Consider the following 71,773-nt stretch of genomic DNA (forward strand, 5'->3'; position numbering starts at 1 on the left):
CATTGCCGTGACCCGAAGATGGAAGCCTACTACGATGAGGTTCGGCGCCTGGAGGACAAGTTCTACGGGCTCGAGCTCAACCACATCGCCCGACGATACAACGAGACTACGGACGAGCTGACTAAGATAGCCTCGGGGCGGACAACGATCCCTCCGGACGTCTTCTCCCGAGACCTACATCAACCCTCAGTCAAGACCGACGACACGCCCGAGCCCGAGAAGGCCTCGGTTCAGCCCGAGGCACCCTCAGCTCAGCCCGAGGCGCCCTCGGCTCAGCCCGAGGCGCCCCTCGGCCCCCGAGGGTGAGGCACTGCACGTCGAGGAAGAGCGGAATGGGGTCATGCCTAATCGAAACTGGCAGGCCCCATACCTGCAATATCTCCACCGAGGAGAGCTACCCCTCGACAGAGCCGAAGCTCGGCGACTGGCGTGGCACGCCAAGTCGTTCATCTTGCTGGGTGACGGGAAGGAGCTCTACCACCGCAGCCCCTCAGGCATCCTCCAGCGATGCATATCCATCGCCGAAGGTCAGGAACTATTGCAAGAAATACACTCGGGGGCTTGCGGTCATCACGCAGCGCCTCGAGCCCTTGTTGGAAACGCCTTCCGACAGGGTTTCTACTGGCCAACCGCGGTGGCCGACGCCACTAAGATTGTACGCACCTGCCAAGGGTGTCAATTCTACGCAAAGCAGACCCACCTGCCCGCTCAGGCTCTGCAAACGATACCCATCACCTGGCCGTTTGCTGTGTGGAGTCTGGACCTCGTCGGTCCCTTGCGGCAGGCACCCAGGGGCTACACGCACCTGCTGGTCGCCATCGACAAATTCTCCAAGTGGATCGAGGTCAGACCCCTAAACAACATCAGGTCCAAACAGGCGGTGGCATTCTTCACCAACATCATCCATCGCTTCGGGGTCCCGAACTCCATCATCACTGACAACGGCACCCAGTTCACTGGCAGAAAGTTCCTGGACTTCTGCGAGGACCACCACATCCGGGTGGACTGGGCCACCGTAGCTCACCCCATGACGAATGGACAGGTAGAGCGTGCCAACGGCATGATTCTGCAAGGACTCAAGCCACGGATCTACAACGACCTCAGCAAGTTCGGCAGGCGATGGATGAAGGAACTCCCCTCGGTGGTCTGGAGTCTGAGAACGATGCCAAGCCGAGCCACGGACTTCACGCCGTTTTTTCTAGTCTATGGGGCCGAGGCTATCTTGCCCACAGACTTAGAATATGGATCCCCGAGGACGAAGGCGTACGACGACCTAAGCAATCGGACCAACCGAGAAGACTCACTGGACCAGCTGGAAGAGGCTCGGGACGTGGCCTTACTACACTCGGCGCGGTATCAGCAGTCCCTGCAACGCTACCACGCCCAAGGGGTTCGGTCCCGAGACCTCCAGGTGGGCGACTTGGTGCTTCGGCTACGACAAGACGCCCGAGGGCGCCACAAGCTCATGCCTCCCTGGGAAGGGCCATTCATCATCACCAAGATTTTGAAGCCCGGAACATACAAGCTGGCCAACGGTCAAGGCGAGGTCTACAGCAACGCTTGGAACATCCGACAGCTACGTCGCTTCTACCCTTAAGATGTTTTCAAGTCATTCATATACCTCGTTTACATACGCAAATAAAGTCTAACCATCAAGGAAGGGTCAGCCTTGCCTTGGCAAAGCCTGACCCTCCCTCGGGGGCTAGAAGGGGCGAACCCCCTCTGTGTCAAAATTTTCCTCGGAAAAAGTCTTTCTGCCAGAACATCTTTCATGCTTTTCGACTACTTCGATAGTGGGATCCTGAAAACGACGGAGTACACGTAAGCAGGCAAGGCCGACCGAGCCGAGGAACTCCTACGCCTCCGGGATACGGATACCTCACTCATCACCTTCTGCGATAAGTAACTCACGCTCGGATAAGAGATTCCGCTGGCCGAACATGTCTTAACGTTCGAAAGCTTTTCTGTCGAAATGATTTTTCGTGCCTTCTCGACTATATCGATAACAGAATCCAACGGACGAGTAAGAGTACACGTAAGCGGCAAGGCCTTCCGAGCCGAGGGACTCCTACGCCTTCGGGATACGGATACCTCACTCATCACCTTCCGTGAAAAGTAACTCTTGCTCGGATAAACAATTCTGTTACCGACGAACAAGTCCTGATACTCGAAACAAGGGGAAAAGAAACGCAGCTTTACAACACGACGACAGTATGTTTGGGCCTCGGCGTCCGCAAAAAACATACGCACACTACAGATAAACTGTTCCTGCAGGTTCAGACATCAATAGGGGGAACAACAGCACCCTAGGCGTCGACTCCACCTTCGGCGGAATCTGACCCAGCCTCGGACGGTGACACGGTCGAAGGATTTCCACCGCGAAGAAAGATGTCAGCATCGCGCCTGAGCCGCCGCTGCCAGGGTCTCCTCCAGGAACCCGGCCCGAGCAGACAGCTGGACCGGTCGTCCCGAAGCCTCAGCCAGCTGTCCCCCGAGGACATCAGCCTGGCCCATGGCCTCGGCAGCCCGACTCCAGGGTTGGTCCCACCAGTGGACGACTTGGCCAAGTTCCAGCCGCCGCTGCTACGCCTCCTCGGCCCGGGAAGTCACCTGCTCCTGGGCCGACGAAGTCTTCTTTTCGAGCCAACTCTGCCTCTGTCCATTCTGACACCGCTGCCTCCGGCTCCGGCTCATCGCAGAGCGGCCGAGGGTTCCTTTAACTGAGCAAGAGAAGACTCGGGCAGCAAGACCGACCGAGCCGAGGGATTCCTATGCCTCCGGGATACGGATACCTCACTCATCACCTTCCGCACGAGGCAACTCACACTTGGTTAAGTGGTTCAGCTAGCCGACAGGCGAGTCCTGGTGCTCGAAATGAGGAAAAAACATGGCTCTACGCCCAAATACATACATGTTCAGGCCCCAACAGCCACGATGAACAGACACCGACACTCAAGGTGCCATTACAAACGGAACTCCGGTTCCACTCCCGCGGGTATGAACAACCTCCTCATCAGAGAGCCTGCGGGACGAAAAACTCCGGGCGACTCGCCAGCGACCTCTGCAGCAGCAGCGATGGTCCCAGGACGGACGCTGCCGCCAGAAGGCTCTCGTTCGCGACCCCACTCAAGGGACGAGAACCAGATATTAAAGCCAAAGAGCCAGAGGTCGGTCCGAGGGTGGCGATGACGGTCTCGTCGGCGGAGAAGCTTTCTCCAGCTGCCACCACCTCAGCATCGACGTCGGCGTCCACCTGCCCACCAACACCGCACCAGTGGGCGCCGGGCGCCACAAAGCGCACCGGCAGGTCCTCACTCCCGTCCTCGCCATGAAAACGAGAATGGGACCGTCCCAGAACATGAGTGCCGCCCTCGCGGCGTACGATGTGTTGGGAGACCCCCTGGTGCGGCTGGCCACCGTTGCCCGGACAAAGGATGGAATGTTGCACCCTGGCTGGGCAGCAATAGTTCGCCTTCCCTGGCATGGCTGGAGGGCGCCTCCTCCGCAGAGATGGAGGATGGTTTCCATCCCCAGAAGCTGGAGGAAGCGGGACACCGGCCCATGCGAAGGCAGGCCCCGGCGCGCCTCGCCCTCCGCCCCAGCAAGGATGATGAAGATCCTTGAAGCTGATGGCGGGGCAGAGGCCGCAGCCCGGCTTGCTTCTCCCCACCATCAAACTGGTGGTCACCATCTTGGGTGACCATCGGCGAGGGGATGCAGCTGGGCTGCCTGATGAAAATCCTTGAAGCCGAGCGATGGCTGAAAGGTACCAACTTCCGCGAAGTTGCGTTCCTCCAACGACGGCAAGACGAAAGCGACGCGGACGCTCCCCATCTGGGGGCTCGGAAGGTGGAAGGACGCAACGCATGAGGGGAGTGCGAAGGCATGGCTGCCATCCAAGGGGGTCGCCCTCTTTTTAAAGGCGACTCTCCCCACTTGCGTCCTCAGCCGTCGCGGACTGAGTCTTCATCGACACGCTCCAAGATCCTCCCCCTACGACACGGGGGCTGGGTCCCACGCGTCCAGCATGGAGGCCCAGGCCCACACGTCATGTAACCGGCGCGCCGGTTACTACGTGCGAGAAACTACACCGCCACTTGCGCCAGTACCACGCCTTCTCGACTGTGGAACCGGTGCAGCGATTCGAGGCAACCCTGCGCATGGCCCAACAGTGCCAACCGAGCACATCGATCACGGGTCAGTCAGCCGCGGGAGAAGGCGTGACGGTCGATATGGCCAAAAGTGGGCCGGCAGTAATGGCGGCGGCAGGCGGGCGGAAGCAGCGGTCAAGTCGTATGCAGGCTCACGTCCCCTCCTGGGACAGCGAGAGAACCCTCTCCCACGGCGTGAAGACGACGCGCCCGTGTTCTGTTCCTCGAACGGCTCGCGCACGCACAACGGCTGCCCCGAGAACCACTCGTCCTGTCGCATTAACTCTGCGGCAGGACAGGCGGCACCTTTGGCAGGCGAAGCAGGCGACGCTTCACCTCCGCCATGATGACCGCGTCAAAAAAGGTATGCCATGTTGTTCGATTTCATATCCCTTTTTCTCTTCCCCTTTCTCTCTCTTGCTACAGGGACCGGGAAAGGGGATACTCCGAAAGGGATCCTTCTCCGCGAAGGAAGCGGGCCCCGAGCCCTCCTACTGATCAGAGGTTCGAAGGCTGGCCCCTCGGAAGGGTTCGACAGTCGCCTCAGAGCACTCGGGCTCCGCGCCCACTATTGGTCAGAGGTTTGAAGGCTGGCCCCTCGGAAGGGTTCGACAGTCGCCTCAGGCCACTCGGGCTCCGCGCCCACTACTGATCAGGGGTTCGTAGGCTGGCCCCCGAAGGGTTCGGTAGCCGCCTCAGAGAACGCAGAGCGAGGGATGACTCTGGGTACGTCCGATACATGGCCGAGGCTCGGGCTACGCTCCCGAGGTACCCTAGGACATTTCCGAGACCAGCAGGAGCGATTCTGTAACAGAATCCCACCAGAGGGAGGCATCGAGCCCTCGGACCCTATCAAATGGGACCAGGTCCGGCAAATCACCTGTAGGTACTTTTGGAGCACGCCTCTGGGCCACTAGCCGACCCTTATCGAACGGGGCACGGGCGTCCACTCGGATCACCCGTTAGCAACTCACTGGAGACACCATGTTCGGCGCCCTCCGAGGGCAACATGGCGCTTTCCCCCCTCCTCCTTGTGGAAAGGCAACGCAGGGGCGTATGAAAAAAGCCGAGTCAGTCATTGACCATCCTCTCGCTCTGTGTGGAGGCTCGGGGGCTGCTCTCGCAAACCCGGCTCCGGCCAAACCGTTGACAGCGTCAACATACCAGCCCGAGAACTCGGAACCTGGCTATGCACCCAGGCTACGGCCAATTCGCATGAGGGAACAACCAGATCGGCCGAGGCATCACGAAAGGCATTAAGACCTCAAAGGAGTCAAACCACTCCTCCGAGGCCTCGGGGGATACACCCGGCGGGTGCGCTCGCGCGCACCCACCGGAACGAAATGCGACCGAGAAAGGTCGGTCCCCTTGCAAAAAAATGCGACAAAAGCCTCCAAGCGAGTACTAACACTCCCTTCGAGGCTCAGGGGCTACTGTCAGGGACCATAATTAGGGGTACCCCCAAGACTCCTAATCTCAGCTAGTAACCCCCATCAGCACAAAGCTGCAAAGGCCTGATGGGCGTGATTCCGGTCAAGGCTCCGTCCACTCAAGGGACACGATCTTGTCTCGCCCGAGCCCAGCCTCAGGCAGGAACAGTAGACCAAGGCAGATTCACGCCTCGCTCGAGGGTCTCCTCAAGCAACGGACGCACCTTCGACTCGCCAGAGGCCCAGCTCGGGCAGGCTTCGCGGAGAAGCAACCTTGGCCGGATCGCTACGCCAACCGATCGTATCGCAGGAGCATTCAATGCTAGGATCGCCTGACACCTTATCCTGATGCACACTCCTCAGTCGACAAGGCCGAAGTGACCGCAGACACTTCGCCCCTCCACTGGCTGACCTGACAGGAAAATAGCGCCGCCTGCGCTGCTCCGACTGCTGTGCCACCTGTCAGGGTGAGGCTGACAGCCGCCAAGACCGGCCTCAGGCGCCATAGGAAGCTCCGCCTCGCCCGATCCCAGGGCTCGGACTCAACCTCGACCTCGGACGACGGACTTCGCCTCGCCCGACCCCTGAGCTCGGACTCAGCCTCGACCTCGGAAGACGGTCTCTGCCTCGCCCGACCCCAGGGCTCGGACTCAACCTTGACCTCGGAAGACGGACTCCGCCTCGCCCGACCCCTGAGCTCAGACTCAGCCTCGACTCCGGAAGGCGGTCTCCGCCTCGCCCGACCCCAGGGCTCAGACTCAACCTCGACCTCAGACAACGGTCTCCGCCTCACCCGACCCCTGGGGCTCAGACTCAACCTCGACCTCGGGCGACGGTCTCCGCCTCGCCCGACCCCAGGGCTCGGGCTCAACCTCGACCTCGGAGGAGTCACCGCCAGGGCTCGGGCTCAACCTCGACCTCGGAGGAGTCACCGCCTCGCCCGACCTCGGGCTTGGACCAACCACGTCACAGGGGGGCCATCATTACCCTACTCCTAGCTAGCTCAGGCTACGGGGAACAAGACCGACGTCCCATCTGGTTCGCCCCAGTAAACAAGTAATGATGGCACCCCGCGAGCTCCATAACGATGGCGGCTCTCAGCCCCTTACGGAAGCAAGGAGACGCCAGCAAGGATCCGACAGCCCCGACAGCTGTACTTCCATGGGGCTCAAGCGCTCCTCCGACGGCCACGACATCACATGAACAGGGCGCCAAAACCTCTCCGACAGCCACGACGGCATGTACATAGGGCTCTGGCTCCCCTTTGCTAGACACGTTAGCACATTGCTACACCCCCCATTGTACACCTGGGCCCTCTCCTTACATCTATAAAAGGAAGGTCTAGGGCTCTCGTACGAGAAGGTGGCCGCGCGGGAGAACGGGCTGGCGGACAGTCTCTCTCTCTCCCTCGCGAACGCTTGTAACCCCCTACTGCAAGCGCATCCGCCCTGGGCGCAGGACAACACGAGGCCGCGGTTTCCCCTTACTGTTTTCCCCTTGTGTTCTGTCTCGCGCCAACCCATCTGGGCTGGGACACGCAGCAACAATTTACTCGTCGGTCCAAGGACCCCCCGGGTCGAAACGCCGACAATTTCCTATAATCGATTTTGGTGTTTGACGACCATCACAAACCTTGTGGACTAACCAGTTTGCCTAGTTGATCATTTCACAGGTGCATAAGTTCATCTACAACTATTCTAAATCGACTGTCCGGAATACCGTAGATTATTTCGGATAGGAGAAGCTTTTTGGAAAAACACCTAAGCGCAGACTATCCGGGCCCTTGCGGCGGACCGTCTGCGGCACCAAGGTGACCCTCGGACAGGAACACTACAGAAACATAAGTCTACACTATGGACCGTCCGATGGAGAAGCGAGCACCGTCCGAGACCAAGCGCGGACTGTCCGGTCGGTGAAAACCAGAAAAACCCGAAGGTGACGGGTTCGATAAAATGTATTTTTAGCGTCCTCGCGGACCGTCCGGGGTGCACGACTGAACCATCCGCGACTGCCTTTATCTGACATCTGACAACGCATTAAATGCAAAGTAGCCGTTGATATAGCCGTTACTGACGACCGTTGCGATTTCAGTCGTTGATGTGCAGGGGCGGACCGTCCAGACCATGGGCGCGGACCTTCCCCGATCGGCAGAAAGGGAGCAACGGCTAGGAAGTGGTTGGGGGCTATAAATACAACCCCAACCACCTCCATTCACTTCACCCAAGCACTCCAATCTTTCACATTCAATACAAGAGCTAGCAATCCATTCCAAGACACAATTAAAGCTTCAAATCTCACCAAGTTCCACAATTGAGACAAGTGATCATTAGTGATTAGTGACTTGAGAGAGAGTGTGATCTGTGTGTTATTTGTCGCTCTTGTCGCTTGGCTTTTGCAATCGTGCTTTCTTCTTTTCCCATTATTATTCTCAAGTGACTTGTAATCAAAGCAAGAGACACCAAGTGTGTGGTGGTCCTTGCGGGGTCTAAGTGACCCATTTGATTAAGGAGAAAGCTCACTCGGTCTAAGTGATCGTTTGAGAGAGGGAAAGGGTTGAAAGAGACCCCGTCTTTGTGACCACCTCAACGGGGACTAGGTTCTTTGGAACCGAACCTCGGTAAAACAAATCACAGTGTTCATCCGCTTTATTTCTTGGTTGATTTGTTTTCCCTCTCTTTCGGACTCGGATTTAATTCTAACGCTAACCTCGGCTTGTAGTGTGTGCTTAAGTTTGTAAATTTCAGATTCCATCTATCCACCCCCTCTAGGCGACTTTCAATTGGTATCAGAACCCGGTACTTCATTAGAGTCTAACCACTCAAAGTGATGTCGGGAGATCACGCCAAGAGGGAGATCGTGAGCGGCGGTGACAAGTCCGCAAGCTCAGGAAGAACTCATTCAAGGGAATCTGGCCACAAGCATAAGGAGGAATCCTCTTCCTCCATCAAGTCACAACGGAGAAGCGACAAGAAGAAGATGATGAAGAAAGTGGTCTACTCTGAGACCGACTCTTCGTCACCCTCCACCTCCGGCTCTGAATCGTCATCAATCACTTCTAAGCGCCATGAGCGCAAGAAGTATAGTAAGATGCCCCTCTGCTACTCTCGCATTTCTAAGCGCACTCCATTACTTTCTGTCCCCTTAGACAAACCACCATCCTTTGATGGTGAGGATTATTCTATGTGGAGTTATAAAATGATGCTCCATTTAACATCTCTCCACAAAAGTCTTTGGGATATTGTTGAGTATGGAGTGCAGATACCTAAGGTGGGGGACAAGGACTATGATTCGGACGAGGCCGACCAAATTCGGCACTTTAACTCCCAAGCCACTACTATACTCCTCGCTTCCTTGTGTCGAGAGTTGTATAATAAGGTGCAAGGGTTAAAGACGGCCAAAGAAATTTGGGACGTCCTCAAGATTGCACACGAAGGGGACGAGGTGACCAAGATCACCAAACAGGAGACGGTCGAGGGGGAGCTCGGTCGTTTCGTCCTCAACCAAGGAGAGGAGCCACAAGCCATGTACAACCGGCTCAAGACCTTGGTGAATCAAGTGCACAACCTCGGGAGCACCAAATGGGATGACCATGAAATGGTCAAGGTTATTCTAAGATCCCTTGTTTTTCGCAATCCTACTCAAGTACAATTAATTCATGGGGATTCTAGATACAAATTAATGTCTCCCGAGGAAGTGATAGGAAAGTTAGTGAGCTTAGAATTGATGATCAAAGGCTCCAAACAAATTGTCAACTTGGAGCAAGGCGGCACCTCCACACCCAAGGTGCAACCCATCGCATTCAAAGCAACGGAGGACAAGAAAGAGGAGTCTACATCAAGTAGGCTCCTCATCGACGCCTCCAAGCTCGACAACGAGGAAATGACGCTCATCATCAAGAGCTTCCGCCAAATCCTCAAGCAAAGGAGGGGGAAGGACTACAAACCCTGCTCCAAAAGGGTGTGCTACAAGTGTGGTAAGCCCGGTCATTTTATTGCAAAAATATCCTATATCTAGTGACAGTGACAGGGGCGATGACAAGAGGGGGAAGAAGAAGGAGAAGAAGAGATACTACAAGAAGAAGGGCGGCGATGCCCACGTGTGTCGGGAATGGAACTCCGATGTGAGCTCCACCGACTCCTCTGACGAGGACGCCGCCAACATCACCGTCAACAAGGGTCTCCTCTTCCCCAACGTCGACCACAAGTGCCTCATGGCAAAGGACGGCAAAAGGAAGAAGGTAAAATTTAGAGCCTCCACTAAATATACAACATCTAGTGATGAGGGTAGCTCTAGTGAAGATGAGGATAATTTACTTACCTTTTTTGCCAACCTTAACATGCATCAAAAAGAAAAATTGAATGAATTGATAGGTGCTATTCATGAGAAGGATGAACTCTTGGATAGCCAAGAGGAATTCCTTATTAAGGAAAATAAGAAGCATGTTAAGGTGAAAAATGATTATGCTCAGGAAGTAGAGAAAAATGAAAATTTAACTAGGGAGCTTAGCATTGAAAAATCAAATGTTATTTCCAACCTTAGAACTGAGAATGTTAATTTAATTGCTAAGGTCGAAAAATCAAATGTTTGTCATGATTCAATTATCAGTCTTAGAAATGAAAAAGCTAGTTTAATTGCTAAGATTGATAAGTTGAATGAATCAATTGCTAGCCTTAAAACTGAGAATGATAAATTAATTTCTAAGGCTAAAGATTTGAATGTTTGCAATGTTTCCATTTCCAATCTTAGAAATGATAATGCCATTTTGCATACTAAGATTGATGAATTAAATGTTTGCAAACCTTCTGCATCTACTGTTGATCATGTCACTATTTGTACTAGATGTAGAGACATTAATGTTGATGATATTCATGATCACCTTACTTTAATTAAACAACAAAACGATCATATAGCACAACTAACTAGTAAAATTAATGAACATGAGTTAGAAAATGAAAATTTAAAATTTGCTAGAAGCATGCTCTATAATGGGAGATGCCCTGGCATCAAGGATGGCATTGGTTTCCAACAGGGAAGCAATGTCAAAATTAATGCCCCTAAAAGATTGTCCAATTTTGTTAAGGGCAAGGCTCCCATGGCTCAGGATAACGAGGGTTACATTTATATCCTGCTAGTTATCCTGACCATAAGATTAGGAGAATTCATGGTAGGAAGTCTCATTCTGTTTCTCACCATGCTTATATGTATAAGAATGAGGCATCTAGCTCTAGGCATTCCACTCATATTAAAATGCCTAAAAAAACTCCTACTGCATCAAATGAACCTAATGTTTCATTTAAAACTTTTGATGCTTCATATGTGCTTACTAACAAATCTGGCAAATTAGTTGCCAAATATGTTGGGGGCAAACACAAGGGCTCCAAGACTTGTGTTTGGGTACCCAAGGTGCTTGTTTCTAACATCAAAGGACCCAAGACTGTTTAGGTACCTAAGAACAAGGCCTAAATTGTTTTGCAGGTTTATGCATCCGGGGGCTCAAGTTGGATTATTGATAGCGGATGCACAAACCACATGACAGGGAGAAAAAGGATGTTCTCCTCCTACGAGAAAAACGAAGATCCCCAAAGAGCTATCACATTCAGGGATGGAAATCAAGGTTTGGTCAAAGGACTTGGTAAAATTGCTATATCACCTGACCATTTCATTTTCGATGTTTTTCTTGTAGATTCTTTAGATTATAATTTGCTTTTAGTTTCTCAATTATGCAAAATGGGTTACAACTGTCTTTTTACAGATTTAGGTGTTACTGTCTTTAGAAGAAGTGATGATTCAGTAGCATTTAAGGGAGTATTAGAGGGTCAGCTATACTTAGTTGATTTTAATAGAGCTGAACTCGATACTTGCTTAATTGCTAAGACTAATATTGGGTTGACTCTCGCATCGCCGACTAGCCCATGTTGGAATAAAGAATCTTCACAAGCTTCTAAAGGGAGAACACATTTTGGGAGTAACCAATGTTCATATTGAGAAAGACAGGGTTTGTAGCGCATGTCAAGCAGGAAAGCAAGTTGGTACCCATCATCCACACAAGAACATCATGACGACCGACATGCAGCTTGAGCTACTCCACATGGATTTTTTCGGCCCGATCGCTTACATAAGCATCGGCGGGAGTAAGTATTGTCTTGTAATTGTGGATAATTATTCTCGCTTCACTTGGGTATTCTTTTTGCAGGAAAAATTTCAAACCCAAGAGACTTTAAAGGGATTCTTGAGACAGGCTCAAAATGAGTTCGGATTAAGGATCAAGAAAATAAAAAGCGATAATGGGACGGAGTTCAAGAACTCTCAAATTGAAGGCTTTCTTGAGGAGGAGGGCATCAAACATGAGTTCTCTTCTCCCTACACACCTCAACAAAATGGTGTAGTGGAGAGGAAGAATAGAACTATACTGGACATGGCGAGGACCATGCTTGATGAGTACAAGACTTCAGACCGGTTTTGGGCTGAGGCGATTAACACCGTCTGCTACTCCATCAACCGGCTCTATCTTCACCGAATCCACAAGAAGACATCTTATGAACTCCTCACCGATAAAAAGCCCAATGTTTCATATTTTAGAGTCTTTGGTAGCAAATGTTGTATTCTTATTAAAAGAGGTAGAAAATCCAAATTTGCTCCTAAGGCTGTAGAAGGCTTTTTTACTTGGTTATGACTCAAACACAAGGGCATATAGAGTCTTCAACAAATCCACTGGATTAGTTGAGGTTTCTTGTGACTTTGTGTTTGATGAGACTAATGGCTCCCAAGTGGAGCAAGTTGATCTTGATGAATTAGATGATGAAGAGGCTCCATGTGTTGCGCTAAGGAACATGTCTGTCGGGGACCATAATTAGGGGTACCCTCAAGACGCCTAATTCTCAGCTGGTAACCCCCATCAGCATAAAGCTGCAGAGGCCTGATGGGTGCGATTAAGTCAGGGATCAGTCCGTACGAGCGACTCGATCACGCCTCGCCCGAGCCTAGCCTCGGGCAAGGGCAGCCGACCCCTAGGGATTTCCGTCTCGCCCGAGGCCCCCCTTTTAACGGCGGACACATCTCCGGCTCGCCCGAGGCCTTGCCTTCGCTAAGAAGCAACCCTGACTAAATCGCCGCACCGACCGACCGAGTCGCAGGAGCATTTAACGCAAAGGTGGCCTGACACCTTTATCCTGACGCGCGCCCCCCGGCAGAGCCGAAGTGACCGCCGTCACTTCGCCGCTCCACTGACCGGTCTGACAGAAGGACAGCGCCGCCTGCGCCACTCCGACTGCAGTGCCACTTGACAGAGTGAGACTGATAGGCAGTCAGGCCCTGCCAAAGGCGCCATAGGAAACTCCGCTCTGCCCGACCCAGGGCTCGGACTCGGGCTAAGACCCGGAAGACGGCGATCTCCGCTCCGCCCGACCCAGGGCTCGGACTCGGGCTAAGACCCGGAAGACGGCGAACTCCGCTCCGCCCGACCCAGGGCTCGGACTCGGGCTAAGACCCGGAAGACGGCGAACTCCGCTCCGCCCGACCCAGGGCTCGGACTCGGGCTAAGACCCGGAAGATGGCGAACTCCGCTCCGCCCGACCCAGGGCTCGGACTCGGGCTAAGACCCGGAAGACGGCGAACTCCGCTCCGCCCGACCCCAGGGCTCGGACTCCGCCCTGGCCTCTGCCGAACGACCTCCGCCTCGCCCGACCCAGGGGCTCGGGCTCGGCCTCGGCAACGGAAGACAGACTCGACCCCAGCTTCGGAGGAGCCCCCACGTCGCCCGGCCTCGGGCGCGGGCCCGCCACGTCAACAGGGAGTGCCATCATCACCCTACCCCGAGCCGACTCGGGCCGCAGAGAACAAGACCGGTGTCCCATCTGGCTAGCTCCGCCAGATAGGCAATGATGGCGCCCCGCGTGCCCCGTGACGACGGCGGCTCTCAGCTCCCTTACGGAAGCAGGGGGACGTCAGCAAGGACTCGACCGCTCCGACAGCTGTCCCTCCGCCAAGCTCCGTTGCTCCTCCGACAGCCACGACATCACACCAGCAGGGTGCCAAGATCTCTCCGGCTGCCACATTGGCATGTACTTAGGGCGCTAGCTCTCCCTCCGCTAGACACGTAGCACTCTGCTACACCCCCATTGTACACCTGGATCCTCTCCTTACGACTATAAAAGGAAGGACCAGGGCCTTCTTAGAGAAGGTTGGCCGCGCGGGGACGAGGACGGGACAGGCGCTCTCTTGGGGCCGCTCGCTTCCCTCACCCGCGCGGACGCTTGTAACCCCCTACTGCAAGCGCACCCGACCTGGGCGCGGGACGAACACGAAGGCCGCGGGATTTCCACCTCTCTCACGCCCGTCTCCGGCCACCTCGCTTTCCCCCCTTCGCGCTCGCCCACGCGCTCGACCCATCTGGGCTGGGGCACGCGGCACACTCACTCGTCGGCTTAAGGACCCCCCAGTCTCGAAACGCCGACAGTTGGCGCGCCAGGTAGGGGCCTGCTGCGTGCTGACGAACAGCTTCCCGTCAAGCTCCAGATGGGCAGTCTCCAGCAACCTCTCCGGCCCGGGACGGTGCTCCGTTTCAGGAGTCTTGAGTTCATGTCCTTCGACGGCAGCTACGACATGATACTCCTTCCACCGCCGCGCGACAACGACAATGACGGCCGACAACCCGCCCGCCGGCGGCGGAATCAACGACGTCTTCCCCGCATGGTGGAAGAACGACATTCGAGCTCGCCCCGTCCTCTCCTCCGCCAACGGAGGAGGACGCGGGGCAACCAAGGCCAAGCGGGAGGCCGCGCTTCGTCGGCCGTCGAGCGAATCGACATCCCCGACGCCCCAACGGAAGGCACGCCGGGCGTCGACATCGCGTTCGAGACGAAGGCAAGCGCCGTCCCCCCGCAACACGCCGATCTCGAGCAAGAAGACGATGCCAGCGCACTCGCGGAGAGCTTGCAGGACGTTGCCCTCGTACCTGAGACGACGGTGCAACCAGTCCCCGACGTGACTATGTCGCTCCTCGTCGACCAAAAGGTACCGACTAATTTCCATCTTACATCATTTCGACTCGGCCTCAACCCGCCTAGCAACCTTGCTTTGGCGGGTGCTCTCGTTGAGGCGAGTGCAACCCCACTGAGGTTTCGTATGCGGTCGCCTTGGGACCGGTTGACGGACGTCTCGACCTACGGGCCCTCTGGGTCCGAGGAAGACGACGATCCCAGCATCTGTTGGGATTTCTCCGGATTTGGCAACCCCAGTGCCATGCGGGACTTTATGACCGCATGTGACTACTGCCTCTCCGACTGTTCCGACGGTAGCCGCAGCCTTGACGATGAGGACTGCGGCCCAAGCCGCGAATGTTTCCACGTCGAGCTAGGGGATCCCTCCGAAGGCAACCATCTCGGCATGCCGGAGGACGGTGATCTTCCTAGGCCGGTGCCTCGCACCGACATCCCGCGGGAGCTAGCTGTGGTCCCCGTTCCGGCGGGGGGGTCACGACCCACAGCTCGAGCAAGTTCGCGGGGCGCAGGCCAGGCTCGACGAGGGAGCAGGAGCGCTTGAACCGATCCGCCGGGACATCGGGCAGGTATGGGCGGACCAACCCCCGGCCAGAGAAATGCGTCACCTGCCCCAAGGTCTCCAGCACCGCGTCGCCAACGACGTCAGGGTCAGGCCGCCGCCCGCATCCAGCGGGGTCGGTCAGAACCTGGCAGCCGCAGCGATGCTCCTCCGCGCGATGCCGAAGCCATCAACCACCGAGGGTCGGCGAATCCAGGGAGAGCTCAGGAATCTCCTGGAAGGCGCTGCGGCCCGACGGGCCGAGAGCTCTGCCTCCCGAAGGCAGGGATACCCCTCGGAACCTCATGCCGCGACCTCCCGATTCATGCGGGAAGCCTCGGTCTACACCGGGCGCACGCGCAACACCGCGCCTGTGGCCCCGGGCCACCTCGGCAACGAGCACCATCGTCGCGACCGTCGGGCCCACCTCGACGAAAGGGTGCGCCGAGGCTACCACCCCAGGCGTGGGGGACGCTATGACAGCGGGGAGGATCGGAGTCCCTCGCCCGAACCACCCGGTCCGCAGGCCTTCAGTCGGGCCATCCGACGGGCGCCGTTCCCGACCCGGTTCCGACCCCCGACTACTATCACAAAGTACTCGGGGGAAACGAGACCCGAACTGTGGCTCGCGGACTACCGCCTGGCCTGCCAACTGGGTGGAACGGACGACGACAACCTCGTCATCCGTAACCTCCCCCTGTTCCTCTCCGACACCGCTCGCGCCTGGTTGGAGCACCTGCCTCCGGGGCAGATCTCCAACTGGGACGACTTGGTCCAAGCCTTCGCCGGCAATTTCCAGGGCACGTACGTGCGCCCCGGGAATTCCTGGGACCTCCGGAGCTGCCGGCAACAGCCGGGAGAGTCACTCCGGGACTACATCCGACGATTCTCGAAGCAGCGCACCGAGCTGCCCAACATCACCGACTCGGATGTCATCGGCGCGTTCCTTGCCGGCACCACCTGCCGCGACCTGGTGAGTAAGTTGGGTCGCAAGACCCCCACCAGGGCGAGCGAGCTGATGGACATCGCCACCAAGTTCGCCTCTGGCCAGGAGGCGGTCGAGGCTATCTTCCGAAAGGACAAGCAGCCCCAGGGCCGCCCATCGGAAGAGGCTCCCGAGGCGTCTACTCCGCGCGGCGCCAAGAAGAAAAGCAAGAAGAAGTCGCAATCGAAACGCGACGCCGCCGATGCGGACCTTGTCGCCGCCGCCGAGTACAAGAACCCTCGGAAGCCCCCAGGAGGTGCTAACCTCTTCGACAAGATGCTCAAGGAGTCGTGCCCCTATCATCAGGGGCCCGTCAAGCACACCCTCGAGGAGTGTGTCATGCTTCGGCGCCACTTCCACAGGGCCGGGCCACCCGCAGAGGGTGGCAGGGCCCACGATGACGACGACAAAAAGGGAGATCACCAAGCAGGAGAGTACCCCGAGGTCCGCGACTGCTTCATGATCTACGGTGGGCATGCGGCGAATGCCTCGGCTCGGCATCGCAAGCAAGAGCGCCGGGAGGTCTGCTCGGTGAAGGTGGCGGCGCCAGTCTACCTAGACTGGTCCGACAAGCCCATCACCTTCGACCAAGCTGACCACCCCGACCACGTGCAAAGCCCGGGGAAATACCCGCTCGTCGTCGACCCCATCGTCGGCGACGTCAGGCTCACCAAGGTCCTGATGGACGGGGGCAGCTGCCTCAACATCATCTACGCCGAGACCCTCAGGCTCCTGCGCGTCGATCTATCCTCCGTCCGAGCAGGCGCTGCGCCCTTCCACGGGATCATCCCTGGGAAGCGCGTCCAGCCCCTCGGACGACTCGACCTTCCCGTCTGCTTCGGAACGCCCTCCAACTTCCGAAGGGAGACCTTGACGTTCGAGGTGGTCGGGTTCCGAGGAACCTACCACGCGGTACTGGGGAGGCCATGCTACGCGAAGTTCATGGCCGTCCCCAACTACACCTACCTGAAGCTCAAGATGCCGGGCCCCAACGGGGTCATCACCGTCGGCCCCACGTACAAACACGCGTTCGAATGCGACGTGGAGTGCGTGGAGTACGCCGAGGCCCTCGCCGAGTCCGAGGCCCTCATCGCCGACCTGGAGAACCTCTCCAAAGAGGTGCCAGACGTGAAGCGTCATGCCGGCAACTTTGAGCCAGCGGAGACGGTTAAGGTCGTCCCTCTCGACCCCAGTGGCGACACCTCCAAGCAGATCCGGATCGGTTCCGGGCTTGACCCCAAATAGGAAGCAGTGCTCGTCGACTTTCTCCGCGCAAACGCCGATGTCTTTGCGTGGAGTCCCTCGGACATGCCCGGCATACCGAGGGATGTCGCCGAGCACTTGCTGGATATTCGGGCCGGAGCCCGACCCGTCAGGCAGCCTCTACGCCGATTCGACGAGGAGAAGCGCAGAGTGATAGGCGAGGAGATCCACAAGCTAATGGCAGCAGGGTTCATCAAAGAGGTATTCCATCCCGAATGGCTTGCCAACCCTGTGCTTGTGAGGAAGAAAGGGGGGAAATGGCGGATGTGCGTAGACTACACTTGTCTCAACAAAGCATGTCCGAAGGTTCCCTACCCTCTACCTCGCATCGATCAAATCGTGGATTCCACTGCTGGGTGCGAAACCCTGTCCTTCCTCGATGCCTACTCAGGGTATCACCAAATCCGAATGAAAGAGTCCGACCAGCTCGCGACTTCTTTCATCACGCCCTTCGGCATGTACTGCTACGTCACCATGCCGTTCGGCTTGAGGAATGCGGGCGCGACGTACCAGCGGTGCATGAACCATGTGTTCGGCGAACACATCGGTCGCACGGTCGAGGCCTACGTCGATGACATCGTAGTCAAGACAAAGAAGGTTTCCGACCTCCTCTCCAACCTTGAAGTGACATTCCGATGTCTCAAGGCGAAAGGAGTCAAGCTCAATCCTGAGAAGTGTGTCTTCGGGGTGCCCCGGGGCATGCTCTTGGGGTTCATCGTCTCCGAGCGAGGCATCGAAGCCAACCCGGAGAAGATCGCAGCTATCACCAGCATGGGGCCCATCAAGGACTTAAAAGGCGTACAGAGGGTCATGGGATGTCTCGCGGCCCTGAGCCGCTTCATCTCATGCCTCGGCGAAAGAGGTCTGCCTCTGTACCGCCTCTTGAGGAAGGCCGAGTGCTTCGCTTGGACCCCTGAGGCTGAGGAAGCTCTCGGGAACCTGAAGGCGCTCCTTACAAAGGCACCTATCTTGGTGCCCCCAGCTAATGGAGAAGCCCTCTTGGTCTACGTCGCCGCGACCACTCAGGTGGTTAGCGCCGCGATTGTGGTCGAGAGGCAAGAAGAGGGGCATGCATTGCCCGTTCAGAGGCCAGTCTACTTCATCAGCGAGGTGCTGTCCGAGACCAAGATCCACTACCCACAAGTTCAGAACCTGCTGTATGTCGTGATCCTGACGAGGCGAAAGTTGCGACATTACTTCGAGTCTCATCCGGTAACTGTGGTGTCATCCTTCCCCCTGGGGGAGATCATCCAGTGCCGAGAGGCCTCGGGCAGGATCGCAAAGTGGGCGGTGGAAATCATGGGTGAAACAATCTCGTTCGCCCCTCGGAAGGCCATCAAGTCCCAGGTGTTGGCGGACTTCGTAGCTGAATGGGTCGACACCCAGCTGCCGACGGCTCCGATTCAACCGGAGCTCTGGACCATGTTTTTCGACGGGTCGCTGATGAAGACGGGAGCCGGCGCGGGCCTGCTCTTCATCTCGCCCCTCGGGAAACACCTACGCTACGTGCTACGCCTCCATTTCCCGGCGTCCAACAATGTGGCTGAGTACGAGGCTCTGGTCAACGGGTTGCGGATCACCATCGAGCTAGGAGTCAGATGCCTCGACGTCCGCGGTGACTCGCAGCTCGTCATTGACCAAGTCATGAAGAACTCCCACTGCCGCGACCCGAAGATGGAGGCCTACTGCGATGAGGTTCGGCGCCTGGAAGACAAGTTCTACGGGCTCGAGCTCAACCACATCGCTCGGCGCTACAACGAGACTGCGGACGAGCTGGCTAAAATAGCCTCGGGGCGAACAACGGTTCCCCCGGACGTCTTCTCCCGGGATATGCATCAACCCTCCGTCAAGATCGACGACACGCCCGAGCCCGAGGCACCCTCGGCACAGCCCAAGGCACCCTCGGCTCGGCCCGAGGTGCCCTCGGTTCAGCCCGAGGTACCCTCGGCTCGGCCCGAGGTGCCCTCGGTTCAGCCCGAGGTACCCTCGGCCCCCGAGGGCGAGGCACTGGACGTCGAGGAGGAGCAGAGCGGGGCCACGCCTGATCGAAATTGGCAGGCCCCATACCTGCAATATCTCCGCCAAGGAGAGCTACCCCTCGACCAAGCCGAGGCTCGGCGGGTAGCGCGACGCGCCAAGTCGTTCGTCTTGCTGGGCGATGAGGAGGAGCTCTACCACCGCAGCCCCTCGGGCATCCTCCAGCGATGCATCTCCATCGCCGAAGGTCAGGAACTCCTGCAAGAAATACACTCGGGGGCTTGCGGCCATCATGCAGCGCCTCGAGCCCTTGTCGGGAATGCTTTCCGACAAGGCTTCTACTGGCCAACGGCGGTGGCTGACGCCACTAGAATTGTCCGCACCTGCGAAGGGTGCCAATTCTATGCGAAGCAGACCCACCTGCCCGCTCAGGCCCTGCAGACGATACCCATCACCTGGCCCTTTGCTGTATGGGGTCTGGACCTCGTCGGTCCCTTGCAGAAGGCGCCCGGGGGCTACACGCACCTGCTGGTCGCCATCGACAAATTCTCCAAGTGGATCGAGGTCCGACCCCTGAACAGCATCAGGTCCGAGCAGGCGGTGGCGTTCTTCACCAACATCATCCATCGCTTCGGGGTCCCAAACTCCATCATCACTGACAACGGTACCCAGTTCACCGGCAAAAAATTCTTGGATTTTTGCGAGGATCACCACATCCGGGTGGACTGGGCCGCCGTGGCTCATCCCATGTCGAATGGGCAAGTAGAGCGTGCCAACGGCATGATTCTACAAGGGCTCAAGCCCCGGATTTACAACGACCTCAACAAGTTCGGCAAGCGATGGATGAAGGAACTCCCCTCGGTGATCTGGAGCCTGAGGACAACGCCAAGCCGAGCCACGGGTTTCACGCCGTTCTTCCTGGTCTACGGGGCCGAGGCCATCTTGCCCACTGACCTGGAATGCGGCTCCCCGAGGACGAGGGCCTACAACGATCAAAGCAACCAAGCTAGCCGAGAAGAATCGCTGGACCAGCTGGAAGAGGCTCGGGACAAGGCCTTACTACACTCGGCGCGGTACCAGCAGTCCCTGCGATGCTACCACGCCCGAGGGGTCCGGTCCCGAGACCTCCAGGTGGGCGACCTGGTGCTTCGGCTGCGGCAAGACGCCCGAGGGAGGCACAAGCTCACGCCCCCCTGGGAGGGGCCATTCGTCATCGCCAAAGTTCTGAAGCCCGGAACATACAAGCTGGCCAACAATCAAGGCGAGGTCTACGGCAACGCTTGGAACATCAAACAGCTACGTCGCTTCTACCCTTAAGATGTTTTCAAGTTGTTCATATACCTCGCACCCACGCAAAGTTTGGTCATCAAGGAAGGGTCGGCCTCGTCTCGGCAAAGCCCGACCCTCCCTCGGGGGCTAAAAGGGGGGAGACCCCCTCTGCGTCGAAATTTTCTCGAAAAAAGATCCCTTTTGGCAGAATATCTTTCGTGCTTTTTGACTACTTCGAAAAGCAGATCCTGAAAACGACGGAGTACACGTAAGCAGCCAAGGCTGACCGAGCCGAGGGACTCCTACGCCTCCGGGATACGGATACCTCACTCATCACCTTCTGCGATAAGTAACTCGCGTTCGGATAAAGTGATCCCATGGACCGAACAAGTCTTTACGTCCAGAAGCTCTTCTGCCGAAGCGGTCCTTCAAGCCTTCTCGACTGAGTCGGTGACAGGGCCTCATGGGCGGGTGAAAGTACGTGTAAGCGGCAAGGCTGACCGAGCCGAGGGACTCCCACGCCTCCGGGATACGGATACCTCACTCATCACCCTCCGCGAGAAGCAACTCTCGCTCGCACAAACATCCCTGTTACCAGCAAAAAGTCCAGATGCTCGAAATAAGAGGAAAGGAGACGCAGCTTTACAACGCAGCGAGGGTGTGTTTTCTGGCCTCAGCGGCCGCAGAAGGCACACACTACAAGACAATCTGATCCTGCAGGCTCAGGTCTTCACGCTGGAAGGGGGCTGTAGCACCCTCGTCATCGACGACACCTTCAGTGAGGTCCGACCCAGCCTCGGACGGCGACGCGGTCCAGGGACTTCTCCGAGAATCCGGCCCGAGCAGGCGGCTCGGCCGGTCACCCCAGGGGCCTCGGCTAACCATCTTCCAAGGGCGCCAGCCCGGTCCGAGGCCTCGGCTGGTCAGCTCCGGCGTCGGTCCCGCTAACGGACAACCCGGCTAGGCTCCGGCCAACCAGGTTTTCATTTTCGAGCCAACTCCGCCTCTGTTCGTGCTGATATCACTACCCATGGCCTCGGCTCATCGAAGAGCGGCCGAGGGGTCTCTTTAACTAAGCTAGAGGAGCCTGAGACAATAAGGCCGATCGAGCCGAGGGACTCCCACGCCTCCGGGATACGGATACCTCACTCATCACCTTGACACGGGGCGACTCACGCTTGGTGAAGTGGTTCAGATAATCAACAGGCGAGACTTAGTGCTCGAAAATGAGGAAAAAACACGGCTCCGTGCCGAAATTACATACATGTTCAGGCCTCGACAGCCACAATGAACAAAGACACTGGCATTCAAAGTGCCATTACAAACAGAACTCCGGTTCCCCCTCCGCAGGTACGAACAACCCCACTCCATGGGGGAAGGCCTGCGGAGCAACGGAAGGCCGACGAACGGCGCGCCGTCACCTGCTCCAGCAGCGGCGACGACGACGACTTCTGCTCCGGGGGGCCGAACAGCGGCAGCACTGACCTCAGAGCGGATGCTGCCGCCAGGAGGCCCCCGCCCATGCCAAAACTTGTGAGGCAAGGATGGGCAGAAGGCCGTAGAGTTGGAGGTCAGTCCGTGGCCGGCCCTGGCTATCACGCCGGCGGAAGAACCTCTTCCAGCTGCCGTGGCAGACGCCGGCGCCGCGAGCGGCTCCGAAGCCACTCGCGTCCGAAAGCCGGGCACGCTGCAGCTGCCAGCGCCACGGACGACAACCGCTCCTCCCCCCCATCACTGAGTGAAGGAGCGGGCCACCGCCCACGCAGGGGCCGACCCCAACTCGGCACACTCCCCTCCCCAGCCTTAGTGATGAAAATCCTTGAGGCTGAGGGAGGGGCAGAGGCCGCAGCCCGGCTCGCTTTCCCCCACCATCAAGCTGGAGGTCACCATCTTGGGTGACCGCCGGTGGAGGGGTGCAGCCGGGCTGCATGATGAAAATCCTTGAAGCCGAACGATAGCTGAAAGGTACCAACTCCCGCGGAGTTGCGTTCCTCCAACGATGAGGCGAAAAGACGGCGGATGCCCCCCATCCGGGGGCTTGGAAGGTGGAAAGACGCGACGCATAAGGGAGGAAGAAGACATGGTTGCCTTCCGAAAGGGGTCGCCCTCCTTTTAAAGGCAACTCTCCCTACGTGCGCCCCCAAATGCCACGGGCTGAGTCTTCTCCAACACGCTCAAAGGCCCTCCCCTGCGGCGTGGGGGCTGGGTCCCGCATGTCATGCAAACCGGCTCAGAGCAGAAGAAGCCAAAGCGCCGCGCGTGGTGCACACAACCGCCCAGCGGTTACAAGTGACCCCCCACTTTTGCCCAGACCAACGGGCGGAAGGAGTGGGCAGCCATGCAGGCGGCATGCAACCGCGCCAAGTGGACACGCTTCTCCGACTTCCAACACGCCGGCATGGAGGCCCAGGCCCACGCGTCACGCAACCGGCGCGCCGGATGCTGCATGCAGGCAACTGCACCGCCACTTGCGCCACCGTCGCGCCTCTTCGGTTGCGGAGCCAATGCCGCGACTCGAGGCGACCCAGCGCACGACCCAGCAGCGCCAGCCTGGCGCGACGGTCAATGCGGCCGGAAGTGGGCCGGCAGTAATGACAGTGGCAGGCGGGCGGGAGCAGCGGTCACGTCGTTAGCCAGGCTCACGTCCCATCCAGGGGCAGCAAGAGAGCCTCCTCTCACGGCGTGAAGACGGCGCACCCGTGATCCGTCCCTCGAACGGCTCACGCACGCACAACGGCTGCCCCGCCAACCACTCGCCCCGTCGCATTAACTCCGCGGCGGGACAGGCGGCGTTTCTGGCAGGAGAAGCGGGCGACGCTTCGCCTTCGCCGTAATAACCGCGCCAAAAAAGGTACGCCACGTCGTTCGATTTCGTATCCTTTTCCTTTTTTCCTCTTTCTCTATCTCTTGCAACAGGGACCGGGAAAGGGGGATACCCCGAAAAGGATCCTTCCCTGTGAAGGAACCGGGCTCCGAGCCCCCCCCTACTGATCAGAGGTTCGAAGGCTGGCCCTCCGAGGGGTTCAACAGTCGCCTCAGATCGCGTGGGCCCTACACCCACTACTGGTCAGAGGTTCGAAGGCCGGCCCCCCGAAGGGCTCCACGGCCGCCTCAGGCTACTCGGGCTCCGCGCCCATTACTGATCAGGGGTTCGAAGGCTGGCCCCCGAAGGGTTCACAGTCGCCTCAGACGCCGAGCGAGGGATGACCAGGGGTACGTTCGATACATAACCAAGGCTCGGGCTGCGCTCCCGAGGTACCCTAGGACATTTCCGAGACCAGCGGGAGCGATCTTGTAACGGAATCCCATCGGAGGGAGGCATCGAGCCCTCGGACCCCGTCGCCAGGGGACCGGGTCCGGCAGATCACCCGCAGGTACTTTTGGGCGTGCCTCTGGGCCCCTAGCCGACCCCCAACGAACGGGGCACGGACGTCCACTCGGATTACCCGCTTGCAGCTCACCGGAGACACCATGTTCGATGCCCATCGAGGGTAACATGGCGCACTCCCCCCCTCCTCCTTGTGGAAAGGCGACGTAGGGGCGTATGTAAAAAAAGCTGAGTCTGTCCCTGATCGCCCTCTCGCCCTGTGCGGAGGCTCGGGGGCTGCTCTCGCAAACCCGGCTCCGGCCGAACCGTTGACAGCGTCAACATACCAGCCCGAGAGCTTGGGCCCCGACCGTGCACCCGGGCTACGGCCGGTTCGCATGAGGGAACCACCAGACCAGCCGAAGCATTACGCAAGGCATTAAGACCTCGAAGGAGTGAAACCACTCCTCCGAGGCCTCGGGGGCTACACCCGGCGGGTGCGCTCGCGCGCACCCACCGGAACAAAATGCAACCGAGAAAGGCTGGTCCCCTTGCAAAAAAGTGCGACGAAAGCCTCCAAGCGAGTGGTAACACTCCCTTCGAGGCTCGGGGGCTACTGTCGGGGACCATAATTAGGGGTACCCTCAAGACGCCTAATTCTCAGCTGGTAACCCCCATCAGCATAAAGCTGCAGAGGCCTGATGGGTGCGATTAAGTCAGGGATCAGTCCGTACGAGCGACTCGATCACGCCTCGCCCGAGCCTAGCTGATGAAGACATCCACACTACTGATGCATCTATACCAATACAAGTACCAATTTCTGGTCCCATTACTCGCGCTCGTGCTCGTCAACTCAACCATCAGGTGATTACACTCTTGAGTTCATGTCCATCATATTTAGACCATGGAGACCCGTGCACTCTTGTTTTGCTTAGGAATCAGGGAGAAGACCGAAAGGGAAAAGGATTTGAACATGCTGGATTCGGACTGCAGAAGAACACCAACTTGTGACGGTCACCACGGTCAGATGCGGGCTCGGATTGGAATGTTCAAGCACAACATGGAAAGCTTATCAAGTCTACTTTCATATGGATCCGGAATTATAGTCATATCTGTTCTGAGGCCGCCGTAATCATTGTTTTCTTACCGAGACATTTCCTGCCTTTTCTGCCCATGGTGCTGCGTCACCCTATTTTGGCCCAATGGGTCGTGTATCAAGTTAGGTCCATTAGGGACGCATCCTAGGGTTGCAGCACGACCCCAATACCCTTGTGGTCGTCCTCCCATGTTTATAAACCCCCTAGCCGCCACCAAGAACAGCGGGTTTTGTTTAGATCAAGTTTAGCTCTCGCTACTTGCTTGTAAGCGCGCGTGCTGGTTCAGCCGCCCGTCTTCTTGTCTTCGGAACCCCACCATATTGGAGTTTGATTTGGAAACCTACATTTAGATCTGGTAATTCAGTACTTGTTCTACTTGTTCTTGCTAGTTCTTCGATTGCTTGCAGGACGAGTGCCCTAGTGGCCAGGGTGTCACGCTCCACAAGATCGTTACAGCCATAGGAGGTGGTGTATCGGTTGCTAAGGCGCAGCGTCTTTGGAAGGCTGTAGTCGGGCCGTGAACGTCGTCTCCTCCCCCAATCGAGTTATTCCACACCCTCTCATCGAAAGATCGGGCAATCACCCAACGGGTGCACATCACTAGCCTCGGGCAAGGGCAGCCGACCCCTAGGGATTTCCGTCTCGCCCGAGGCCCCCCTTTTAACGGCGGACACATCTCCGGCTCGCCCGAGGCCTTGCCTTCGCTAAGAAGCAACCCTGACTAAATTGCCGCACCGACCGACCGAGTCGCAGGAGCATTTAACGCAAAGGTGGCCTGACACCTTTATCCTGACGCGCGCCCCCCGGCAGAGCCGAAGTGACCGCCGTCACTTCGCCGCTCCACTGACCGGTCTGACAGAAGGACAGTGCCGCCTGCGCCACTCCGACTGCAGTGCCACTTGACAGAGTGAGACTGACAGGCAGTCAGGCCCTGCCAAAGGCGCCATAGGAAACTCCGCTCCGCCCGACCCAGGGCTCAGACTCGGGCTAAGACCCGGAAGACGGCGATCTCCTCTTCGCCCGACCCAGGGCTCGGACTCGGGCTAAGACTCGGAAGACGGCGAACTCCGCTCCGCCCGACCCAGGGCTCGGACTCGGGCTAAGATCCGGAAGACGGCGAACTCCGCTCCGCCCGACCCAGGGCTCGGACTCGGGCTAAGACCCGGAAGACGGCGAACTCCGCTCCGCCCGACCTAGGGCTCGGACTCGGGCTAAGACCCGGAAGACGGCGAACTCCGCTCCGCCCGACCCAGGGCTCGGACTCGGGCTAAGACCCGGAAGACGGCGAACTCCGCTCCGCCCGACCCCAGGGCTCGGACTCCGCCCTGGCCTCTGCCGAACGACCTCCGCCTCGCCCGACCCAGGGGCTCGGGCTCGGGCTCGGCAACGGAAGACAGACTCGACCCCAGCTTCGGAGGAGCCCCCACGTCGCCCGGCCTCGGGCGCGGGCCAGCCACGTCAACAGAGAGCGCCATCATCACCCTACCCCGAGCCGACTCAGGCCGCAGAGAACAAGACCGGTGTCCCATCTGGCTAGCTCTGCCAGATAGGCAATGATGGCGCCCCGCGTGCCCCATGACGACGGCGGCTCTCAGCTCCCTTACGGAAGCAGGGGGACGTCAGCAAGGACTCGACCGCTCCGACAGCTGTCCCTCCGCCAAGCTCCGTTGCTCCTCCGACAGCCACGACATCACACCAGCAGGGTGCCAAGATCTCTTCGGCTGCCACATTGGCATGTACTTAGGGCGCTAGCTCTCCCTCCGCTAGACACGTAGCACTCTGCTACACCCCCATTGTACACCTGGATCCTCTCCTTACGACTATAAAAGAAAGGACCAGGGCCTTCTTAGAGAAGGTTGGCCGCGCGGGGACGAGGACGGGACAGGCGCTCTCTTGGGGCCGCTCGCTTCCCTCACTCGCGCGGACGCTTGTAACCCCCTACTGCAAGCGCACCCGACCTGGGCGCGGGACGAACACGAAGGTCGCGGGATTTCCACCTCTCTCATGCCCGTCTCCGGCCACCTCGCTTTCCCCCCTTCGCGCTTGCCCACGCGCTCGACCCATCTGGGCTGGGGCACGCGGCACACTCACTCGTCGGCTTAGGGACCCCCCAGTCTCGAAACGCCGACAATGTCCATTGGGGATGTGTGTCCTAAGGAATCCGAAGAGCCCACATAAGCACAAGATCAACTATCATCTTCCATGCAAGCATCTCCACCAACTCAAGATAAGGAACAAGCTCAAGATGGTGAGGATCAAGAGGAAGAGCCACCTCAAGAGGAGGACAATGATCAAGGGGGAGATGAAGCTAATAAAGACAAGGAAGATGATCGGGGTCAAAGACCGCCACACCCAAGAGTCCACCAAGCAATTCAACGAGATCACCTCGTCAACTCCATCCTAAGTGACATTCATAAGGGGGTAACCACTAGATCTCGTGTTGCACATTTCTGTGAACATTACTCTTTTGTGTCCTCTATTGAGCCATATAGGATTGAGGATGCACTAAGAGACTCGGATTGGGTGCTGGAAATGCAAGAGGAACTCAACAACTTCATAAGGAATGAGGTATGGCATTTAGTTCCACGTCCTAATCAAAATGTTGTAGGTACCAAATGGGTATTCCGCAACAACCAAGATGAGCATGGTGTGGTGACAAGGAACAAAGTGTGACTTGTGGCCAAAGGTTATTCACAAGTCGAAGGTTTGGATTTTGGTGAAAATTATGCACCCGTAGCTAGGCTTGAGTCAATTTGTATATTACTTGCCTATGCTACTTACCATGGCTTTAAGCTTTATCAAATGGACGTGAAAAGTGCCTTCCTCAATGGACCAATCAAGGAAGAGGTCTATGTTGAGCAACATCCCGGCTTTGAAGATAGTGAGTACCCTAACCACGTGTATAAACTCTCAAAGTCGCTTTATGGGCTCAAGCAAGCCCCAAGAGCATGGTATGAATGCCTAAGAGATTTTCTTATCACTAATGGCTTCAAAGTTGGTAAAGCCGATCCTACTCTCTTTACTAAAACCATTGCAAAATATTTGTTTGTATGCCAAATTTATGTTGATGATATCATATTTGGGTCTACTAACAAATCTACTTGTGAAGAGTTTAGTAGGATCATGATTCAGAAATTCGAGATGTCTATGATGGGGGAGTTGAAGTATTTCCTAGGATTTCAAGTCAAGCAACTCCAAGAGGGCACCTTCATTAGCCAAGCAAAATACATTCAAGATATACTTACCAAGTTTGGAATGAAGGATGCCAAGCCCATCAAGACACCCATGGGAACAAATGGGCATCTCGACCTCGACACGGGAGGTAAGTTCGTAGATCAAAAGGTATACCGGTCGATAATAGGATCTTTACTCTATTTATGTGCATCTCGACCGGACATTATGCTTTCCATATGCATGTGTGCAAGGTTCCAAGCCGATCCTAAGGAAGTTCACCTTAGGGCCATAAAAGAATCATGAGATATTTAGTTTACACTCCTAAGTTTGGTCTTTGGTACCCCAAGGGATCCACTTTTGATTTAATAGGATATTCAGATGCTGATTGAGCAGGGTGTAAAATTGATAGAAAGAGCACATCAGGGACTTGTCAGTTTCTGGGGAGATCCCTGGTGTCTTGGGCTTCAAAGAAACAAAACTCAGTAGCTCTTTCTACCGCCTAAGCTGAGTACATTGCCACAGGCCATTGCTGTGCGCAATTACTTTGGATGAGGCAAACCCTCAAAGACTATGGCTACAAATTGAGCAAAGTCCCTCTCCTATGTGACAATGAGAGTGCAATCCGCATGACGGATAATCCCGTTGAACACAGCCGCACTAAGCACATAGACATTTGGTATCACTTTTTGAGGGATCACCAACAAAGGGGGGATATCGAGATTGCTTATGTTAGCACCAAAGAACAACTAGCTGATATCTTTACCAAACCATTAGATGAGAAAACCTTTACCAAACTTAGGAATGAGCTAAATATACTTGATTCTCGGAATTTTGATTGAAACATTGCACACATAGCTCATTTATATACCTTTGATCATATCTCTTTCATTTTGGTACAAATGCATATTTCTTATTACTTATGTACCAAGACTACGACTAATGTATTTCCAAGTATATTTCTATACTAAGTCGTAGATTGAAAGGGAAATGGAGTATTTGACGAAGACAAGGCTTCCACTCCACTCTACCGGTATCTTCTATCCTTCGTCACCACTCCACATCACTCTCAATTGGTATAATCTTCACTCTTATTACTTATACCAATGAGGAGAAAGTAAAAAGGGCTCTCAAAGTGCCCGTTCTTGGCAATTAATGCCAAAGGGGGAGAGAGTATTAGCCCAAAGCAAAAGGACCGCACCACCACCTAATTTTAAATTGTGTTTTGAAAATTTTAATTGGTATACTTCAAATTAGTGTGATTATTTTCAATTGGTATATTTAAAGATAGTTTTTCAAAATATTTCTAATTGGTATCTACTAAAACTCTCTTGAAAACTAAGAGGAGAATTTCAATTCAGGGGGAGTTTTGTTTAAAGTCAAAGGAAAAGAATTTGAAACAGGGGGAGAAATTTCAAATCTTGAAAATGTTTCTTGCAATCTTATTCACATACCTTTGACTATTTGCAAAAGACTTTGAAAAGATTTTTCCAAAAGAATTTGCAAAAACAAAACAAGTGGTGCAAATGTGGTCCAAAATGTTAAATATCAAATCAAACTTATATACTTAGAAATGCTTTCATTTCAAAATAAATTTTGCACATCTGTCAAAATGCAAACTAGTTACATTTCCACACTTTATATTGGCTTTGGTTTGTGTTGGAATCAATCACCAAAAAGAGGGAGATTGAAAGGGAAATAGTCTCAATATTTTCCTATAATCGATTTTGGTGTTTGATGACCATCACAAACCTTGTGGACTAACCAGTTTGCCTAGTTGATCATTTCACAGGTGCATAAGTTCATCTACAACTATTCTAAATCGACTGTCCGGAATACCGTAGATTATTTCGGACAGGAGAAGCTTTTCGAAAAACACCTAAGCGCGGACTATACGGGCCCTTGCGGCGGACCGTCCGCGGCACCAAGGCGACCCTCGGACAGGAACACTCTAGAAACACAAGTCTACAATACGGATCGTCCGATGGAGAAGCGAGCACCGTCCGAGACCAAGCGCGGACCGTCCGGCCTGAAGCGCGGACCGTCCGGTCGGTGAAAACCAGAAAAACCCGAAGGTGACGGGTTCTGTAAAATGTATTTTTAGCGTCCTCGCGGACCGTCCGGGGTGCACGACCAGACCGTCCGCGACTGCCTTTATCTGACATGTGACAATGCATTAAATGCAAAGTAGCTGTTGATATAGCCATTACTGCTGACCGTTGCGATTTCAGTCGTTGATGTGCAGGGGCGGACCGTCCGGACCAGGGACGCGGACCGTCCGCGGTCGGCAGAAAGGGAGCAACGACTAGGAAGTGGTTGGGGGCTATAAATACAACCCCAACCACCTCCATTCACTTCACCCAAGCACTGCAATCGTTCACATTCAATATAAGAGCTAGCAATCCATTCCAAGACACAATCAAAGCTTCAAATCTCTCCAAGTTCCACAATTGAGACAAGTGATCATTAGTAATTAGTGACTTGAGAGAGAGAGTGATCTGTGTGTTATTTGTCACTTTTGTCGCTTGGCTTTTGCAATCGTGCTTTCTTCTTTTCCCATTCTTATTCTCAAGTGACTTGTAATCAAAGCAAGAGACACCAAGTGTGTGGTGGTCCTTGTAGGGTCTAAGTGACCCGTTTGATTAAGTAGAAAGCTCATTCGGTCTAAGTGACCGTTTAAGAGAGGGAAAGGGTTGAAAGAGACCCGGTCTTTGTGACCACCTCAACGGGGACAAGGTTCTTTGGAACCGAACCTCAGTAAAACAAATCACCGTGTTCATCCGCTTTATTTCTTAGTTGATTTGTTTTCACTCTCTTTCGGACTCGGATTTAATTCTAACGCTAACACCGACTTGTATTGTGTGCTTAAGTTTGTAAATTTCAGATTCCGCCTATCGACCCCCCCCCTCTAGGCGACTTTCAAGCTCCCCGGTGGCTGATCCCACCAGCTACCAGAGTCTTGCCGGGGCGCTGCAGTACCTCATATTCACCCGGTCTGACATCGCCTATACCGTCCAACAGGTGTGCCTCCATATGCATGCTCGCGGGAGCCACATCTCACCATTATGAAGCGGATCATATAGTTCCTTCTGGGCACTACCTACTTCGATCTCCTTCATGGACGATTCGTGACCACCAACCTCGCCGTCTACACCGACGTTGACTGGGTCGACTGTGGCTTGGTCGTGTTCCTTAGCGACAGTCCTGTCTCCTGGTTCTCAAAGCGGTAGTCGGTCGTTTCCCACTCCAGCAATGAAGCCTAGTACCACGAGATGGCTAACAACGTCGTTGATGCAATGTGGCTTTGTCAGCTACCTCAGGAGCTGCACCGTCCACTAACGTGGAGCACTCTTGTCTACTGTGACAAGGTTAGTGCCATACACCTCTCTACTAACCGCGTACAACACCAGCACATGGAGCATGTCGAGCTCGACCTCCACTTCGTCCGCGAGTATGTCGCGTGTTGAGGATGTGTGAGTTCTTCATGTATCGACTAGTTTTCGGTTCAACGACATCTTCACCAAGAGCCTACCTACGTCGGTGTTCGAGGAGTTTGGATACAGTCTCGATATCTATCGTAGCTAGAGTTTCGACTGCGGGGCAAATTAGAGCTATCGTGTAATACCTAACTAGTCGATTGCCCGTGTGTTGCGACGGTTTACAACAATACCTACGTAAACTATCCACCAAAAATATCTCAAGATCTTTTATTGATTGTCTCCGCTCTCCGTATAATATTTTTTTGATTTGGCTAACTGATGTTATTGTTTACTCCATCCAATATGTCTTGGTACAACACGGTCAATGAAGTGAGCGATTAGAAGAGAGTTCACAACGACTGAATGAACGAACAGAGATTATAGAATGACATAATTCCACCATACAGAGACCAACTAAGAGAAAGTTTGTGAGCTCAAGTCTCTAAAATAAGTTACATGAACTCAAACTTATAAAAAAGATAGATCAAAATATGGAGTGGTTGCTAAAGTCAGACATCAATAAAAATTAAATGTGCTTCATATAAATTATGCTACTTCGTAGCAATTACTAACGTTTAAAACTAACAAATAACCTTTCATTTTACTGTTAGTGTCACAAATCATTGTTGCTCCATCCAATTCAGCAACATCAAACACCATGGAGTCCATTGCGCCAATGTGGTCTCAGAAACAACCTAATGCTTGCAAGAGCCAAGAACGTCATGCCATGCTTGTGCTGTAGCCTTGGCCTGTAGTGCTGGCCCAGCCCGACACGATTATATTTTTTTATTTTAAAAATGTATATACATATATACAATTTATATTCAATATTAAAAATATCTGAGCATGATGTTCTGCTGGTTAGACAGCTTCACCCAGTGTCTCCTGCCCTTTTTCCATCAGGGCATGGGTTCGAACCCCACCTTTTGCACCATTTTTAACATTTTATGCTGATTTAATCAAATGGGCCGACGGGCTAACGGGCCGGGCCGGCACAGTCAGCAGGCCGGCATGACGTGCTTGGGCTAGAACATTTTACGCTGATTTAATCAAATGGGCTAACGGGCCGGCCCGACATAGTCAGCAGGTCGACATGACGTGCTTGGGCTAGAACATTTTACGCTGATTTAATCAAATGGGCTGACGGGCCGGCCCGGCACAGTCAGCAGGCCGGCATGACGTGCTTGGGCTAGAACATTTTACGCTGATTTAATCAAATGGGCTAACGGGCCGACCCGGCACAGTCAGCAGGTCGGCATGACGTGCCTGGGCTAGAGCTGTGGCCCACGGGCGTCTGGCCCGCGCTGATTTAATCAAATGGGCCGATGGGCTAACGGACAGGCCCGACACAGTCATCAGGCCAGCATGACGTGCCTGGGCCAGAGCTATGACCTACGGGCGTCTGGCCCGTGCCGGGCCGCCGTTTGGCCATCTATATGTGGAGGTGTGTTTTAGGACATGGAGGTTGGTTGCGCGGACCGGACGGACGTGCAACAGGTTAATTTGAAATAGCTATGAGAGGTTATTTTTAAAAAGATGACGTGAGATGACCGTTGAAAACTGGTGCTTTAAGTATAGTAGAGATTTAATGAGTTGTGTTTGTGTGATGGGTTTAGGCCCAACTACTCCTATTATAAATATATCTTCCAATCCTAATTAAGTTAGGGTTGCAGTTCCACTGGCATTAACAACCCTGATATAAAAAGAAACTAGTCGGTTACTCGTGCGTTGCGACGGCTCACAACAATACCCATATAAATTATCCATTAAAAAGATCTCAAGATTTTTTATTGGTTGTCTCCGCTCTTCGCATAATATTTTTTATGAACGCACGAGTACCAAAGGCAGCAAATCAGAGACCCTCATCCCTCGTCTCCCCCACTTCCAAGGTTTCATAGAGCAGGAGGGGAAGGGAAGAGGCGGACATGCATGTTCGTTGTCGGAGAGACACGATAAAGACCTAGGCATCTGGAGGCGACATAGGTAGCATATCGCTAGATATATAGGGAGAGAGCACGCAAGCGGAGAAAGAAGCCCAGCCGGAGCAGCTCCAAACCGAGAGGCACCCGCACTAGGCATCAATCCGAGAAGGGCGAGAGAATGCGAGTGTCTTCTTAGCCCTGGACCCGCCGAAGCGACACAACACCACCACCAACTTCGTAGCATATGTCGACTGCTGCCACACTACGAGCCTTGGTTGTCCAATATCTCAGACCTGGACTCCTCATCGCCAATATAACCTAAGCATGGCATGTGTCACCATGTCCTCTTGACGGCACGCACGAACAAAGGCCAGGAGCATGACGGACTCGCCCCGTACTCGCGTCGATGAGGGTCGGTCGGCTCGCGGCTGTGACCGTGGACGGGGGCAGCAGGTTGGGGAGGAAGAACAGGGCGAAGGCCGGGAAGACGAACGGGACGTCCGACGATGGCAAAAACGATGTTGCGCGCATGATGTGAAACATTCTCGTGGACGTGCAATAGCCACTGCGCGAGTCGGTGTTAGGGCTGGTGGCGGACAAATACGGGGAGGAGGCGCATGCTCCTACGCCCTCTGCCGAGAATGGGGTGGCGCGGAGGTTGAAGCATGAGGGGAGAGAGAAAAGAAGTAAAATGACGAACGAGGTGGTGGCAACTTAGATGAGGACCATCATTATCGTGCAAATGTATAGATGGCCAAATGAGCCATGTCTGGCCGGCTCGAGCCACGACCCATTTAATAGTGTCTGGGCCAACACCACGAGCGTCGTGCGTTGCTTGGGCCGTAGCCTCGGCCCGTAGTGCTGGTCCGGCCCGACACAATTATTTTTTTATTTTACAAAAAATCATATATATAATTTATATTCAATATTATAAACGTCTGAGCATAATGTTCTACTTGTTAGATAGCTTCGCCTAGTGTCTTATACACTTGTTAGATAGTTTCGCCCACTTCTTCTATGATGAGTTGATTTAGAAGAAATATAGGAATTTTTTAAAAAAAATGACGCGGGACAACTGTTGAAACTGATGCTTTAAACATAGCAGAGATTAGTCAAGACACCGATAAAAAAAAATGAATACAAAAAGCTATCGTGGCTCCTGCCTCTTCGATGCGTCAAAACGGAAACGCCCCTGTATTTTCCTGCAGCAGGCAGAGATCTACCAGGATCTTGATTCTAGCCTTCAGAGGTAGAAAATATCATATACTCCTCCAAGGACAGATAAACTAGCGACAAAGCATGGACAATCATGCATCAATATATCTTATTAATCTTCTCTCGCGTTTTAGTCCAACATGGGCAGCCTGGCCACCAAGGTTGGGGTGGTGGGGCATCGCATCGCACCAGATTACGAGAGCGGACCGGACCACACAAAAGCCGCAAGCCCGCAACCGTCGCGCCGTACGCGGCCACAAGTTACCGGGGGGTTTTTTTTTACAGAGAATAGCGGGTGTATCCTGATGGTCCTAGAACTACACGCAAAAGACAAACAACCATACGCGGTGCAACGTGACATGTTTGCTCACTGCCGGGTGCCCCCACCACACCAAACCCGTTACCGTTTTCCACCGCGCGGTCACACTCCGCTTCGCCATCACAACTCACAAGTGGCGGCTAATCACGTCACGCGTACCGAAAATCGAGCGTGGATCCGGATGCAGATTCGCATCGCTCAGCATCTCCCCCCATCCGTCCCTGTCCCGGCGCGCAGGCGCAACCACGTTTCCGCGCGCGCACGGCGTTGCTGTTGCCCTTTTGCCGCGAAACTCCCCCAGTCCCCCCAACGAGATGGGGATTCGCCAGAGCAGAGATCGCCCGCCCAGTTGACGCGGCAGAGCGCGGCGGCGAGAAGAGACACTCGCGGTCGCGGCGGGCAGCGCGCACGGGCACGGCGGTTATTAAGGGCCTGTTTGGTTTGCTGCCTAAAGGGCCACAACGTGCCTAACTTTTTTTTGCCTAAGCTTAGTTCTTTAATTCGAGCGCCTAAGGTTAGGCAGATTGTGGCGCCTTAGGTAGGAAACTAAACAGACCCTAAGTCCACTGCAAGATAGATGCCGAGATCGCTGTCGCGCATGTGCCGAATCCGAAGTGAGGCGGGACTGGGAAAAAAAAAGTGCGAGCCACCCGGAAGGTTCCTCCCGTTTACGGACGGAAGGGTTTTGCGCAAAAAGAGGAGGCGTAAAAACCCAAGGACCACGGCGTCACCAACCTTTGGAGGACAACACCCGAAAATGACCGGCCGCCAAGTGCGTCCACGATGCCACTGCCGAGCTGCAGCTTGCTCAAGTGTAGTGTAGTGTAGTGCGATTCGGTTGGTCACTGGGTGCCGTGCAAGTGTAATTTCCGTTTGGAAGTTTTTGTTTTTGGTTGCACTTTTGGGCGGGGGGGCCACACCACACTGGGTGATGTCTAACCTGGACATGATAGCGATTTTGTTGGATTTGTCGTCGTTTGTATGCATCAGCTCCGTAGGAGAGACGACCCACCAAAAGCCCAATTCCTCAAATCGATCTACAGACCCTATCAAGCAGCTGATGTTGATTCTTTTTTTTTTTTTTGTTGAAAGACTCCCAAACACCTCTAAGAAAGGTCCATTGAAGAAGAGCACGTGGAGATTATTATATGCTCTAGCAACCCAGTCCTTATCCTTCTCCGTATCTTTAAGAGCTTTTTAATCTCTTTTCTGATACCTCATCAATATTGTTCATCATCAAATCATGATATATAACATCAAGTAACTCTGATTGCTTAGTGTAGTAAACGGGTGACGACTAAGAGGGGGTGAATTATGACTTCTAAAACTTTCACTAAACTAGGCCACAAATAATTCACTAGAGCAAAACCTATGAAAATAATCAAACTAGAATGTACAAACTAGGTTTTGTCTAAGTGTTGCTATCTCTACCGCAATGGCTAAGTTTCAATATACACTATATAAGTATGAATACAAGACCGAAACTTAAACGCTTAATATAAATGTGGAAACTTAAAGAGCAAGGTAGAGATGCAAACTCTCGTGGATGACGCCGGTATTTTTACCGAGGTATCCGGAACCACGTAAGGTCTCGACTAATCCTCGTTGGTGCCCCTACGCAAAGGGAAGCTCACGCAAGGACCAAGCACCTCGGTCGGGTAACTCCGAGAGAGCCGCGGGCCTTCTCCACGCGCAAGTGGTGCTCCGCTTCCGACTCCTTTCGGACGCTCCCCGTCGTCTCCACTATCGAGCTTCTGGCTGAAACGCCGTGGGCATCGTTCCTTCCGGTACACGGTGGCGGCCGTGACACAAACACGGTTATCACGGTCTCGTAAGACTCTCGCCCCACTCGGTATAATTACAATGGCTCGCGCAAGAGCCGAGGGATTGATGGTTTATCTAAACTCACTCAACTAACTAGGATTCACCTAGAGCAAGCGCTAGAGCAATCTAACTAACATAAGCACTTCGCAAAGCACCTACGCTAATCACCGAGTGATTCTATTAAGCACTTGGGTGTAAGAGCACTTAGAAATGTCTACTATATGCCTTGGTATATCTCTTGGGCTCCCACACTTGGAAATGGTCGGTTGGGGTGTATTTATAGCCTCCAACACAAAACTAGCCGTTGGAGGAAAGCTGCTGCTTTCTGTGGGGTCACCGGACCGTCCGGTGCCCCTGTCCAGTGTGCCTAGCCATTGGGTCTGTCAGCGCAGGTGACCATTGGCGCGCAGGTTTTTTTGCACCGGACAGTCCGGTGGTCTTCCCTCCACGGTGCCACCTGGAACTAGCAGTTAGAACTACTGTTCCTAGTGCACCAGATAGTCCGGCGTGCCACCGGACAGTCCGGTGCTCCTGTCCGGACAGTCCGACTGTGGCAACACTTCTTCTTTTCTTGGATTTCACTTGATCTTCATAATGTCTTCTTTTGAGGTGTTGCTTTCCTCAATGCCTTGGTCCAAGTTATTTTAGCATCCTGTGAACTACAAATACAAACACTAGCAAACACATTTAGTTCATAGGTTATGTTGATCATCAAACACCAAAACCTATTAAGCCAAATGGCCTGGGGTCCATTTTCCTTACACTTAGCAAGTCTATATACATCCAAATTTACTTCAATGGGCAACATGGTCTCTTCTCTATATACTAAGTAGAGATGGCAACGGGTACAAACCCGTTGGGTTTTGCATCCTAAACACGTACCCGTGAAAAATATCCATGACCATTAAAAAACTCGTACCATGACAGGTTTGAGATTTTGCCCAAACCCGTACCCAACGAGTTCATGATTTGTTATAAAAATTATTAGTAGAGAGAATAAAATACAAATAATAAGTTGTATAATTAAGTGACCTTGCACTAAGTTATCCATCCACCACATATATAACGCTAGTAAAAACTATAATAGCAAGCAAGCAACACTTTCATCGACTACTTATACATTCACCATTTGATAAAAATTAGGGAGTAAATAAGGAATAACAAGTTTGTTGTTCGTTTATAAAATAAAATGACAATATGCACTAGGTTTGGTCGGTTTTGAAAAACCCATGGGTTCACGGGTTTGGGTACTATAGGAACAAACCTGTACTCATAAACCTATCGTGTGAGAGTTGTACTCCTACATGCCATAAAGTAAGCAAACACCCCCTAACATTAAATATCAGGCCGAGTATTGGGGAACAGTTTAGCCGATTTTAGGAAACCAATCAGGTTTGGTTGTCGACCTAGCTAGCTTTGGTTAGGTTCGTTCTATCTTTGTCCTTATCTTCTTCCTAGAACATGTTTGGATTCAAACATGTACATAAGAATTATGCAATGATCTGACCATCAAAATGTACAACTTTTTTACAGGATTAGTTATTTCGACACGTATGAGTCGGTGGCGTTAAGAAAGTCGGAGGTTAAGAGATGGCCTGGAGTCAGGATAACTGCATTGCTAAAATTTTGTTAGATAATTAAAGGGCATTGCTAATAGTAAGTAGAGATGGATTCGAATGTCTGGAGATCCGAATTATTCGGATTCGGATAAAGTGCTAATATGGATATCCGTATTCATATTCGATTTTAGTATGGATGTTAAATAGACATATCCGAATTTGGTTTTTCTTTATCCAGTTTAAGATTCGTATTTGACAACATTCGAAAAAACCGTGAAAAACCCGTGAAATATCTGATACTATTCGTGTCCGAAAGGAAGAATTATTCGATAAAATCAATTTAAACTTACTTTTATTACTAATTACTAATTACAAGTGATTTTAAACTTTAAATAATGTACTAAAAACTGATGTACACTATTTAAAATGTTAAAAATATTTATATGATAAATAAATGATTGTGTTAATCTTACATTACTAGTGTTATACAATGATAAATTTTAATTAAGATTAAAAAGGCTAATTTTGAACACATTAGATTATTGGAGTTTTTATAGTCCAAAATACAAAATACAGTTAATATATAAAAAGATTATATTTAGAGTCCAAAATATAAATATACTAGGTATAAAAAATTTACTTAAAAATGTGATATTCAACTAAGTTTCAACTAAATAATGTGTATGTACTGTTTATAATTTACTAGGTATTTGTATCCGATAGTATTCATATTCGAATTCGATTTAAAATATGGTAAATAGTGATATTCGGATTCGTTTCCATGCGTATCCGATCCGAATCCATCTTTAATAGTAAGAGCGAATACTGTATTGACACATAGTTTAACAAACTACATAAATTTTATGTGTTTTGAGGGAAAGAGAGAGCGACGGAGAGATCATAGTTTTGCTCCGTCTGCTAGAAGAACTTCATGTGTTGGAATTGACAATATAGCGGCATGTTATGCGGAGGCCCCCATTTTCTCAGCCGTCCGCGTTGGACAGGAACTGTCCATATTTAGATCGAGTACTCATTCTATCATTATCCATGTTTATCCACAACAGCCAAAATTAGCAATCCAATACACAAAACCAAACATGATTCTTGGTAAGATCATGAGAAATTCAAAAATATCCGACGAACCCGATGCACGGCCGCACTGATCCCAAGCAATAATTCCCGGGCCCACCCTATTGCATTTAAAAAAAGGGGGCTCCCACCCCTCCAGAATTACACTACATCCCACCTACCTCCTCGCATCAGGCAGGCGGGCCTCGCGTTTATAAGCCACCCTTCCTCTCCTCCACGGCCCTCGCCCTGCAAAGCACAGACACAAACCACGAGCGCGAGGCACGACCTACATCGAATCGGCCACGAACCACCATGGCGGCCTCACGCGCGCTCCTCCCCAGCCCGCAGGTGAGCCCTGCGAGCGCGCGGGTCCGCCTGGCCGCGGCCGTGCCGTCGTCGCTCACGCTCGCGGCGCGCGGCGGGGCCGGGGCCGGCGCGCGTCTCCGCGTGCGGTGCGCGATCTTGTCGTCGCCCGCGCCCGTGGCGCCCACCGAGTCGAGGCCGGTGCGCCGGATCTCGCCGTCCGCGCCGGACGGCGCGCTGCGGCCCAAGCCGGCGGTGCTGGTCGCCGAGAAGCTGAGCGAGGCCGGGCTGGCCGTGCTGCGGCAGTTCGCGGACGTGGAGTGCGCCTACGGCATGTCCCCCGCGGAGCTCCTCGCCAAGGCGGCGCAGTTCGACGCGCTCATCGTGCGCAGCGGCACCAAGGTGACGCGGGAGGTGCTGGAGGCCGGGCAGGGCCGGCTGCGGGTGGTGGGCCGCGCGGGCGTCGGGATCGACAACGTCGACCTCCAGGCCGCCACCGAGGTCGGGTGCCTCGTCGTCAACGCGCCCACCGCCAACACTATCGCCGCGGCCGAGCACGGCATCGCGCTGCTCGCCTCCATGGCGCGCAACGTCTCGCAGGCGGACGCGGCGCTCAAGGCCGGTGAGTGACATGGACACCGTTCGTTCGTCTATTCCTCGCTTGGCTGCCTAATTAGTACTAACTCCAAACTGGCTGCTTTCGTCTCGTTTGTTTTCTGCCGAGGGTGGTTGATTATTCTGGGTTGGTGTGTGTGTCAGGGTGCCTAACCAATTCATGAACAGTAAAGGCGTAAAGCCATTCTAGAATCTGGTTTATTGACAGTTTGACACCGGTTCGGATGCGAGCAGAGGTTGCATTGTTTGATGTCGCCATCACTCTGGCGACGCAAATAAAGCTGGTCCCTGGTGCTTACTGATACACCAAATCCATTACGAACTTTGTTCTAGTAATAAGATATTACCACTGCCTTTCCCAAGTCGAGGATAACACTGGCTGTTGGAGTTTTGTTGCCTGACGAGTGACGACGACACGCATGAGCATCCGATCCCAGCTCAGGCAATAGCTCGATCCGCTCTTTAAATATTTTTTGGGCCCTCGTTTGAGGTCACCGTCGAATCTGGCAGATCTAAGCAGAGAATAAAATAGATCTGGAGCTTTTAATAATTTCTGGTGCCTGATTCGTTTTGCAAACTTTCTTCTTATATTGAGGATAGATCACTATAGCGCTGATATAATTTGTTACGTTGTCTCGTGCGTGGCAACGCACGAGCATCACTGCTTAGCTTAGGCTACAGTTCTATTCAGCCCCACTAATGCCTTGCCTACTATTTATACTAACTTTTATGATAGTGCGTGCGATCCATTCATTTCTACAGCACTGCTACTAGCGTACCACCTTTTTTTTAGTTTTACAGTTCAACCATGCCACGCTGGGCACCAACACCCAAATTTGCTGGGTCCCCGTGCTTCTGTTGGATTGGAGTACACTGAATTTTGTACTCGACATGGGACTTGTACAGTACTTTCGATTAAAAAATTTTGTACAGTACTGTAATATGGTCAAATATGTCCCGTGGCCCCCCTTTCGAATCTATAGAGACTCTCCAGTCTCCAGGATATGTGTGCTGAAATATGGGCAGGTTCAATGAATCCTCTTGCCTACAGTTTTACTTGTGCCCACCATCTAATCATGTTCGTATAGGCACACTGTGGCGAGCAGCCTGGACGGACTGTTTTTTACCATTTTTTTTATACGGATACAGATCAGAATGAATATGAACGACAGTATGGGGGGCTACCTGTCGGATACGGGTATAGCCGGTGGTCTGCTACTGCTGCTACGTTGGTAATATGTCCCTATTGAACTACAATTTCAAAAACGAACCTGGTGCTTCAGTTTAGTGGAGAATACGATCCCTGAACGCTTGTCAATTCTAACCTTTTCTTTAATTGTAAAGTGACTTTAGTTAATCGCTGCAACTTTCCGGTGCTAATTGTGTAAGCCATATTGCTATTTAACTTTTGGGGCTACTTATCAAGAAAAGAAAAGAAAATTCAGATACTTGTTGCTTCCTGTTTTTGCGTGACAAACATTTTTGCTCTGCCAAACTGAAGCATGGCACATGTAAGCCTGTCTTAATCTGACTTCCCAGCTGCCAAAATCTGGCATGAAGGTAGGTGACGTAACTATAAGATATCTGCACCGTAAACATGACTTACAGAGGTGTAATTCTGGGCTAAAGATGCAACTGTGACTTGAACAGATTATATTCTTCCGTCATGTCTATTCTAACTGATATACTGATGCCAATTGAATGGTTTGATGTATTTTAAGAAAGTGAACAAAATTCGCTTTGATTTTCACACAGGTAAATGGCAAAGGAACAAGTACGTGGGGGTTTCTCTGGTGGGAAAGACCCTGGCCGTCATGGGCTTCGGGAAGGTTGGGTCAGAGGTAGCGAGGCGAGCGAAAGGGCTTGGGATGCACGTGATAGCTCATGATCCCTACGCCCCTGCCGACCGGGCCCGGGCCCTCGGGGTAGAGCTGGTTTCTTTCGACGAGGCCATCGCAAGAGCCGACTTCATCTCCCTCCACATGCCGCTGATACCGACGACGTCCAAGATCTTCAACGACGAGTCCTTTGCAAAGATGAAGACTGGTGTCCGGATCATCAACGTGGCTAGGGGTGGAGTGATCGACGAAGACGCTCTGGTCAGGGCGCTTGACTCCGGCAAAGTTGCTCAGGTGGGTGATCACAACTTCGTTCGATTCTTTAATGTGAGTACGTATATGGATGTGTCTCTGAAAGCTGAGTTTTTTTTTTATGCATGCATGACCAATGTGGAGCAGGCGGCTCTTGATGTCTTCACCGTGGAGCCCCCGCCCAAGGACAGCAAGCTGGTGTTGCATGAGAATGTCACTGTAACACCCCACCTTGGAGCTAGTACTGTCGAGGCTCAGGTCTGCATCTCTACCTCTACCTACCATCGTGTCCTGCATTGATGCAGACCGCTTGCCGCTGTCTCTGACGACGTACCAACTTCACTGATTGAGCGCTCCAAAATGGCTGGCAGGAAGGCGTCGCTATCGAGATTGCGGAAGCCGTGGTTGGTGCGCTGAGAGGGGAGCTCGCAGCAACCGCTGTGAATGCGCCCATGGTCCCAGCTGAGGTAATTAAGTACCTTTCTCTCGACATGTCGCCCCGTGGATGGCTCGATCTGATGATGGAATCCATCTTTTTTCTTTCTTTCTTTTCGTTTGCCAGATCCTGTCAGAGCTGGCTCCATACGTTTCTCTGGCCGAGAAGCTCGGGAGGCTGGCGGTGCAGCTCGTGGCCGGCGAGAGCGGCATCAAGGGCGTGAAGGTGGTGTACACCACAGCGCGTGGCCCCGACGACCTGGACACTCGGCTCCTCCGCGCGATGGTGACCAAGGGCCTGGTGGAGCCGGTGTCCAGCACGTTCGTGAACCTGGTGAACGCGGACTACACGGCCAAGCAGCGCGGCCTCCGCCTCACGGAGGAGCGCGTGGCGCACGACAGCCCCGCGGCGGAGGCGCCGCTGGAGTCCGTCCAGGTTCGCCTCTCGCACGTGCAGTCCAAGTTCGCGGGTGCCATCAGCGACGGCGGGGACGACATCGTCCTGGAGGGCCGGGTCAAGTACGGCGTGCCTCACCTCACCCTCGTGGGGCCCTACGAGGTGGACGTCAGCCTGGAGGGCAACCTGATCCTGTGCCGCCAGATCGACCAGCCCGGGATGATCGGCAAGGTCGGCAACATACTCGGCGACACGAACGTGAACATCAACTTCATGAGCGTCGGACGGACGTTCAGGGGCAAGCAGGCGATCATGGCCATTGGCGTTGACGAGGAGCCCGACAAGGACACGCTGGAGAAGATCGGGGCCATCCCGGCGATCGAGGAGTTCGTTTTCCTCGAACTATGATGGCTAGCAGCGAGTTTTCTCTAGGATTGATATTTGTTATAGTACGTACTGAACTGGGGTTTGACGTCTCATGTCATGGCCACAGGGAGGAACCTGATCCGCTCTGGTCTGTCTGTCTGTCTGTCTGTTTGGTGACCTCTACATTTTTTATGCGGGGAGAAGGAAGCAATATATATTGTAAAAGGTGGGTGCCTTGGCTTGCCCCCCTGCCTAAATAAGAGGTGTGTGCCGTTTGTTTATCTGTAAACTGTGTATGTGTATGTGCTTAATGCGTGATTCTAATTAAGCACATCATCATTGCGTCTGAAATGAAGACGGGATGTGTACTGTGTGGGGCAACAAATTGTGGTACTGTTTGTTCAACTCGAAAAAAAACAGGTCACCCCAAAAAAGAAAGAAACTCTCACTAAACAAAATTTAGAAAACAAAAGAACCACTAAACTCTAGTTGACGCCCTAGGAGCCTGATGCCAACTTGAACGTCCACATCCTCTTTGACGAGGAATGCAATATCGAGGGGCTAACAATTTATGTGTTGAAAAATTCTTCTATTTCTTTCCTTCCAATTATTCCACCAAAAGTAACATATTAGGCCATCAAAGTCCCTTGTATCGATCCTTGGGATTCTTAGCCTACATTTTCTCCGCTAGCTGATAAGAGACTCGTCCTCACGAATAGCTGGTAAGCGATTAAGACTGAACCAACTGGCTAACTGGTTCCAACCTTGCCCTGAGAAAGCACAAACTTTGCAGAGACGAGTAGGTGTTCCTGGTGCAATGTTACAGAGCTTGCAGATTGTATCATGTGCCCAGTTCTTTCTGTCCAAGTTGTTTGCAGTTAAGATTTTCAGCTGTAGAAGAATCCAAGCAAATAACTTACACTTTGGCACTGTTTTAGCTTTCCAAATTGGTGTAAGTTTTAACCTCTGAGATCTTCCAGTAAATTGTATACAATATGCACTAGTAGTGAATCCATTTCCACCTTATCTCATCCTCGACAGATTCATCTTGTTGGTTTCTTGAATCACCTCCCACAAGGAAACATACTCTCTTATGTCCTATTGTGTTACCACCCCCATGTAAATGAGAAACATAGGTATTATTCTTAAGGGATTTTTCGAACAGTGATGTTCTTCCGTATGGATTTGCTAAGACGTGACGTGAGGTGCTAGGTTTTTTTTGAGCTTGGCCATTTAACCAACTTGAATGCCAGAAAAGGTTTTTGTTGCCAATACCTGCTTTAACAATCGTGGAGGCATGGAATAAGTCTTTGTCTATTTTGTCATACGAGATCTCCATGTTTGCCTAGGGCTTATCACTATTCTTCCATTTAAACCAACACCATCTTAGACTTAGTGCCCTATCAAAATGCTCAAGATCTAGGACACCTAGTCTCCCAAAACTTTTGGTGTAGACACCATTGCCCAATTTGCCAAGTAGTGGCCTCCATTTACATTTACCGATTCTTCGCCTTTGCACAAGAAAGATCTCCAACAACGATCAATTTTCTTGATTAACCATTTATGAGTTCGAAAAACAGTGAGATGGTACATTTGTTGCAATGAAAGAACTGTTTTTACCAAAGTCTCGTGTCTTGCTTCTCTTTCCAACTTTGCAGTCAACCTCCAAATTTGGCAATTAGAGGTCGAACATATATCCTTCTTAGCTTGCGGGTGTGCAATGGTAGGCCCTAATACTTACCTCGGAAATTTGCAATCTTAACAGGGATACTTTGCTGGATCCAACCACCTTATTTTATGTGCAGATGGTTGGGAAGATCTCTATTTTGTTCAGGTTTACCTTCAACCCCGAGTGACACCCAAATATATGAAGCAACTTCATAATACCCGTAGGCTCTTGTTGGCGTGAGTTTGCAAATATATCAACAACATCAGTATAAAGAGAGTGTTGCAAATCTGCTGCTTTTGGGAGAATTGGATGAAGGTAGCCTTTCTGTGCCGTCAGCTCTATGATTTTGTGGAGCGGGTCTATTGCCAAGATGAAGAGTAATAGGAAGAGAGGGTCTCCTTGGTGAAGGCCTCTTGCATGCCTAAAAGATTTTCGTAGTGTACCATTTAAGAGGGTCTTGCAGGATGTCGTTGCAAGGAGAGTCGCCATTCAATTACGCCATTGTTTTACAAAAATTGAGTGTCTCCATTATCTCAAGTAGAAATGGTCAGCTTACTAAGTCGAAGACACATCATATGTCCAATTTGATGAAAAGGGAAGGACACTTGGACTTGTGCAATGCCCTGATGACAATCTATGCATAGAACAAATTATCGTGAATACACCTTTTCTTTATAAAAGCTTTTCGATTAGCTGACCCTAAGCCATTCAATCTCAAAGCTAGTATTTCCGATAATATCTTTGTGATACTTTTTGCAAAGCTATTATTCAAATTGATAGGCTAGAAGTCACTTATTTGGGTTGCATCAGCCTTCTCCGATAATACCACAAGTTGTGCTTTCATTTATTAAGTCTAGTCTTCTTGTTCCTAGGAAGTGAAAGGCCCCCAAAGCTTATATCATGTCTATTTTGATCATATGTCAATATTTTATTTAAAACAACCCAGTGAAACCATCGAGCCCCGAGGACTTCTCATATAGAAGCTGGTGAATGATACCATCAATCTCTTTATTTTCAAAAGGAGCCTCGATGCCACATAGTTCAATTTTGTTATAGCATAGGCCCTCCCAATTAAAACTTAGGCTTCTTGCTTGTGTTAGGCCTAACAGATTTATAAAATGATTATAAATTAATTTTTCCTTAGGCTTCTTGCTCGATTTAGAAGTGCACGTGGAATTCTTAGCGAGGCATAGTGGAGTTCCTCTGCTCTGTCCACTCCTCGAACTAGAATACCCAGCCACGGGCATGGAGAAGCCGTTGATGAAACACCTATTGCTAGTCGTGGCGATTAGTGAAGATGACCAATAGCTATTCGTGGTAGCGCTTGATGGCCTGCATGTCGTCGTTGTGGATCCCCAACTGCTAAAAGAGTGTCTCGATGAGGTGGTGGGCTTAATGTCATGCCTATTGCCATTGACCTTTCACACCAACGCCTGACCAGTGTGGCATCCCTATTCTGCTTGATTTGCCTTGTCGCAGCCACCATCTTGCACTCCCTCTCTGGTCTCGCGCGAGGGTCTCCTAGGTAAGTAGCCATGGTCACTCCTTTTCCAGTGATAGTGTTGAGATATTCGTGGTGTGAGTGGATGAAGTGGAACTGCTGTTAGAGTTGCTGAACTGGATCCTTGTTATTGAGTTTATACTCACCCTGTTTCTTGGTGTACTTTTGTCTCACATCAACCCTTCAAGAGCATGCTCTATGCCCTGAGCCTAGGCATCGCCAACATTTAGGGGGTGTTTGGGAGTTAAGTTTTTTCACAATTTTGGAAGAATACTGTAGTATTCTCAAATACTGCAGTATTATACATAGAATGGTGTTTGGCAAGCTGACTAAAATCTCTGTTTTCAAAACTGAAGTATTGCAAATACTATAGTTGTTTTAAGGTATTCTAAACTTAGGTCTGAACCTCAGTTTTTAAAATTATGGTATTGTAAACTGCGGTATTGTCATGACTATTCTCAAATACTGCAGTATTATACATAGAATGGTGTTTAACAAGCTGACTAAAATCTCTGTTTTCAAAACTGAAGTATTGCAAATACTATAGTTGTTTTAAGGTATTCTAAACTTAGGTCTGGACCTCAGTTTTCAAAATTGTGGTATTGTAAACTGCGGTATTGTCATGACTAAAATATACTGTAGTATTTTAAAAACTGTGGTTTAAAAAAACTTTGTTCCCAAACAGGGCCTTAGTGTTGTCAATTTGCTAACTGGTGGTACTGAGAAAAGCAATTGAAACATTTACCGTTAACAAAACCTGAAAATTTTATTGCTCACTCTGTCAGCCTCGCTCTGTGGTTATTGGCTTCACTAAACTAACTTTGAATGTTCTGTCCCTATCCTCCACCAATGGCGGGGTCTAACTATCGATGAGCCCCTCTCACTGGCTTCCCCCTCTTGACCTTGGTGAGCGCAGTGGTCAGCAGCAATGGGAGGCCACTCCATGAGGCTTGGTCGGTGGCTGGTGTCTAGAAAAGACACCCTTCTTCCACGGCGTGATGTGATGTCCGTTGAGCATTTCGGTCGAGATTGGGCAGCGGCGCACCTGCAATTGAAAGATGTTCAACCAATTTCTCTTTCCCCTTCTAAGCAACAGTACACCTTTGCTTGAAAAACTCTCTGCGACTTCAATTTTTGGTTCCGCTTCTGCGCCTAGAAACTCTTGCCTAGGATCTTTTGTATTGGACTAGGTTGATTTCCTCTAGAGCTGATCTTGTAGAAGTTGATCTAGGTACATGTTCGAGATTTACGTTGGCCTAGGATGGAGTGGTCGAATCAAGTCGAACCTGAGCTGGCACAGCAACTGCCGCCTCACCCGCACAACTGACCTTGGCGCATGGTGACATCGGATTCTTCCGCCTAGTAAAGATGTTGACGGCAACCGGAGAGAAGCAAGGGGGTCGACGGGAGAGGCCTGCTGATGTCTAGGTTATTAGGAGATGCTTGACTTGATCTGTGGGTGGGGCTTGGTGGATTGTGGCTGGGATTGTGGGAGGGGAGGAGGGGTCACGGGGTGATTCGGTGGGATTTTGATTTGCGATGGGGCAGAAGAGTTGCACGAGTGATCTGCCATTCTAGATCCGCCTTCGAATCGATAGGTCGGAAGGTGGATTTGTCAACGATTTATTAGAATTTCGTTTCTATGAACTTATGGTAACTATATAAATTCTAACAGTTCCACGAGGACAAGAGTAAGGTCCTGTTTAGAACCTCCAGATCGAACTAATAGTTAGTTACTAAAAATTAGTTGTTGGATTCCGAACACTCTCAATTAATACCGTAGCTAATTATTATCCAACTCACATCTAACAATTAGTTCATTAGCTGACTCAACTCAACTAATAATTATTATCTTACTAACTATTAGCTCCAGAGGTTCCAAACATGCCTCAATCTCAGAGTTACATAGGCAAAGATTATCGGTTCAGTTGTTATAAACGTGTAACCTTGGTCGTGTTTTTTCTATTGTTTTTCTCCTTGATTGAGAATACTTGGATCGCCGCAGGTTGGTTTTCCTAGAAACGGGCTACTGGCAGAGAGAGACCGGTGCCATGGAAGCCCCGGTTGCAGACTGCCGGGCCGGGAGAAGTCAGGTACGGGAGAACGCCATGAGAAACCGGGCTGGCCTTCGTATTATCTTCTAATCTTTATACTGGGCCTTAATAAACGTTGGGCTCAACACATTGTAGCACGTAGCAGCAGCCTATGCGTCCCGTGGCTGAGTGCATTGCACATGGAGGACCACCAGCGCACGATGGCACTGGCAACGATCGAAAGGCTTCCAGTATCTTCCTATTCATATCTGAACGTGAGCCGGAACAGAGCTGACAAGGATGCTTCTATTCTTGCTGCGTACGGAGATTCGAACGATTCGATCATACAGTACTACTAGTACTAATGAAGCCTGTCATGCAGCCATCAAAAAAAAATGTGATGCAGCACGGCGTCGCCGTCGCGTCTCCCTCTTGCATGGTCCAGTGCATCAGCAGTACGAGCTAGTGCTGGTGCTGGTGGCGCCACCCCCACGCGCGGCCCACGTCGACGTGCACGCACCACGCCACGCCCGGCATCTTTTCCCGCAGGCCACACGCCGTCGCCAGTGGCCCGCGGCTCCCCCCAACACTACCTGAAGGACGACGCCGACGCCCCACGCGCGTCGTCGCTCTCCGTTTCACGCATTATTCTCCACGCTTGATGGTGTAGTCTCCGGCCGGTGCAGTGCCCGCGCGCTCCTACCGCAGCATCTCCGTCGCGTCCTCCCGCCGCGGCAGCCCCCTCAACCTCAGCGACCAGTCCCTTTCTTGGCTGAAGGAAGACTCGATCGACCAGCCTTCAACATGCGCTGCCTGCCACTACTCTTGTTTGGTTTTCAATGAGAAAAAAGGGTGGTCACAAGTTCGGAAGAACATCACAGGATGATCACGTCACCTGTTTGCAACGTTTGGTTCAAAATGTGGTTTACACTTATCTAGGGCTATGCACTGAATTGGCGCAGCCTGATTCCCTGGCAAGATTTTGGGGGTCGACAACTTCCATTTTTTTTGTTTCATTGACACCCACATTCTTATCTAGGGCTACTTTGCTTATGTTGCCTCTAAGGCTCTAACATGAGCTTCTGGCGTATCCTTGACTGGCCCGTCGATGACGGTTCGACTTTTTTCCAAGTTCCAACAGAGCAACCCAAACACGGATTTGAATTTACTAGCCCCTGCATTGCAGCCCCTCTAACATGAGCTTCTGGCGTATCCTTGACAGGCCCATCGATGACGGTTCGACTTTTCTCCGAGTTCCATCAGAGCAACCCAAACATGGACCCCAAATTTACTAGCCCCTGCATTGCAGTCCCTCTACCATGAGCTTATAGCGTATCCTTGACAGGCCCGTCGATGACGGTTCGACTTTTCTCCGAGCTCCAACAGAGCAACCCAAACACGGACCCGAATTCACTACTGGAATCGGGTGCTTTGCCAAGTGCCTGAAGCACTCGGCAAAGCCTGAAAAACACTCGGCAAAGTCTTTGCCAAGTGTCGCACTCGACAAAGAGGCTCGGCGAACATTACATCGACAAAGGCTTCTTTGTCGAGTACTTTTTCTTGGGCACTCGACACAGACTTTATCGAGTGCCAGACGATACTCGGCAAAGAATCCGTCAGCGGGTCCCTTTGTCAGGTTATTTGCCGAGTGCCAGTGCCACCACACTCGGCAAAGAAACTATACCGGTGCCCAGGTATTGGTTCTTTGTCGAGTGCTATGGCCCTGACAGTCGGTAAAGCCCCTCTTTGCCGAGTGTAACACTCGGCAAAGTGACCAGTACACATTTTTTATTTGTTTTTTCTATTCCATCCAAACAAACAAAAGATACATCACAGATATTATCACATATATCACATATATACATCACAGATATCATCACAGACATAAATATCCAACACAAACATTAATATACAAGTTTTCAACACAAACATAAGTATCAACACAAGTTCAGAAGTATCAAAACATAAGTCTCAAACTCTGACATAAGTATTCAACACAAGTTCTAAAGTCTGAACACTAAAAACATAACTCTCATCGATTCATAGAACCCAAATCCGAGATAACCACCAGAACATCATGCAACAATGAAATAGCGAAGAATGAATGCAATCAACTTGCATCAGACGCCTGAGATGAGATACCCAACATCTAGGTTTCCTAGCAAAATGGGTAAGAAGAACCAAACCGTCGAACGAATTCATGGGCAAGACGCCTCACACGCAATGAATGGTGATGAAGGAGCCCCGACGAGAGATCCGAGTGGTGGCGAGACTCCACACGGAGTGGGGTATAGATGTCCAGGTGGGCCGAGCTTACCGGGCGGCCCAAAACCCGACACATGTTTGGCTCAGTCCAAACCCAGCACGACACAAAGCGAAGCGGGCCCGTGCTGGCCCGGCCCGGTCACCGGGTCGTGCCTATGCCTAAGATGCCGCATGGCGGGCTAGGCACAACATGACTCGTTTTTTTACATATAAATACATCCAATATACGTGAATATAGAGTATAAAATACAAGAAACATGTTTGTTTTGTTGGTTACGTGGGTTGTAAATAAGTGTTTATAGCTAATAAGTATGGTTTAAACCTTCATATATGCATATTTTTAAAAATATTTTTATCATTTAAACACTATATACTATTATAGGCCTGTCGAGCCATGGGCCGGCCCGACATAGTTAATATCTTAGTGTGCCGTGTCTGAGCCTCAACCCGTGGGCCGGCACGGCACGACCCGCTTTCTAATCCGGACTAGGTCGACACGATCCCAATCTCTGTCGAGTCTAGCCGGGCTCAATCCAGATCGGTCTAGCCCGCCTATTTGGACATGTATAGGGTGGGGTGGGAGAAGGATGGTGGTGGTGTTTGTCGGTGGCAAAGACCTGGTGAGCATCGGCGGCGGCGCGGTCGCCAGTCATTGCATGTCTACGCTATTCAAACAGAAGGTAATAAAAAAAGAAAATACCGAAAGAAAATGGAGCGTAGCAGAGACTCGGAGAGGACGGAAAGTTTACGATCGTAGTCACCTGTGAAGCGGTCATGCTCATGCGGCGGCCAAATCATACGGGCGCGCGTGGTGGCTGTCATGGTCGTCTGATATCTCTCCACTGAACCGGCCGTGCAGCCTCAGATACAATTCGTACCGCAGCGCCCATGCTGTCCAGCTTGCTCGACATCATTGTTACCAGCCCAAACCGTTGCTGTCTCGGCTCGACATTAGTGCCCAGATCCTCCAATTAGCGCTTCTTTTCTTCTCTTTAGAGCAAAATCCTCCGATTAGCTAGCACATGAAACGACTTTATTTGTATAAAGAGGCTTTTCCGTCCCAGTGGAATTTCAGTTTTCACACGCAAGTGGTTCTCACTTGGATGGACAGACGATGACGATGTTAGCAGAAACGGCACAAAAAACGAAGTAGATCAACCAATAAATTATAGAGCACGACACACATATTTACGTGGAAAACTCTTCAATGTATACATGTCCAAACCGGGCCGGGCCGGGCCGTTGTGCAGCCCGCGGCCCGGCACATCTGGGCCCGGCACGACACGCAGGCCACTGTGCCCGTGCCAGCCCGACCCGGTGCGCGTGTCGTGCTTGGGCTGGCGGCCTGACACGTGGTGTCGGCACGAGCACGGCCCATTAAGCCGCCTGGCCTGGTCTCGGCCCGACAAAAGGTGAGACCCCTGCGGATGCAGCCGTCACGGGTGCCGCACAACATAACTCAGAACCCTAGAACCTGCCTTCTCCTCTCTCGCGTGCGTCTCGGCTTGGCGATTTCCCGTGCCGCTGTTAGCGCGTGCCCTCGCCTACCGTGCCACGGCTGGTGCCGGTGGAGAAGAACTCCGGCCAACCGTCGTCACTAATCTTCCTCTTCCTCTCTCGCTCCGCCTGGTCACTGTAACCCTAACCCTAAACCTCGATCTGCACCAAGCTCGCTCCTCCGCCTCTGCCGTCTGCCCTCTGGTTGGTGGATTCAGTGCTCCGGTGTTGCAGGTAAGTTATCTAGCTTTGCGGATTACTACTTTTCCTTTGTTGATCTCGGTCTCTCTCTTACTCCTAGTCTTTTTGTTCTTGATCTTGTGCTTCGATTCGTTGAGGTGTGCATCGTGTTTGTGTGTGTCGCGCATTGTGAGGAGCTGTAGAAGTCGACCGAGGCGGTGGTCATGTCCACGGACTTGGCTGATGACAAGCTCAGTCTCGATGCAGAGGGCGCCGATGCACAAACGGGGACATGGACGGGAACGAGGACGACGGGCACAGACACGCGCACGGGATCCACAAGCCCGACGGCTGACGCGAGCACCTCTGTCCCTGTGCCTGGTAAACGTTCTAGGAGGAGAGGTCCGACCTCTAAGGTATGGCTACACTTTGAGGAGGTAACTGCGATGCAAAATGGTAAGGAGGTAAGAGTATCTGTCATTTGTCTTCACTGCAAAAATAACATGTCTGCTAAATCTTCATCTGAAACTGGCCATTTGATCCGACACCTGGATCTTTGCCCTGCTAAGAAAGAAAAGGATAGATCTGGAAAAACTCAGTCTTTGCTTAAATATAATGTAGATGGATTTGTTAATCACTTGGAGTATTCCCCTTCTGTTGGTAGAACTTAGCTTTGTCGTTTAATAGCTAGGCTAGACTTGCCACTTTGTTTTGGTGAATCAAGTGCTTTTCAGGAGTATATAACTCGTACCCATAATCCAAGGTTTATTAAATCTTCTAGGCAAACTACTGCTAGAGACTTGATCCGACTGTTTAATGATCATGTTGAACTACTTATTGAAGTCCTTAAACATGTTTCATCTGTTGCTTTGACATCTGATATATGGTCAGGTAAAGCTAAAGAGGACTATATAAGTGTTGTTGCTCAGTTTGTGAACTCTTATTGGTGTTTAGAAAAGAGATTGCTTGGTCTTAGACCTATAGAGGTAGCTCATATAGGTCTTAACATTGTTGAGCGTGTTGAAATGGTTGCAAATGACTATAGCATTACAGATAAGATTTTTGCCATTGTGCTTGATAATGCCTCATCTAACAAAACTGCTATTGATGTTGTGAAACCTATCTTTGCTGGTTATATTGGCCATTTGATACATGCACCTAGTAGGAATGAGAGTGATTTGAGTAATATTTTTTTTTGCATCAGCGTTGTGCTTGCCATATTATTAATCTGATTGTTAAAAGCTGTTTGAAATATTTGCAACCATATCTTGAAGACTTTAGGACTCCTATAATATTTTTAAACTCTTCTAAGAAATGTTGTTGTACCTATGAAAACAATTTTTTTGATATATTAGAGAGAAATACCCATTCTTTATGCATTTTCTTTCATTCTTGATCCTAAAGCAAAGATGAGGGGCTTTCATAAAGTTCTTCAAAGATTATATTCTCTTAATGGGACTTATTATAGTAGATACCCTATATGTATTAGAAGCAAGTTAACTAAGATGTATCAAATTTATGAGGCCAAATTTGGATGAGTTTGCTTGACTCCTCAACCACAGTCAGGTAGTGGTTCTAGTAAGGCCACAGAGACATGGGATGATATGTTTGGTGATGATGAAAATTACAGCAATACTGGTACAACTGGTACATCTACTGGTTTATCTAAATTAACTTCTTACCTTGACAGTGACAATGAAACTAAATTTGGGTCTGATTTCAACATTCTTATTTGGTGGCAAGGCCACAATCAAACTTATCATATTCTTTCTATACTAGCTAAAGATGTTATGATTGTCCCTGTTTCTACAATATCTTCATAATCTACTTTCAGTCTAGCTAGCAGGGTGCTCGAGGAGCGGCAACGACGGTTGACGACAAACATGGTGGAGGTGCTCTCCTGTATCAAGGATTGGGAGTTGGCTGACCAGCACAAGCAGCATACTGTGGAGAAGGATACCAAAGACCTTAAAGCAACCTTTGAGGATATGTACCTAGATGATGAGCAGCGAGTATCACCAGTGAGCAAAAGAAATGAACAAGAAGGAGGAGGAGATAAGACAAAGGAAGCAGCACCACAGAGTTCAAGAAGCAAACAACCTTGAACTTATTCTCTTTCTGTTTCTACCTATTTATGTTCTCTTATCTGTAATATGCTCATATGGATTATGGACTAAACTATAAACTTATAAATAATTTAAGGAGCTGGTTGTACTCTTTTCTTCCTAGGGTTTTCTCATGAGGCATCATTGCACTAATGCTCAAAAACATTTAAAGACTATTTTGTAGCCTATTTGCCTTGTTCTATCTTGGTTTGAATGTCTAGTTGGTTAATGGGTTGAATTTATGTTCAGTTTTGATGTGAATGTAAGTTTTTTCTGTTAAATGTGATGTTTTATGTGCATGTAATGTTTTTCTATTAAATTTGATGTATTCTGTGTATTTGGTTACTGGGCATGAGCCCCGCACCGCACTAAAGGGTTGATCGTGCCCCTGGTCCGGCCCGCATAACAGTGGGTGTGACGTGCCTGGGCAGCAAAACTGGCCCACGTGCTAGACCGGCACGACCCGTGTAACCGGCGTGCCGTCCCTGGACACGACTTTGTCGTGCCGTGCCCAGGCGTGCCTGTGCCGGGCTGGTCCGGCACGCCCATTTGGACATATATATTTCAATGTGAAGGGAAATACCACGGGCACTGGCCAGGTGATGTTAGGATTTATGGGCTTGGCCCAATTAAGACTAATAAATCCCAGGAAAATCTCAAAAGCCCATACAAGTGGATGGCTAGGGAATTGGTGGAACCAATAGCACCATATTGCTAGTTCTAGTGGAGTAGAGCTAGCTTAAATATGGAAGCCACACTCACTCACCAAGTCATGGATGAGAGGAGAGAGTGTGGAGAGCCACACGCGCGCGCGCTCGCTCGCCTCGCCTCGCCTGGCCGGGGCGAAGGGCGCGGGCGCACGACATGCGCGTGAATGGCCTGCCGAAATCTATAGCATAGCATATAGATTTTTAGTAGTTAAATCTGAAGTTTCTGATGTGTATGTTGATACTATTATGGAATCACGTGATGCTACTTTCTTTGAACATATATTTCCAATGAAAGACATTCATAGCAATTCTAGATACTCTTCTGAGATAACTCCTGAACATAGTACACCTATTGAGAGTTTTGAACAGCCACATGAAATTGTCCTAGAGGAGGATGACAATGATGCTCCTAAAAGGAGCAAGAGACAAAGGGTTGAAAAATCCTTTGGTAATGATTTCATTGTGTACCTTGTGGACGATACTCCTACTACCATTGCAGAAGCATTTGCATCTCCAAATGCAGATGATTGGAAAGAAGCAGTTCATAATGAGATGGACTCCATTCTTTCAAATGGTACGTGGGAAGTCACTGATCGACCCTATGGATGCAAACCTGTGGGTTGTAAGTGGGTGTTTAAAAAGAAGCTCAAGCCTGATGGTACAATTGAAAAGTACAAGGCTAGGCTTGTGGCTAAAGGCTATACTCAGAAAGAAGGAGAAGACTTCTTTGATACTTACTCACCTGTTGCTAGAATGACCACTATTCGAGTACTACTTTCTTTGGCTGCCTCGTATGGTCTCCTTGTTCATCAGATGGATGTAAAGACAACTTTTCTTAATGGAGAGCTGGACGAGGAAATCTATATGGAACAGCCTGATGGATTTGTAGTAAAGGGTCAAGAAAGCAAGGTGTGCAAGTTATTGAAATCTTTGTATGGTCTGAAGCAAGCACCAAAGCAGTGGCATGAGAAGTTTGACACGACTCTAACGTCTGCAGGCTTTGCCATTAATGAGGCAGACAGGTGTGTATATTATCGTTGTGGTGGGGGCGAAGGAGTTATATTGTGCTTATATGTTGATGATATATTGATATTTGGCACAAACATTGATGTGATCAATGAAGTCAAGTCTTTTCTATCAAAGAGTTTTGATATGAAAGATCTGGGAGAAGCTGATGTGATTCTAAACATCAAGCTGATTAAGGCAGATGGTGGGATTACTCTCTCGCAATCTCACTATGTTGAAAAGGTTTTGAAGCGATTTGGCTTCTCTGAGTGCAAACCTTCTCCAACACCTTATGATCCCAGTGTGACACTGCGAAAGAACAAGAGAATTGTCTTAGACCAATTGAGATACTCTCAGATTGTCGGTTCACTCATGTATCTTGCTGGTGCAACAAGGCCCGATATCTCGTTTGCTGTGAGCAAATTGAGTAGGTTCATATCAAACCCCGGGACTGATCATTGGCATGCACTTGAGCGGGTTATGCGCTACCTGGAAGGTACAATGAGTTATGGAATTCACTATTCTGGTCAGCATGCAGTACTTGAAGGATATAGTGATTCGAACTGGATATCTGATGCAGACGAGCTTTATGCCACCAGTGGTTATGTATTTACTATTGGTGGAGGTGCGGTATCATGGATGTCATGCAAGCAGACCATTTTGACGAGGTCAACCATGGAAGCCGAGCTAGCTGCACTTGACACAGCAACCGTTGAGGCAGAATGGTTGCGTGAACTCTTGATGGACTTGCCGGTGGTTGAGAAACCAATACCAGCTATCCTTATGAACTGTGACAATCAGACAGTGATTGCTAAAGTGACGAGTTCTAAGGATAATGGAAAGTCATCAAGACATGTCAAAAGACGATTGAAGTCTGTCAGAAAGTTGAGAAACTCCGGAGTTATAAGTGTGACTTATATTTCAACAGATAAAAATCTGGCAGATCCTTTTACCAAGGGACTACCACGTAATGTGATAGAAATCGCATCGAGAGAGATGAGTATGAGACCCGAATAAAGTTGCCATGGTGGAAACCCAGTCTATGTGATCGGAGATCCCGTGAATTAGGTCCTGGGGAGAACAAGCCATTGGTGAACTGAGGAGAGTAACCTTTGACCCTCTCTAAGTAAAGATGCAATACTCTCAAATGCTGTAAGGCAGGTTGGCTTTATGCCTTAATGTGTTCTGTTGGCTTGTATTAAAGAAGATGTTGTCCTGTAGAACATTCTTTGAAAGAACACACCTATATGAGTTAGACTGTCTAACGTCGCAGTCTATGAGATTTGGGTGATCTCTAGTAAACTCATGAAGAGACCTTGGAGTACGACGTATATGCTCCACCCGAGAAGGGGACTACTGGTAGCCAAGTACTGGTCATGACTTCAAGTGAAACCCATTCACGCAAAACTTGCAATTCAAGGCATAGTCCATTGTCCAAGTTGTGGGTTGGTGTAGCTTGGAGTTCTAGGCGGAAGTTCAACTTAACAGTCTCTGCTAAAAAACTAGTATATTAAACAGTAGTGAACAGTGGCGAAAACTGCAGATGGGCATTTGAGATCTGGTGGGGGATTGTTAGGATTTATGGGCTTGGCCCAATTAAGAAATTCTAATAAATCCCAGGAAAATCTCAAAAGCCCATACAAGTGGATGGCTAGGGAATTGGTGGAACCAATAGCACCATATTGCTAGTTCTAGTGGAGTAGAGCTAGCTTAAATATGGAAGCCACACTCACTCACCAAGTCATGGATGAGAGGAGAGAGTGTGGAGAGCCACACGCGCGCGCTCGCTCGCCTCGCCTCGTCTGGCCGGGCCGGGGCGAAGGGCGCGGGCGCACGACATGCTCGTGAATGGTCCGCCGAAATCCGGCCCCTCGCCTTGCGGGGGCGCGGCTACCTTTTGCCGTTTAATTTTTTGGTTTCTTGGCTGTTACGCTTATCCTAACCGATCGTTATAAAATCTCAACTGATTGCGAGATTTTCGTGGGCGGATAAGCACGGGGGTCGCGGACTTGGCCCTATAAAAGGAGCCCGGCAGCCAGCCTCCAAATCATCCCAAATCCCAGTTCGCTTTCGCCTCTCTTCATAGCTGAGCCGCCTTTTAGTTCCCTTCGTCCCGACCGCAGACGTGCATCTGCGATCAGGAGAGCAGGTCTCTGGAACCCTTCGTCTTCTAGATCCTGCACCGGGAGAGGGCGAATAAGGTTTTTGGGAAGCGTCTTCACGCGACTGCTCGTGATCTGCTGACCTCGTCGACCCTGCTGATTTCGCTACTTCGACATCGTCGACCCTGCTGATTCCGGCGCGTGCCATCTATCAGTAAGTCTAATCAGTACGCATCATCTGATTTGGCTTGTTATTTCAGTTCTTCTGATTTGGTCATGATTTATATTCGGAATTTAAACTGGAATTTGTCTAATTATTCAACAGGTGAAACTTTCACTATATGTAGAGTGTTTACATAACGCCGTTCGTAGATGACGGCTTACAAGACGAGTAAAAAGATGACGCACAGTAAATAATATGGTCTCTATATGTAGAATTTGGATCACAAACTCAACAGATAATAGTTCATAAATAAAGGAGCATTAGTAGTTGTTTGTGCGTTGCTTTGCTGCTGGCAAGCAAGCTAATTGCTGTTTGGGTGGATCCATCAATCATGCATGCACTAAACGCCCGCGTATCTTTAGCTAGCCTTCCTTCCTGCTCCCAGAAATCGCCAGCCACTAGGCGTCCGGATCGCCAAATTGGAGGGGGCCATGAAAAAGGGTGGCCACACCGGCACAGGACATCGCGTCCTCGAGCTCGCGGGCGCACTTGGCGACCACCACCGTACGTGCTTGACGTGGACAGCCACTGCGGCAATCACTGCCATGATGCATCATCGTCAGCGAGTAAGCCGAGGAGTATACATGGAGCGAGAGCGCGGCATAGTTTGGGTACCTTTGGATCGAAGTGTTTCAAAAACTTCCACGACACATCCTAATCCACTTAAATCTCTCTTATTACTAGAGTACTTAAATTAACTAGGTCTCTATGATTTTGAACTTGTGATATCGTAAATAAGTAGGTGTAACAATGATCTCTAAATTTTACACTATAAGATTTAAGAATCAGATTGAATTATGACCGGACCCTATTTCTATTTATTTTTGAAATAAAATTTATTTAAAGCCCTACTATTTCGTGAAGAAACATTTGGATCGCCCCTAGTGGTAAGCGAAACTGCTGAGCCAATCATAACAGAGCAATCGATCAGTGTAAGCCCATGTCAGCACGATGTTTATCCATATGTTGGGGACACCATTGGCGACTTGACGAGTTATGTGCTTCAAGGGCATCGGTCGAGTTGGCTCTTCCAAGTGCCACCCACGCCGCTACGTATGCTGCATGTTTGCATCAACTCCTAACGCTTAAGGTTTTGCCTTGGACGTACACGGGCAACTAATAAGACATATAAATAAACTAAATAACAATCTTGATACCGAATCTGCAACTAGCTAGTTCATAGTAGACACTTATTTTCCAGAAGCTGTTTTCTTCCTAGGCGCAAGGTCGTTACCACTAAAAATTTGCAGTGTTAATAATTAACTACTAACCCACGCCCATGCAGCTAGCGAAGGTAAATAACTCTTCTGTTCTGAGCGTGATAAATCCATGTCGATATCATGGTGGATACCTCACATCTCCTTCAAGAATCTGCTCATCGCACCCTGTCTACAAATTTTTGGCTGCTTGGATATTCTGAAAGCAACGAGTGCCACAATGAAACAGCTGCTGCACACTTCGTCGTCTCTTCTTAGCTTCCAAAAAAAAAGGGGAGAATATTTGCACTGTTGCTAGTTGCTGCTGACCTGATCGTCACAATATTCGCAATCATGAGGATTTGGCCATCGACGCACCGCGTCCGGCATGAAACAAATAATAACCCTCATCCAATTCATTAGTTTGCTCTCCTATCTCTGCTGCCCCCACCACGCATACAAGCAGCCAGTTGGGCAAGGAAGGTGACAAAGAAAAGAAGAAAAAAGGTTGACATGTATATATATAATATTCCCGTTTCCATGTCCACAAACTGAGCAATGAGCAGAAAGGGAAGAAGCACAAACTTTTCCCAGGAAGCAAGAGCTAGCCAGGCAAAGATCTGTTTCTCGATACGACCATGTTATATTAATGGCCTGCTATTAGTCCATTCCCATCAAAGGCGACGTACGTGTACGTTACATGTAACCGAGCAAAATTACGGCCGCGTCAGTCCCGTTCTGAAGATTCATCAATGCAAAAATTTACAGCCCCCACAAAATTTTGCTTGGGTCGGGGTTTGTCTCGGAGACGGGTTTACAGCGTCACAAAAGCGCAAGCGCTCAGCTTCTCTGAGCAAACCAAGAAGAAGAAAAAAATGCTCTGCCCTGTTACGTTCTGGCCATCACGATTCCACTCCACCGATGGAAAACCCGAGACAAGACCTAATCTAACTTCTTTCAGAAGTGGGGATCACACCTCAGGGATATGGCGCTCCTCTCCTTCTCTCCGCCGGCTCTCGCTGCGCTCACCGTTCAGTTCGGCGTCCTTGACGACGCTGGCCATGGCGACTTGTTGTTGCACCTTGCTCTTCTCCTTCTCCTCCTGCTCGCCACCCTGGCTGCTGCGGTCCCCGAAGGAGGAGGCCCTGCTGGACATGGGCGTGGCCAGGTACGTCGGCTTCACGTCCCCGGCCATGATCACCAGTATCTTCTCCTCCCAGACCGGCGGCGGCAGGTCCGAGGCCGCTGGCTTGTCGCCGCCGGCGCCGGCGCCGGAACCGCCCTCGCCGGCGCCACCCTCCAGGTACCCTGAGAGCTTCCAGTAGGAGCACGCGAGGATGAGGAGCGCGAAGGCTATGAGGCCCAGCATCGCGGCCAGCCCGCCGAAAAGGTACGGCACCGGCGAGTGCCACGCGGAATGCGCGGCGGCGCTGCCGGCGGCGACTGCTGGTGCGGCCGCGACCTTCGCCGCCGCCGTCGCGTTGAACCCTGCTCCTCCTGGCCTCATTGTTTCTGCTGCTGCTGGTGCTGCTCTTGCTTCCCCTGACCTGTCGTCGCTGCCGGTCCTCGGAGCTTCTCGGCGGCTTTCGCCCTGCTCTGCTTTGCTGTAATGTAATGGTGTGTGAGACTGCGGCGCAACGGGGGAGAGGGTTATTTATAAGGAGGCAGAGGGCAACAGGTTAAAAAAAAAGAGAGAGATAGAGAAGGGAATTTGTCACTGCTTGATTGCGTGCATTTTCTAAAATAAAAAAAGTATAATAGGTCATGAGGTCACTCAGCCACTTTCAGGCAGCAAATGTTTATACCGCATGGCTTTAGCTTTTGTTATGGTTGTAAAATTGCATTTAGGACCTCGTCGAGATATAGTATTTGATTACTGGACAACCGTGGCGATTGGGCAGCGCGAAACGGAAAGGAAACCTATATTATGCGCTATGTGTTTTCTCCGTTGGGTCACTTTTTTTGCTCCTCTCCTTTATTTTTTTCAGATGTTTTTGGGAGTATTCTAGCATTTGAGGGGCATTATTATATTGGAACATGGGGGACGCACTTATCCACAGGAATAATGGTGCATCTTCTGCTTTGTTGTTAAGTTGGTACAGGATAAGCGCATCGTTACGTGGTTAAAATCGCACTGAGAAAAGCGTAGAGCACCACCCTTAAAATAATAGTAGGTTTTTTTTCATCTTGCTGGGTTACACGATTATTTTTCGCGACGAAATACTTCCAAGGTATGCTCTATGTCGAATGTGTTTATGTATTACGGTACACCACGCAAAAATCATCATGCTGCAATAAGCATATCATTAGGATTGATACTAATTATGTTACACGTCGAAGTTATTTATGTATTGCGGTATAATATGTAAAAAACAATATATGTTCACATAAATATGAATAGAAACATCATAAACATACAAATATGGAAAGAGAGCCATGAACTGACAATGTATCATAAAAAACTATTGACATTGGTATAAATATGTATACAAAATAGCATAAAAACAGGTCGTCGATCCGCCACCACTCGCGCCTAGGGAAGTTCGTCGTCGCCGCTCGCGTCTAGGGAAGGACGACGTCGTCGCAGGAGGTGGGACGGCAGCGTGCGCCACTCCGGGGCGCGCGCATGTGAGGAGCCGACGTCGTGTGCGCCTCTGGATCCGCCGCCGCACTCCCTCAAGGAACCGTCGCCGACGGACACGCCTTGGATGCGCGTCGCCGCCACATGCACCTCAGGTAGCCGCCGCCGTCGCGCGAGGAGGTGGGCGTCGCTGCGGCATGGCCTCGGGGAGCCGCCCCCATCACGCGCATCTCTAGAATCCATCGTTGCTGCTCGCGCCTAAGAGAAGTCGTCGTTGCCGCTCGCGCTTAGGAGACGTCGCCGCCGTCGCGCTCCCTTAGGGAACCACCGCCGTGCGCGCATCGGCAGTGGGGGCATCGTCCCTCGTGCATCGTGGTGGGGGCGTCACCGCCGGCGTCGCTAAAAAATGAAATCCTAGCGCCCTGGGCCTCCTTTTATAACGCCCGAACCTGGTGCGGCTAAACCTGATGGCACTGTTGAACCAGTGCTTCCTCTAGTTATTGTAAGACCATGGCTCCATATATATAAACCCAGGCCAGACAGTGCAATCCGGTCAAGCCGGACCAGGTCCAGACGTCTATAAAAGAAAACCCAGAATGCTAGGGTTTAGTTTTTCACGCCTCATCCCGATTCATTAGCGACGGCGTGTGCGACGACGACGGTTGCCCGAGAGCGCGCGGGGCGATGGACCCCCAGCCGGTGGCAGTGGGGCCGCGGCTCCCTGACCTCGACGCGCGGTGGTGGCGGTTCCTCGATCCGGAGTGGCGGCGACTCCCCAATCCAGAGGGCGAGCGACGGCGGTGCCCTTGTGTGGGCAAGCGGCGGCGTCCCCGTGGTTCCGAGGCGGCGGCCCTTCCAAGGCCGGCGAGCAAGCGGCGCCCCTCGACGTGCGAGGAGCGACGGCGACGCACGAGACGCGAGGTTCGAGCGGCGTTACGGAAGGCGCGAGCAGCGACAATCGCGCATGACATCCTCCGATCCGGGCATTCGACGCAGTTCGGGCGGCTCGATTGACGACCTACATCTGTGCTTGTGTCGACGACGACGTCCTCCAGCGACTACCTCCTCCGATTCGTGATTTCTTTTCGATTATTGTATTTTTTGCTTACCACACGTATTATTTACGTTAAAAACTGTACGATTTTATGATTGAACACGAAGTTCATATATCAATTTACTGCATGCATATTTTTTGCATGCACATTGGAAAGACAATTCCTTGATTTATGTTGTTCGTAATTACCATAAAAAATAAATTATTTATGTTCGTAAATGTCAGATTTGTACGTCTGCCATAAAACTATCCCTAATTCCTGCATGTTCGTAATTATCATAAAAATCAAATCAAATCAAATCACTTATGTTCGTAAATGCCAGATTTTTACATCTGCCATAAAGTTGTCCCAAATTTCCGCTGGCGTTCTTAGTTGGATCGATATTAGATTTTTTATCAATTATGCTACACGTTGTAAGTATTTATGTGATGTTGTATAAAAAATTATGCTCTATGTGACTCATGTCATCCAATTTTTTGCGCGTGTGAACTGGAAATGAAAATATAATCTAAATTGGCGCGCATGCAATGGAAACTCTCACGATTTGCCATAATTTTTGGATATGTATAAAAATATAAATCGCATGCATGTGATTGCCATGTTTTTCGGACCTACCATAAAATAGGATCGTAATAACAACCTACTAGAGCTATCACCCTCTCGTATTGGCTCGGTATTTACGCTTATAACTGAGAGGTTTTATGCTCAAAACTTAAGGTTTTTACGCTCGAACCTTATGTTCACTAGAGCTAGAGATGCGTCCACTAGTGAACAACATGCCAGATTTTTTACGCAGTGTACCGCATTGTATAAGTACTTACATCGTGTAGCATAATTTATATAAGTATATATATATATATCATAAACTGGTCTAACGAGCCTAGTTGCATGGTTATTGTAGAGATCCTATATTTACGGAGGAAATAAAGCATTTAAATAAGTTTTTTCTTACCATGCATGCCAATCGATTTCCTTTCATCGTAAATCTTGCCATCCTAAATTTATGCGCATGCAACAGAAAACAGATTTTTACACAGTGTACCGAATTATATAAATACATAAACCGTGTAGTATAATTAGTATATCAGTATATATCATAAACTAGTTCTATCGAGTTTAGCTGCATGGTTGTTGGAGGGATCCTATATTTATGGAGGAAATAAAACATTAAATACGAATTTTTGTTTATATGCATGTCAATTCATTTCCTTTTCATTGCACATTCTTTCCATCATAAATTTGTGCGCATGCAGCGGGTAATAGATTTTTACGCAGTTGTCGGGGACCATAATTAGGGGTACCTCAAGTCTCCTAATTCTCAGCTGGTAACCCCCATCAGCATAAAGCTGCAAAGGCCTTATGGGTGCGATTAAGTCAGGGATCGGTCCATTCGAGGGACTCGATCACGCCTCGCCCGAGCCTAGCCTCGGACAAGGGCAGCCGACCCTGGAGGATATCCGTCTCGCCCGAGGCCCCCCTCCAGCGACGAACATACTTCCGGCTCGCCCGAGGCCCTGTCTTCGCCAAGAAGCAACCCTGACCAAATCGCCGTGCCAACCGACCAGATCGCAGGATCATTTAATGCAAAGGTGGCCTGACACCTTTATCCTGACGCGCGTCCTCCAGTCGACAGAGCCGAAGTGACCGCGGTCACTTCGCCGCTCCACTGACCGGCCTGACAGAAGGACAGCGCCGCCTGCGCCGCTCCGACTGTTGTGCCGCTCGACAGAGTGAGGCTGACAGGCAGTCAGGCCCGGCCTCAGGCACCATAGGAAGCTCCGCTTCGCCCGACCCAGGGCTCGGACTCGGGCTCAGCCCCGGAAGACGGCGAACTCCGCTCCGCCCGACCCAGGGCTCGGACTCGGGCTCAGCCCCGGAAGACGGCGAACTCCGCTCCGCCCGACCCAGGGCTCGGACTTGGGCTCAGCCCCGGAAGACGGCGAACTCCGCTCCGCCCGACCCAAGGCTCGGACTCGGGCTCAGTCCCGGAAGACGGCGAACTCCGCTCCGCCCGACCCAGGGCTCGGACTTGGGCTCAGCCCCAGAAGACGATGAACTCTGCTTCGCCCGACCCCAGGGCTCGGACTCAGCCCTGGCTTCAGCCGACGGTCTCCGCCTCGCCCGACCCAGGGGCTCGGACTCGACCTCGGCCACGGAAGATAGACTCGACCTCGACCTCGGAGGAGCCTCCACATCGCCCAACCTAGGGCGCGGACCGACCACGTCAACAGGAGGCGCCATCATTACCCTACCCCAAGCTGGCTCAGGCTACGGGAAACAAGACCGGCGTCCCATCTGGCTCGCTCCGCCAGACAAGCAATGATGGCGCCCCGCACGCTCTATGACGATGGCGGCTCTCAGCCCCCTTACGGAAGCAAGAGGACGTCAGCAAGGACTCGACAGTCCCGACAGCTGTCCTTCCGCCAGGCTCCAGCGCTCCTCCGACGGCCACGACACCACACGAACCGGGTGCCAATACCTCTCCGGCTGCGACGATGGCATGTACTTAGGGCGCTAGCTCTCCTCCACTAGACACATTAGCACTCTGCTACACCCCCCATTGTACACCTGGATCCTCTCCTTACGCCTATAAAAGGAAGGACCAGGGCCCTCTTAGAGAGGGTTGGCCGCGCGGGGAAGAGGACGGGACAGGCGCTCGCGTGAGGCCGCTCGCTCCCCCTCCCGCGTGGACGCTTGTAACCCCCTACTGCAAGCGCACCCGACCTGGGCGCGGGACGAACACGAAGGCCGCGGGATTTCCACCTCTCTCACGCCCGTCACCGGCCGCCTTTCTTCCCCCCTTCGCGCTCGGCCTCGCGCCGACCCATCTGGGCTGGGGCACGCGGCGACATTTCACTCGTTGACCCAGGGACCCCCCCGGTCTTGAAACGCCGACAGTTGGCGCGCCAGGTAGGGGCCTGCTGCGTGTTGACGAACAACTTCCCGTCAAGCTCCAGATGGGCAGTCTCCAGCAACCTCTCCAGCCCGGGACGGTGCTCCGTTTCGGGAGTCTTGAGTTCATGTCCCTCGACGGCAGCTATGACATGATACTCCTTCCCCAGCCGTGCGACAGCGATAATGGCGGCCGACAGCCCGCCCGCCGGCGGCGGAATCGACGACGTCTTCCCCGCGTGGTGGAAGAACAACATTCGAGCTCACCCCGCCCTCTCCCCCGCCGACGGAGGAGGAGGCGGGGCAACCAAGGCCAAGCAGGAGGCGGCACCTCGTCGGCTGTCGAGCAAGTCGACGGCGCCGGCGCCCTAGCGGGGGGCGCGTCGGGCATCGACCTCGCGTTCGAGACGAAGACGAGCGCCGTCTCCCCGCAACACGCCAATTCCGAGCAAACGGACGACGCCAGCACGCTCGCGAAAGGCTTGTTGGGCGTCACCCTCGTACCTGAGACGATGGTACAGTCAGTCCCTGACGTGACTTCGTCACCGCCCGTCGACCAACAGGTACCCACCGGTTCCCATCTCACGCCCATTGGATTCAGCCTCGACCCGCCAAGCGACTTCGCTTTGGCGGACGCTCTCGTAGAGGCAAGTCCAAACCCTCTGGGGTTTCGTATGCGGTCACCCTGGGACCGGCTGACGGACGTCTCGACCTACGGTCCCTCGGGGTCCGAGGAAGATGACGAGCCCGACTTCTGTTGGGATTTCTCTGGACTTGGCAACCCCAGTGTCATGCGGGACTTCATGACCGCATGCGACTACTGCCTTTCCGACTGTTCCGACGGTAGCCACAGCCTCGGCGACGAGGACTGCGGCCCAAGTCGTGAATGTTTCCACGTCGATCTAGGGGGTCCCTCCGCGGGCAACCATCTCGGTATGCCAGAGAACGGTGATCTCCCTAGGTCTGTGCCACACGTTGACATCCTACGGGAGCTAGCTGTGGTCCCCGTTTCGGCGGGGGGTCATGACCCACAGCTCGAGCAAATCCGCGGGGTGCCGGCCAGGCTCGACGAGGGAGCAGGAGCGCTTTAGCCGATCCGCCGGGACATCGGGCAGGAATGGGCGGGCCAACCTCCGGCCGGAGAAGTGCGCCATCTACCCCAGGGTATCCAGCACCGCATCGCCGACGATGTCAGGATGAGGCCGCCACCCGCTTCCAGTGGGGTCGACCAGAACCTGGCTGCAGCAGCAATGCTTCTCCGCGCGATGCCGGAGCCATCAACCACCGAGGGGCGGCGAATCCAGGGAGAGCTCAAGAATCTCCTAGAGGGCGCTGTGGTCCGACGGGCCGAAAGCTCCGCCTCCCGAAGGCAGGGGTACCCCTCGGAACATCGCGCTGCGACTTCCCGATTCATGCGGGAAGCCTCGGTCCACACCGGGCGCATGCGCTACACAGCGCCTGCGGCCCCGGGCCGCCTCGGCAACGAGCACCCTCACCGCGACCGTCGGGCCCACCTCGACGAGAGGGTGCGCCGAGGCTACCACCCCAGGCGTGGAGGACGCTACGACAGCGGGGAGGATCGGAGTCCCTCGCCCGAGCCACCCGGTCCGCAGGCCTTCAGCCGTGCCATACGACGGGCGCCGTTCCCGACCCGGTTCCGACCCCCGACTACTATCACAAAGTACTCGGGGGAGACGAGACCGGAACTGTGGCTCGTAGACTACCGGCAGGCCTGCCAACTGGGTGGAACGGACGACGACAACCTCATCATCCACAACCTCCCCCTGTTCCTCTCCGACACCGCTCGCGCCTGGTTGGAGCACCTGCCTCTGGGGCAGATCTCCAACTGGGACGACCTGGTCCAAGCCTTCGCCGGCAATTTCCAGGGCACATACGTGCGCCCCGAAAACTCCTGGGACCTCCGAAGCTGCCGGCAGCAGCCGGGAGAGTCTCTCCGGGACTACATCCGGCGATTCTCGAAGCAGCGCACCGAGCTGCCCAACATCACCGATTCGGATGTCATCGGCGCGTTCCTCGCCGGCACCACCTGCGGTGACCTGGTGAGCAAGCTAGGTCGCAAGACCCCCACCAGGGCGAGCGAGCTGATGGACATCGCCACCAAGTTTGCCTCCGGCCAGGAGGCGGTTGAGGCTATCTTCCGGAAGGACAAGCAGCCCCAGGGCCACCCACCGGAAGATGCCCCCGAGGCGTCAACTCAGCGCGGCGCCAAGAAGAAGGGCAAGAAGAAGTCGCAAGCGAAACGCGACGCCGCCGACGCGGACCTTGTCGCCGCCGCCGAGTACAAGAACCCTCGGAAACCCCCCGGAGGTACCAACCTCTTCGACAAGATGCTCAAGGAGCCGTGCCCCTATCATCAGGGGCCCGTCAAGCACACCCTTGAGGAGTGCGCTATGCTTCGGCGCCACTTCCACAGGGCCGGGCCACCCGCGGAGGGTGGCAGGGCTCGCGACGACGACAAGAAGGAAGATCACCAGGCAGGAGAGTTCCCCGAGGTCCACGACCGCTTCATGATCTACGGCGGGCAAGCGGCGAACGCCTCGGCTCGGCACCGCAAGCAAGAGCGTCGGGAGGTCTGTTCGGTGAAGGTGGCGGCACCAGTCTACCTAGACTGGTCCGACAAGCCCATCACCTTCGACCAAGCCGACCACCCTGACCACGTGCCGAGCCCGGGGAAATACCCGCTCGTTGTCGACCCCGTCATCGGCGACGTCAGGCTCACCAAGGTCCTCATGGACGGATGCAGCAGCCTCAACATCATATACGCCGAGACCCTCGGGCTCCTGCGTGTTGATCTGTCCTTGGTCCGGGCAGGAGCTGCGCCTTTCCACGGGATCATCCCCGGGAAACGCGTCCAGCCCCTCGGACAACTCGACCTTCCCGTCTGCTTCGGAACACCCTCCAACTTCCGAAGGGAGACCCTCACCTTCGAGGTGGTCGGGTTCCGAGGAACCTACCACGCGGTACTGGGGAGGCCATGCTACGCGAAGTTCATGGCTGTCCCCAACTACACCTACCTCAAGCTCAAGATGCCGGGCCCCAACGGGGTCATCACCGTCGTCCCCACGTACAAACACGCGTTCGAATGCGACGTGGAGTGCGTGGAGTACGCCGAGGCCCTCATCGAGTCTGAGGCCCTCATCACCGACCTGGAGAGCCTCTCTAAGGAGGTGCCAGACGTGAAGCGTCACGCCGGCAACTTCGAGCCAGCGGAGACGGTTAAGTCCGTCCCCCTCGACCCCAGCAGCGACGCCTCCAAGCAGATCCGGATCGGCTCCGAGCTCGACCCCAAATAGGAAGCAGTGCTCGTCGACTTTCTCTGCGCAAACGCCGACGTTTTCACGTGGAGTCCCTCGGACATGCCCGGCATACCGAGGGATGTCGCCGAGCACTCGCTGGATATCCGAGCCGGAGCCCGACCCGTCAAGCAGGCTCTGCGCCGATTCGACGAAGAAAAGTGCAGAGCCATAGGCGAGGAGATCCACAAGCTAATGGCGGCAGGGTTCATCAAAGAGGTATTCCATCCCGAATGGCTTGCCAACCCTGTGCTTGTGAGAAAGAAAGGAGGGAAATGGCGGATGTGTATAGACTACACTGGTCTAAACAAAGCATGTCCGAAGGTTCCCTACCCTCTGCCTCGCATCGATCAAATCGTGGATTCCACTGCCGGGTGCGAAACCCTGTCTTTCCTCGATGCCTACTCAGGGTATCACCAAATCAGGATGAAAGAGTCTGACCAGCTCGCGACTTCTTTCATCACACCCTTCGGCATGTACTGCTATGTCACCATGCCGTTCGGCTTGAGGAATGCGGGCGCGACGTACCAGCGGTGCATGAACCATGTATTCGGCGAACACATTGGCCGGACGGTCGAGGCCTACGTCGATGACATCGTAGTCAAGACGAGGAAAGCCTCCGACCTCCTTTCCGACCTTGAAGTGACATTTCGATGTCTCAAGGCGAAAGGCGTGAAGCTCAATCCCGAAAAGTGTGTCTTCGGGGTGCCCCGAGGCATGCTCTTGGGGTTCATCGTCTCCGAGCGGGGCATCGAAGCCAACCTGGAGAAGATCGCAGCCATCACCAGCATGGGGCCCATCAAGGACTTGAAAGGCGTACAGAGAGTCATGGGATGTCTTGCGGCTCTGAGCCGCTTCATCTCACGCCTCGGTGAAAGAGGCCTGCCTCTGTACCACCTCTTAAGGAAGGCCGGGTGCTTCACTTGGACCCCTGAGGCCGAGGAAGCCCTCGGGAACCTGAAGGCGCTCCTCACGAATGCGCCCATCTTGGTGCCCCCAGCTGCCGGAGAAGCCCTCTTGATCTACGTCGCCGCGACCACTCAGGTGGTTAGCGCCGCGATTGTGGTTGAGAGACGAGAAGAGGGGCATACATTGCCCGTCTAGAGGCTAGTCTACTTCATCAGCGAGGTACTGTCCGAAACCAAAATCCGCTACCCACAAGTTCAGAAGCTGCTGTACGCGGTGATCCTGACGCGACGGAAGTTGCGACACTACTTCGAGTCTCATCCGGTAACTGTGGTGTCATCCTTCCCCCTGGGGGAGATCATCCAGTGCCGAGAGGCCTCGGGTAGAATCGCAAAGTGGGCGGTGGAAATCATGGGCGAAACAATCTCGTTCGCCCCTCGGAAGGCCATCAAGTCCCAAGTCTTGGCGGACTTCGTGGCTGAATGGGTCGACACCCAGCTCCCAACAGTTCTGATCCAGCCGGAACTCTGGACCATGTTCTTCGACGGGTCGCTGATGAAGACAGGAGCCGGCGCAGGCCTACTCTTCATCTCGCCCCTCGGGAAGCACCTAGGCTACGTGCTACGCCTCCATTTCCCGGCGTCCAACAATGTGGCTGAGTACGAGGCTCTGGTCAACGGGTTGCGGATCGCCATCGAGCTAGGGGTCCGACGCCTCGACGCTCGCGGTGACTCGCTGCTCGTCATCGACCAAGTCA

General features: G+C 52.2%; 2 protein-coding genes and 1 long non-coding RNA gene across 3 annotated transcripts; 1 reads left to right on the forward strand and 2 right to left on the reverse strand.

Annotated features, from left to right (window-relative positions):
- The first annotated feature begins 39,836 nt into the window (after positions 1–39,836).
- Positions 39,837–44,068, forward strand: LOC100280688 (uncharacterized). Its single transcript, NM_001366138.1, has 5 exons — positions 39,837–40,501; positions 42,250–42,626; positions 42,732–42,842; positions 42,956–43,051; positions 43,147–44,068. The coding sequence occupies exons 1-5, from the start codon at positions 39,889–39,891 to the stop codon at positions 43,822–43,824; spliced, it is 1,875 nt and encodes a 624-aa protein (NP_001353067.1). The 5' UTR covers positions 39,837–39,888; the 3' UTR covers positions 43,825–44,068.
- Positions 44,069–47,669: 3,601 nt separating this feature from the next.
- Positions 47,670–48,560, reverse strand: LOC103643253 (uncharacterized). The gene is made up of 2 exons (XR_560913.3): positions 48,239–48,560; positions 47,670–47,997 (listed from the first exon to the last, which is right to left on the reverse strand). It is a non-coding gene; the product is annotated as an uncharacterized lncRNA (long non-coding RNA).
- Positions 48,561–60,984: 12,424 nt separating this feature from the next.
- LOC100284850 (GDU1) lies at positions 60,985–61,889 on the reverse strand. The gene has a single exon (NM_001157745.1). The coding sequence runs from the start codon at positions 61,773–61,775 to the stop codon at positions 61,239–61,241; it is 537 nt and encodes a 178-aa protein (NP_001151217.1). The 5' UTR covers positions 61,776–61,889; the 3' UTR covers positions 60,985–61,238.
- Between the last annotated feature and the right edge of the window lie 9,884 nt (positions 61,890–71,773).

This window comes from Zea mays, chromosome 1, assembly GCF_902167145.1.
Source record: "Zea mays cultivar B73 chromosome 1, Zm-B73-REFERENCE-NAM-5.0, whole genome shotgun sequence".
Lineage (NCBI taxonomy): Eukaryota > Viridiplantae > Streptophyta > Magnoliopsida > Poales > Poaceae > Zea > Zea mays.

Excerpts from the sequence above, each read along its gene's own strand:
- LOC100280688 (NM_001366138.1), top strand. The coding sequence starts at position 39,889 with ATGGCGGCCTCACGCGCGCTCCTCCCCAGCCCGCAGGTGAGCCCTGCG. Across the intron at positions 42,627-42,731 it reads ACTCCGGCAAAGTTGCTCAG|GCGGCTCTTGATGTCTTCAC; the intron begins GTGGGTGATCAC and ends AATGTGGAGCAG. Across the intron at positions 42,843-42,955 it reads CTAGTACTGTCGAGGCTCAG|GAAGGCGTCGCTATCGAGAT; the intron begins GTCTGCATCTCT and ends AATGGCTGGCAG.
- LOC100284850 (NM_001157745.1), bottom strand. The coding sequence starts at position 61,775 with ATGAGGCCAGGAGGAGCAGGGTTCAACGCGACGGCGGCGGCGAAGGTC.